This window comes from Ascaphus truei, chromosome 3, assembly GCF_040206685.1.
Source record: "Ascaphus truei isolate aAscTru1 chromosome 3, aAscTru1.hap1, whole genome shotgun sequence".
Classification (NCBI taxonomy): Eukaryota; Metazoa; Chordata; class Amphibia; order Anura; family Ascaphidae; genus Ascaphus; species Ascaphus truei.
In genome coordinates this window covers 312159265-312231353 of record NC_134485.1, presented here as the reverse complement: position 1 = coordinate 312231353, position 72089 = coordinate 312159265, and the positions used below count along the sequence as shown (strand labels likewise).

Sequence of the window (72089 nt, the reverse complement as noted above, 5' to 3'; positions counted from 1 at the left end):
GGGCACTGGGTGTGGGCTGTGGCAGTTGAGAAACACTTGATAAACATTGCAAGAGTGGTGGTGGAGCACTTTCTTGTTTTTGTGTTTTAATCTTCTTCCAAAAGCTGGTTATTAGTAATTGTTGCCCTAACTTTCTTTTGCGTGTCTCATTTGTAGGTGTCGGTTCCATGTTTTGAACAGATGTCAGCGGTTGGATGTTGACAGGGACCTGCACAGAGCTTGCACCTACTGTACCGGTGTAATCCAGAACTGGGGAATGAAGAACTGATGACTCTGGAGAAAAAGTAGCAGCATGTAAAGATCCATCCTCTGATGGGGTAAAGTGGAATTGTTGTTCTCTTGCTGTACTCCGAAACTGATTTGCTTGACTTACATTGAGAACTAGTGCTTGTAATGTCCTGTTAACATTTTGGATTTCTTTAGGAACTTGGATGATGACATTTTTAATTTGTGACATTTCTGATATTGACCTTTCATGCATCCTTTCATGCAGTAACATCATCCTTTCAAGCATTGACATCATTTCTGAATGGCGACGATTTTCTTCACCCAAGATTCGTTCTTCAGAAGCTGCAATAGCTGAGTAGGTGTCACGAGCAAGAGGACTTGAATGCTGGGTTAATCCAGGAGTGTCAACATCTTCATGGTCACTTGAGAGTATTTATCCTTGAGCTGCAACATCTGGTTCTACAAATAAATAAAGACATTATGAACTGACATGGAACTTTCATTTTTTTTATACTATAATGATAGTTCTCATAGTGGAACACATAACATGTATCCATAATTAATTATTTGTGTACAATTAAAAGATGATGCTTGAAGCAACAATGAAGTTTCGACTCAGTGTGAAAGAAGAATGAATTAAAGTTTGTTGTAACATCAACATCAAAACTCCTAGCTGATACTTGAAAACAGACACAATACATGTTGTGTCATGAAAAACACATGTTGTGTCAATAACTGATGAGAAGTTCATTACATGTGAAAGGCATTTATTTTGCATGGCAAATGAAATGCTTCCAATGTAAACATTATATGGCCTGCACCTCATAGACTCATCTTCCATTCTTGATGATGACCTTGATGAGACAGGTGACGAGACGTGTTCAGAGTCACGTGCCACAGGTGACACAGGAGCTGGCGGACCAACTATATAGAAGAATAACATCAGAATTTCATTGTCATGTGTAAATAATTAACATTAAGTATCTGTAGTGGGAGTACTTATGGCTAAATATCAGCATCCCGTAAGGAAATCACAATTCTATGGTTAGGGCAATCTGTATATTATCCATCTTAACATAAATGTACATGTTAAACTAATCGTCACATTTGTTTTGAACACCATACAACATACATACAATGTTCATGCAGCAATGTGTTATAAAATTAACTGGTCTGTTGTACATACACTGCATATGTTGGGTATTAATATAGCTACAATAATGTACATCACTATCATGCAAGCAAAGTTGACTGCTTATAATTCAGTACCTAATTGTGGATATGTGTATGAATGTTTTTAGTAATCTGTCTGAACATTTAAGAGAAGCAGGTGTAGCGCTCAATGTGGCTGACACTCAGCAACACATGCAGTGTGTCGCTCACAGATGGTACTGGTGTGAGAAGGTGGCGTATCTAAAACGTTACAATAATATAAAAGTGAACGAATTACTAACGTACGTTGTAATATATCGTGGACTGCTGCTTGAAAGTAGTAAGATAATTACCATTTGTAATGACTGTGATGAACTGGTGTTCACCTTGTCAGCTTCTAACAACTGTAGTCCGTCCCCCAGCACTTGACACCACCATGACCTCTTAGCTGCTTCTCCCACCTGTAAGCCCTCCCACATGACTTGACCCTACCATGACCCTGTGATCTGGCTCTCTGCCCGACACCACCCCCTCTGTTCACCTCTATGCTGTGATTACATATTAATTGAAGCTGGTTTTACACACCGGTACATGAGCGAAATACAAATCTGAAGTGAGCTACATATGAACACAATTAAATACCATATGGTACATGTTCCTATTTATGCTCACATTATACTACATGAAGAGAAAAAAGAGCTTTCATAATACATAATGGAATTTGTTGGTGACAATTATTCATGTTCGCCTTTCAATTGACAATATTCCATGCAAGACTTTATTACGCAATAACGGCCTGTTTATAGGTGTAACATAGATTATCACAAATATATATATATATATATATATATATATATATATATATATATATATATATATATATATATATTATATGTATATATGGATCGACACATACATGAAAAAGTGAATGATGCATTTGTGTGCACAGACACAGTATAACGAACAACACAGTGATGTTAAACATTACTGTGACAAAAAATGACTGCGGGTGTGCTTTGTGGTTATGCATGTTAACCCATTGTTTGTAACAATATTCGAACATACATTCAGCTTTCAACTATAGGGGAAAGATGTTGAATGTTTTGTAAACTAGAAGGTTGCAGTGTGTGTTATTTGGAAGATCATTACACACAATCCCTTCATGCAGGTCAAGTGGTGTATGTTGACTCATAATGATGTGTATATATATATATGAGAGAGAGAGAGAGAGAGAGAGAGAGAGAGAGAGAGAGAGAGAGAGAGAGAGAGAGACATATACACAGATACTGTATATATGTAGGTATGCTTATATTTGGAAGAAATTATAAGTTGCTGCGGAAATATAGATAAGAACTGTAACATAGGACACGCGTAGTACAGTAACATTTGTCACCTGGTGGAAATTGAGCTGATTAAATCCCGATATCTCTGTCCCCTGGCAAACCATCCACAACGACAGGAAAACATTTTTCACGCAGCTGCTCCTCCAATGGAGTTAAGATTAGAGCTTGTGCTGGCGGCCCGCCTCCAGTGGCAGAAGCATGCATCCGTTGTGCTTGGATTTTTTTCATTAAATTGGCCTTGATATTATCAAATTTCTTCCGACAATTCGTGCGGTCCCTGACATGATTCCCACACGCAGCCACAGCCAATGTTATTTGTTGCCACATTTCTGCTTTTGAGGCTGAACTTGTCCGCCCTTGAAATACATAAAAAATATATGACCTTACAAATTAATAGAAACACGAACATTGTACAAAATGATACCTGTTCCAAGACATACCAAACATGCTGGTTTAGGTTGAATATGTGTAGCACATGAGCATTTACGTGGAAACATACAAATCTAAGGAAGCTTGCATGATTATTGTATGAACTTTAGCAAACTTTTTTGACTGATTGTTATGGTCGTTATAAAGCATGAAGGATTATGTGTGTAACACTTAACTTTAATTGATAGATATTAGAGATTAATAGTTTGATATTAACACATGTCACATGAGATAGGATAAAATGTCTTTGAACAATCAATGCAAAGATTGACTTACCTAATAAATGCCTATACAGAGAGTCATAGTGCTCCAAAATCCCTGTGACAAGATCTCTGTTTTCCTCATCATTGAAACGAGGATTACGTGGCCGCTCCACACATTTCTTCCGACCACGTGCAGCCACAGAGCTTGGCTGCTGCTGACTGGACTCTCCTTCTTCCAATGGAAGAGACTCCAAAAGCAGCCCACCACCAACCACCCCACCACCAGACACCCCAGCAGCACCAGCAACAGACACCCCAGCAGCAACAGACACCCCACCAGCACCAGCAACAGACACCCCAGCAGCACCAACAACAGACACCCCAGCAGCACCAGCAACAGACACCCCAGCAGCACCAGCAACAGAGCCACCAGCAGCACTCGCACTCACAGCAACACCACTCGCACTCCCAGCAACACCAGTCGCACTCGCAGCAACAGCACTCCCCTGAATCCTATGTTCACTCAGACACATACTCACATGACTACCAGTACCACTCACACCAGCATCACTCTTCCCATGCCTTTCGGCCATACCTATAGCACTCACAAAGAACAGAATTTTTTTTTAAACACAATCGCACTGAACACTTACAAACTGAAAACAAGACAAAGATGTTAACAAACACAGGACAAACCTCTCACAATACACAACAACTCTCTCTGTCAATATGAAATATGTAAATCGCCCAGCTCTGTGTGTCTCTCTCTCTCTCTCTCTCCCAACAACACAGAGAATGAATAAAAATACACGCTGCCTTTAAATGGGCCGCTCAATCAAAAACATGGTTGCTTCGGCAGATTCAGCAAGAAGTTTCATTGGCGAACCTAACACCACCTCGCCATGCACGCCGATACACCTGTGTGTGATCGGCAAATCATCGCCAGAGTGAGAACAAATGTTTTCGGCTTGATTCGGAAGGAATTAGGCACTTATTGCATACGGCGAGGGAAAATCGGCACAATCATGCCGATAAGGAACACTTGGCGAGAGGACTTTTTCGGCGCTTACTGCATAGAGCCCAAAGTGTCTGCCTGGCCACAGACAGCTTTCTTTTAGCCCAGGACTAGAGTTTCCACATCCCCCACCCCCAGTGTCGACGACGTTGCTAGAAACCCCCTTCTTTCTCCCTGCCTCACTCCCCTCTCTTACTTCCCACCTCTCTACCTCAATTCTCCATCACGCCCCCACCTCTTTCTCTCCTTCATGTCCCTGACCTTTGGCCATGCCCACCTTCCAGTGCCAGCCAGCCGGGCCCCCCCCGCCGCTGCCGAGCCCGGAATAGTTGTCCAATTTCACCCCCTGTCGACGACCCTTAGTGTCAGACATATAATAGACATGGCACTACCCTTAGTTCACCTAGGGTACCCCATTCAAGGCAAAATCCATTCCATTGTCTACATGGTCACGGTTGTTATGACCCAGCTAAGTGCTACATATCTAGCACCCACCATCATAATCCTAATAATGACTCTATACTTTTACATTTTTCCCATTTGATTTTGATAAATGATTCCCTTTATATTAGAAATAAGGCTGATCTTTAGATTAAATAAGTCACCGGTACACACAGAAGAATTCCACCAGAATAAATAGGGAACTTTGTTAGATTAGTCATTGCTCTGGCAGAAAAATATTGATGAATTCTGGCCAGAATCAACTCTCTTTATCTCTCTTCTAAACTAAATAGACATAAAATAAATGAATAAGATTGATACAAGAGCATTTGTTTAGTCACTGACTTTGCAAAGGATTTCAACAAATTTCAAAGGCAAAGTCCAAAATTGCAAGCTGCTTCATATATTAAGTTGAAAGAGGGAAAACGCATTAACACACAATGAGGGCTATTCATCAACATCTCCCAAAGACAAAACTGGGGCACAAAATAGCACAGGAATCACCAAAAGGAAATATTCAATTGCTTTTAATAATAATTATACTTCCCTGATTTTCTTTACAAAAGGTACCAATATGCAATATTTTAACTATTACATAGTTACATACTGTAGTAGATGAGGTTGAAAAAAGACATGCATTCATCAAATTCAACCTATGATAAATTTAGACGACAGATACTTTGGGCCTCATGCAGAGAGCAGCGCTATTTAAAATTGGAGAGGGGAATAAAAAGTAACTGTAATGGAGAGTTTTTTTCTCCATATGCAGAAAACTGCATTTAGAATCCTTTCTGCATATGGAGAGTTTCAACCAGCGATATGAGCGCTGTTGAAACTAGTGGGGAAAAAATCGGGTTTTTTTTTTTTTCTCCCCCACCGGCCGCCGAGCACCAGCTTCTTGCTGGCGAAGGAAAATGTTGAAAATCGCGTGGCTGTTCGCGGCTCTCTGAATACGGCCGTTTTCAACACTGGAGAGATTTATGTTCTCTCCAGCCGCGCGGCGAGTTTCAGAGAAAAAAAAAATGGCGCTTTTTTAAAAACTCGCCATTTTCTGCCTTTCTAAAGGCAGATTTCGCCAATACATGCCGCTTTCCCTGTTAGCGCTGCTCTCTGCATGAGGCCCTTTATCCTATATCTATATCTATACTTACAGTATATTGATCCGGAGGAAGGCAAACAAAAAACCCCAGAGTCATATCATCTAATGATATCTCATAAGGGGAAAAATAAATTCCTTCCTGACACCAAGAATTGGCAATCAGATTACTCCCTGGATCAACATCCTTCCCATGTTTACTTATTTGGTTTATCCCTGTATACCTTTCCTTTCTATAATGAATAGACATTTCATAGGAAATTAATTGCACATTTTAACTGCCCTTGCTGTAAAAAACCCCTTACCTTTTGTTGCTGGTGAAATCTCCTTTCCTACAACCTTAAGGGATGACCCCGAGTCTGTTGTACTGCCCTTGGGATGAATAGTTCTTTTGAAAGCTTGTTGTACTGTTCCTGAATATATTTGTATATAGTTATCATATCCCCTCTTTTTTAATGTAAATAAATCTAATTTAGCTAGACTTTTCTCATGAATTACATTATCCATCCCCTTTATTAATTTGGTGTCTCTTCTCTGCACTCTCTCTAGTTCCATAATGTCTTTTCTAAGGAGTAGTGCCCCAAATTCTACTCCATATTCAAGGTATGATCTTACTAATACTTTACAAAAGGCCATAATTATGTTTACTTCCCTTCCATTCATTGCCTGGTTAATACAAGTTAAGATCTCGTTTGCCTTTGCAGCTACTGTACAGCATGACTTTGGGCACTATTGCTAAGCCTGCTGTCCTCCTAAATACTTCTCCATCAAGGATTCTCCTAATTTATCCGCATTTAATTTGTAAGTCGCCTGTTTATTCTTGTTCCCAAATGCATAACCTTACATTTATCTGTATTAAACCTCATCAGTCATTTAGCTGCCCAAGTTTCCAGTCTCTCCAAATCCTTCTGGAGAAAAATTACACCCTGCTCTGATTCTATTACCTTACATAATTAGGCCGTGCCTATAGTGCCCTAGTTGGCGACGACGACACGGCGGGTGACATCACCCGTCTCCGTCGCCACTGGCGAAAGTTATGTTTCCCTGGGCGGCGAGGTTGCGGGATTCTGGCAATTTGATTTGTTCAAGGGTCATCACGTGACGCGACGGTCCTTGAAAAATCTAATTTTGCCGGGTTCAGGTTTTCGCGACAGCGACGCATATATCCATGCTGTCTGTTACTAATAATTTTGTTTTCCATTAGGTATTCCTGAATATTACTCAATATTAAACCTTCAAGTAGCTTCCCCACTATTGAAGTCAGGCTTACAAGTCTGTAATTCCCTGGTCGTGATCTAGCTCCCTTTTTAAATAAAGGCACCACATCTGCTTTACGCCTATTTTGTGTTACTGAGCCTGTGGAAATGAGTCCTTGAATATTAAATGTTATGGTTTGGCTATTACTGAAGTTAACTCCTTAAAAACTCTTGGATGTTCATCAAGGCCATGATATTATAAATATTATAAATATCAGTGTCATATATTCAATATGATACTTTAGTTGGCTGCACTTTTAAAAATGCATTTCCTCCTAGGACCAAAAGGATCCAATGGCAGTGTTATCTTTAAAAAGTATCAAATCTGTGTGGTTGCTTTCTTTTTTTTATTGACTTAGTTACAAGCAAGGATCCAATAATGTGATCTTTTTTATTTATTTTATTCATAGAGCTAAAGGTGTAAAAAAGAGACCGTACAATACCAAAGCATACCAGAGAATAAAATACATATCCAATGGCATGGATTTCTCCCTTACAAAATATAAATAGAACAATCAGCTTATCTGGCAGTATAAGATCCCAACTGTTTACATGAATAATATAAGTGAAAAATGAATATGAATGAATACAACTCCAGTGGTATGCTACTCCAGTATAAGACTTTCCAAAAGAGCCTTATAGGGCTACATGAACAAGAAACAGGGTGTAAATCCACCCAGAGAAATGTATGGAGATAAATACAGAGAAAATACAAATAGTGCAATAGTGTAATACAATAATGCCTTCTAGGATAACATATAGTTAGTACACTCACAAGGGTCTCAGGATTTTCAGTGTTTATGAGAGTGACCCTTTTCCGTAGGTCTAGATAGATGCAAAGACTTCCATATTCACCCGAAGAATAAGAGTAAAATACATAGTGTAAATTGATTTTATTAACAAAAGATTAAATATTACAGTTAAAAACGCACACAAAAATGTGGGTATCGGACATGTAGGACACTCAGGAGAGGTCCAAAAGAGATCAGCAAGGTGCTGGAACAGTAGTGCGAGTGTGCTGTGATGTGGAGCCTCTCCACCTGCAGCAACAACCCCTGAGGAAGCTACCAGGAGTAGTGAAACACGTAGGGCGGCAGTAGAGGTGACCTATTGAAGGGACATGCCCAGTTGACACTCTGCATTCCCATTTTTGTGTTTGCGCAGACCACATGCCCTTCTGGAGAGTTGCTGCAGCTAGAGAGGATCCAGATCATAGCAGACCAGCAGTATTGTTCCAGCAACTAGCTGATCTCTTTTTGACCCCTTGCTACAATGTCCTGATAAATAAACCTTTTGTATTTTCCTAATTTTGATCAGAGTGCTTGTTTTGGAATATCTTCCTCTATGTGTTAGTTTATATATTTTTTCGCTTAGCACCGCCACATTACTATATTAGTTATACTCTGTGGTTTTATGATCTTTATCTATTGTAAGTGATTTTTTGAAGTGGTTATTTGTGTGTATATATATATATTTTTTGATTATATATATATATATATATATATATATATATATATATATTTATATATATATATATATATATATATATATATATATATATATAAATAATCAAAAAATAAATAGATGATACCGTTCTGTGGCTAACGAAATGCTTTTATTTGTGCGAGCTTTACAGATACACTGATCTCTTCTTCCGGCGATGTTACAATGAATGAAGCAAGGATTACTTAAAAACAGTGTCTCTTGGAATGTTATCTGTGCTGGTCCTTCCCCCGTGTGGATGAGATTTATGGCTGGAGGTGTCAAAGGGTAACTGAAAGCAAGTGAAGAAAGAGTGTGTATGTGTATCAGTGTGAATAAAAATGAATGGAGAGCCCATTCACAGTATAAACTGTGCTCTACACAAGGTGTGTGTGGAGTGAGAGGGGATATAAATGGTGTGGGTGGGTGTGGAAATGTGAGAGTTTGTAGCACAACTAAAAGTGTGTGTGGATACTATGTGGTCCCTATTGGTGTATAGGGATGGAAAAATAAGGAGTATTAGTATGTGTGAGAGACAGCTGTGTGTGCATACATATAGCACAGTATGTACATACATGGCCTTTAGCGCTCATGGGGAGAGAGTTCGCTAGTGTCAGTAATGACTCATAAAATTTCGATCTCTGTTTAGGCCACTGCTAAGTGTCCCGAACAGTTGCATAAATTTGTATTCATGCAACCGTCTCTCTTTCGGGGTTTTAAGATTACCTTTGATTATGGCAACCCTCAGATCGTTCATCTTATGGCCAGAGTCAGAGAAATGTTCGCCAACAGGACTGTCTCTTGTTCCGCGTGTGATGCTGTGGCGATGCAGGTTCATTCTCTTGTTTAGCCCCTGTCCTGTCTCACCTATGTAGTAGCAGCCCCCTGGGCATTTCATGCACATGATGAGGTACATGACATTGCTGGAGGAACAGGTGAACCCTCCTCTGATTTTGTATTCCCGATTCTTGTGTGGTATTTGTATTGTGTCCGCTGTGTAGAGCATTGCGCAGGTTTTGCATCTTGGGTCCTGGCATGGTTTTGTCCAGCATTCAGTTGTACTGCTGAATACTTTACTCCTCACCATAATATTCTTGAGATTATGGGGTTGTCTGTATGATAATAAGGGTGCTTCAGGGAAGACCTGTTGCAGTCTTGAATCTTCCTGGAGGATGGGTTGTAGTTTCCTGGCGATCTTGCATAGGGCTCCTAGGTGTGGGTTATATGTGACCACCAAAGGTACCCTGTCGCTTGTCTCCTTCTGTTTGTATTCAAGGAGATCACTTCTTGGTATTCTGGTGGCTTTGTGAATTTGCTGGTCTACAATTCTGTGGTTATATCCACGGTTTATAAAGTCTGATCTCAAGGCTTTAATCCGCTGGTCTATGTCTGCTGTGTCGGAGCATATCCGGTTGTATCGTATGGCTTGACTGTAGATGGTTGCATGTTTGATGTGTGTCGGGTGGAAGCTGTTGTCCCTCAAATAGCTAGCTCTGTCTGTAGGTTTGCGGTATACAGAAGTCTGTAGTTGGTTGTTCTTTATAGTAATGGTGGTGTCTAGAAATGTACTTCATCCGGGGAATGGGTGAGTTTGAGGTTGATGGTCGGGTGGAAAGTATTGAAGTTGTCATAGAACTGTAGGAGGTCCTGTTCGCCAGAGGTCCAAATCAGGAGGATGTCATCGATGTAGCGAAGGTAAGTAAGGGGTTTCAAGTGACAGGTGGACAGAAAGTCACTTTCCAGTTTTGTGCAGAACAGATTGGCATACTGTGGCGCCATCCGAGTACCCATAGCGGTCCCGGTTGTCATGGGACAAAACCATGCCAGGACCCAAGATGCAAAACCTGCGCAATGCTCTACACAGCGGACACAATACAAATACCACACAAGAATCGGGAATACAAAATCAGAGGAGGGTTCACCTGTTCCTCCAGCAATGTCGTGTACCTCATCATGTGCATGAAATGCCCAGGGGGCTGCTACTACATAGGTGAGACAGGACAGGGGCTAAACAAGAGAATGAACCTGCATCGCCACAGCATCACACGCGGAACAAGAGACAGTCCTGTTGGCGAACATTTCTCTGACTCTGGCCATAAGATGAACGATCTGAGGGTTGCCATACTCAAAGGTAATCTTAAAACCCCGAAAGAGAGACGGTTGCATGAATACAAATTTATGCAACTGTTCGGGACACTTAGCAGTGGCCTAAACAGAGATCGAAATTTTATGAGTCATTACTGACACTAGCGAACTCTCTCCCCATGAGCGCTAAAGGCCATGTATGTACATACTGTGCTATATGTATGCACACACAGCTGTCTCTCACACATACTAATACTCCTTATTTTTCCATCCCTATACACCAATAGGGACCACATAGTATCCACACACACTTTTAGTTGTGCTACAAACTCTCACATTTCCACACCCACCCACACCATTTATATCCCCTCTCACCCCACACACACCTTGTGTAGAGCACAGTTTATACTGTGGGCTCTCCATTCATTTTTATTCACACTGATACACATACACACTCTTTCTTCACTTGCTTTCAGTTACCCTTTGACACCTCCAGCCATAAATCTCATCCACACGGGGGAAGGACCAGCACAGATAACATTCCAAGAGACACTGTTTTTAAGTTTACCTTTTGCTTCATTCATTGTAACATCGCCGGAAGAAGAGATCAGTGTATCTGTAAAGCTCGCACAAATAAAAGCATTTCGTTAGCCACAGAACGGTATCATCTATTTATTTTTTGATTTTTGAAGCTCGGCTAACACGGTACTGATACCTCTACATGAAAAAAAAAATATATATATATATATAATGATGCACTAAATGGCACACATATAGCATTTTACATATTTTAGTGTTATTAATAACACCAGTGTTTTTATTGATTTGTAAGCGTTAGCGCAGATTTTTTGTCTCTGTTTTCTTGTTAGCAAGTTAGTTTGAAAAAACTGAAAGCTACAGGGTAGTGATTTGACTTCCTCTAGCACCTCCTTTCTGTGTGTGCTATAATTATTGTTTCACAGACAAAACTCCCTTCTCTTCTTCAGTTCTATGACATAGGTCCCTATTCAATGTGTGAAGCCATCTCCGCCCTACTGGAGAACAGCGTCTATTTAAATGAATGAGACTACAATATTCTCTAGTACAGTAAAGACAGCTTCACAATATATTGAATAGGGGCCACAAAACGAGGTGAGCAAAGGTGGAGGAAATGTTTCAATGATATGCATTCTTTTTTTAGGATTCACACTAAAAATAAAAAGCCTATTTTAAACAAAATGGGAAATCTGAACCTTTTTTTTAAATCTCCTTGGAAAAGGGCAAACTATTTAAATTGTACCTAAAATAAACACATTCTTTTGCAGCACTATAGAGGATTGGGTTAAATGTATTGAACTAGTTGCAGCATAACCACCTATTATCTTCTGGGCAGGGACACCTTTCCCTATTGTTTGAAGCTCTTATTCCCATTATGTGTTATAATATTATGCCACGTATTGTGAAGAGCTATGTAGCTGGATGGCGCTATATAAATAAAGATATACGTACATACATAACCAAAATAGCACTTGTATTTTGGAAATTGATGAAAAATTAGATGATTGCTATATATACATTGCTCAAGCTAGTGGAGTATTTCGAATATCCTAAAGACTGTTGCACCTTAGATATCATAAAGCTTTAGCAATGTTCTTTCTGGTGAATAAACTGAAAGGATAACATGAAACTAATGTTACCCTAAACATTATTTTTCAACTTCTGCTTGTAAAGTATGAATTGCTCAATGACAAAAGAGTGGTGTGAAATGTTGTGCACTGGGGAAATAAAATAATTACTTCACTTCTTTCAGGTAAAGTATGCTGTGGACACAGAATATAGATTGGGAAATTCCCCAGCAATTACATAAAAGGTCTGCAGAATACTTGTACAGTAACTGTACCATTGATCAGCCCAAGAGGGAAGATGAAGAGCATGGGGCGATGTCTTCTAGCAGTTTTTCTGCAATGCACTGTTTCAGTGTATGGGTCTACTTTGGTTCTAGATGTAAGTTTATTTTATTTATATGGATTGAAAAATTAGAGGAAAAATAAATTGACACATTTCTTTTCCCTCAAAATATGTGTTCTATTTTCATGATAATGCATTCACTATTAGCCTTTTTTCTGTCAGAACAGTCTGTAATGCATTAGAATGAAGCATAGTTGCGGTCCTTCTGCCTGTGAAGAGGTAGGTTTGAGAACAAAGGCCAGGCTGACTCTTATAAGGCAGAGAATAGACTTTTGAAATGGGGAGGGAATGAGAAGAGTGGAGGGTATTTTAAGTGAGCAGATGTCACCTCTGTGACTCTTAAGGATATACAGCTGGCCAAAGGTTGCTTAATCCTTCAGTGCTGGAATTTCCAGAAATGCATTGCAGAGACATTTTATCAGTAAAGATAAAGGCGGTATTTAAATCTTCTTTGTCCTGCTTGCTATCCAACCAAGTGAGTCATTTAATTCTATTCTCTGATCGAACATACTGTGCTAGAAATAGCTTAATGTGAGTCATACGCACACTGCTACCTGTATGTTAAATAGGAAAGGGAATATGAATTTATAGGGCTCCGTAAATCAAGGCTGATTACATGATGCTACCTAAAACAGGAACTGACATTATGTTCACTGATTTAACATGAAATCTAATTATATGAAAATTCAACATCCAAAATACATCTAATTTCTGTAGGCTTAATATGATTGTTATTGTAGGATAACATAGCAGATAAATAGAAGAGGCATTTAATGGAGGGAAGAACTCTGTTTTTTATCCCATGCCTAAATGTGGTGTAACATCCATCCAGACACTGCTAAAGCCATTTCTCCATGAACCTCTAATTAATAAATCTTATTGCCTACTTATCAGACTGTTGCTAAGAAAACTAATCAATGTCAGTATAGTGTTCAAAGCTCATGACACACACACACACACACACACACACACACACACACACACACACACACACACACACACACACACACACACACACACACACACACACACACACACACACACACACACACACTTAATAAGTCCCCACACTGCTCCTTGGTGGGTGCAGACACCATAGGTGGTATGACTGTCAATTACTGTGGGAGCTTCCAAGGTCTCGCCCCACAATGCCTTGCCATTGTGGAGGCAAAGTATTGTGGAAGCTCTTGCTTTCATTGAAATCTATATCACCCATGCTAACTTGCAGTTTGGGACCTTAAGTGTGCAGTCATCACATAGGCTCTGGAACCCATTATACTGACCGAAATCTGCCATAACATATTTTTTTGTCAAACCCCTTGGAGACGGTAGGGGCTCATAAATCCCATTTTGGGAATCACTGACTTAAATAACATAACACTAAGTCCATGCGTTAACCTTAACAAACTTTATTGGATAAGGATATATTGACCCAATTTGCATATAATTTGCAACTAGCGTTCATTATATTTTACAATATGCACTTTACCAGAGAAGAGATGACAACTTTGTCATTGTCCTTTGAGGATACAGTGTTACTGTTATCGTGATTTAAGCGTCACAATAAGTGGTTTAACCAAGCTTAGAGCATCTGACCCAAAGAATCTTGTACTTACTGTACAAGTACATCAAAATGGTATATTATTACACTTATTCTTTATTTAAGTTAAGCACTGAGCAAAACAAAGTCATAAACCGGCTGATATTTTTGTATAATATTTGCAGCTGAGAGATTTTCGAAACCTTAGACACCTTAGATTTATGTCTGTGAGAGCTATGTTTAAGGCAAAAGAGAAGTGTGCTTTGCTGCACAATAGTTTGCTAGTTGTTGGAAACCTGTTTTGTTAAGAAGAGTGTTCATCCTAACGGAAAAACGCTTTGTCAAAAGAAAAAAAATATGTTAATAAAGATTGAGACAATACATTTACAGTACCATCTATACACAACCATAATTCCTGAAAAAGCAAAATACAGTATTGAATAACAAGAAGCGGAGCAGTACTCCTGGAGGTACCCAATTATTCCCAACTTTTTCATCTATATGGAATACATTCTCGTTGACTTTGTAAGCTTTCAGGAGTACTGCTCTATATTTTTGCAATTTGCTACAGTTAAGAGGTTATTTTTTCAAATAACTTGTGAGGATTTCTCCATTCCTGCTAAGTGTTTATACATCTCTTTAGGCGTTGGAATGCACTTATTGAACAAAATAAGCCAAGAAGGTTTCTGTCTTAGTTAAGCATTTTGTTTTGTAATTTCAGAGATTGGCCTCACCAGAACTGCCCATTGTTGATAACTCGGGATCAAGTGAAAATCTACCTGTTTCAATGGTATGTTTACATTTACCCTTTCATTTCAGTACACAAAATGCATTGTAATGTAAACAGCATGATAGTCAATTAAGATAACTCAACTGTGGATTTTTTTTGTTCATTATATTGCCTCAAATGTGACTGCCAAAACAAAAGTACTAGCAAACAATTTCCTATCTAAAATATAGTTATTTCATGGCAATGTCTGTCACATAGATATGCTTGATGTTTATGGTTTGAATGTTTTGGAAACTAAAGTGTAGTTGACTGGCATGTATACAGAGAACCAAAACTACAATCACTTTTAGAAACCTTTTTCCTCAACCTGAGATTTGTGTGGTCAAACGTTTAAAACTCTGACTAAAAACAGCTAAAAAGGAAAGCAGTTTAAAACATTTTTAGCACTTTGTTTTTATCTTTAAGATATCTCCTTAGTTATTTTGTACAATAACTAAATGTAAATCAATAGACACATTGCAATAGTTTCAACTATTTTTCTCACTACTGAACAAACAGATACAACTACAAGCAAGCATTTCTGAAGTGCTACAATGCCAATGAAGGAAGGGATCTAAGGTGAAAACATAAGAAGACTTGCTAATGTAGCACCACAAATGTTGCTTGTTGTAGACTGTCATAGATGGAACCTGTATTGCTATTAACACTGAATACTTTGCTCCAAATCACAAGAAGATGTCAAGCTTTAGTATGGCTTTACTCCCATTTATGTGATTAGGAGTAACATTGTGCTAAAGCTTAGCACAACGTTGAGTATCAGGGCCTTTTGTTGGTTACTATTAGATACTCTTGGTTGTAGGCCTATTCAAACACTACAACAAATGGGTATCTGTAGCGCACACTTGGTAAAGGTAAATATTATATGACAATTATTTCCTGACAGTAATTATGTGAGTATAAATGCAGACCAGATACATCACTAATACTCTGCTGCAGTTTTTCTCCATGATGTCACAGAATGCAATCACATAGTCTGGTGTGTGGTTAGCCTCAGGCAAAGAGAAACACATGTAGAAACATAGATGGTGTAATAAGGTTTACTACAGGTTACACACAACAAACACAGAGTGGAAAGGTAACACTCACACTTTCCCCACTGTTTGTAAACAGTGAGTGACTTAAGGCACACTCCAATCTTGCTCGCAGCTCTGGTCCTCCGTGTACACAGCCGTATGCACGGCTTCCAGGTCCGCATTTCCGTCTCCAAATTATGGGGCTGGATGACGTCAGCTGTTGGAGCTCCAGGTCCAGTGCCTCACGGAACCAAAAGACCTACTGCACCATCCCGACTCTTGCGTTCTTCTCAAGGATGTCTTCTTTCTACCCCCTTTGTATCTAAAGCTCTCTCCCGCCTTAAACCTTTCTCTCTTTCTGCCCCATACCTCTGGAATGCCCTTCCCCTCAATACCCGACTAGCACTATCTCTATCCACCTTTAAGACCCACCTTAAGACACATTTGCTTAAAGAAGCATATGAATAGCACTGTGGATAATCCTGATACATAATGCTTGGCCCACTGCAGACCACTTACCAGAATTCCCTCCTACTGTCTCTATACATTAACCTACCTACCAATTAGACTGTAAGCTCCTCGGAGCAGGGACTCCTCTTCCTTAATGTTACTTTTATGTCTAAAGCACTTATTCCCATGACCTGTTATTTATATTATTTGTTATATATGTGTATTACTACTGTGAAGCGCTATGTACATTTATGGCGCTATATAAATAAAGACATACAATACCTACGCGTTTTGCCAAATTCCTTGGCTTCCTTAGGAATCCTGCTGCGAGCAGGATTGGAGTGCACCTCAAGTCACTCACTGTTTTCAAACAGTGGGGAAATTGTGTGTTCCTTTTCCCCGCTGTGTTTGTTGTGTGTAACCTGTAGTAAACCTTATTACACCATCTATGTTTCTCTTTGCATGAGGCTAACCACACACCAGACTATGTGATTGCATTCTGTGACGACATGGAGAAAAACCGCAGCAGAGGATTAGTGATGTATCTGGTCTGCATTTATACTCACATAATTACTGTCATGAAATAATTGTCACATATTATTTACCTTTACCAAGTGTGCGCTACAGATACCCAATTGTTGCATCCTGTTTGATTGTGGTATGAAAACCGCAGGTATCTGGCAGTACCTTGTGCATGAACACAATCCCCATTGTATTGTATGGTTTATGGAACAATTGGCCTTTATTATTGCATTTCCACCAGTACTTGATTTGCACATTTGTATATGGGAGTGCTCTATACTTTTTGTTTTGTCTATTCCAGCACTGGCAGAGTTAATTTATATACTGTACATCATTGTCACGCTTTTGATCTGCTCTAAATAAAAAGCTGATCTGATGTTCTGCTATGAGGTTTTGTTTAAGGTGGACATTTATGTACACTCATATCCATAAATGTCTGTCAATTGAATGTATAACCTCTGTTAATTTAATGTACCCATATTATCAAAACTCTGTACCCAGGCCATACTTGAAAACGTGAGGTAACTCACATTGTATTATTTCCTGGTAAAACATTTTTTAAATAAATATAATTTTAAAAAAGCACAGTGGAATTTTAAAACATCACAGTAGTTCTTTTAAGTGGTCTTCCAAAGATGTCATTTTTACATTAAAACAAATGTCATTTCCCAGAATCCCTGGCTGCAGCGGAAGCACTGTATGCTAAGAGATAATGGTGAAAAGCCGGATTGCAGATATGTGAATGTGCTCACAAGTGATATTTGTATTTGCTATATTAAAAATGAATGTTATACCCTAATTTTAATAATTTATAATTATACCACTGCGCATTGTTACAAACACATGAATGTGGATTTCACACAACAGCAGCCAGAAGTTTCTTTGCTTCATGAACTTAAATTGTTACAATTGTGATTTCAGCTAATTAATAATGTCACTGGAAAAGTGGATGAGCACGGGACCTGCCAGTGCTCTGTGTACATGCCGGACAACACGTTCCCAGTACTGAGAATGGAAAAACTAGAAATTACTGCTCACACTCTCTCAGGAAAAGTGGAGCGTGCACTTGCAAAGGTAAGTGATTTTACATTGATATATTATAGCTGCCTAAAGCAAGTCCCTAGGAAAACCAGTAAGAAACAAATCAATTTGTATTTTCCTGGAGCCTTTCAGTACCAGAGGGTCCTGTCCGCTCCATGACCACTTACCCTGCGGCACTGATGGATCACATTATTGCTCTGAAGAGGGTTCCTGCTGCTGGACCAGAAGGGGAGGGTCCGGAGTAGTCTCTATGGAAGCGCTGAACGCTGACAGCCCTTATAAAACAAGCAAATGGTCATAACGTGCAGAGTACATCATTAGGGCCTCTGGGGTGGCACTTTTCATGACATATGCTGTATGTCATTCAGGCACTGAAGGGATTAAAATCTGAACATTGGCAGTTCATTACATTATGGATTTTTCCTCTTATAACTAAAAAATACCAATATTTTTGGGGCAGAAAAAATACAAGAAAAAGCAGAAATCTCTTTTTCTGAAACACGATCATTACAAAATAAAGTGTGTTTTTTTTTTTTTTTAAATGTGAAACATGTCTTGCTTTCACATGGTTAAGCTTTATAGGGGCCTGTATCACACTACGTTGATATGCAGAGTATTTTCATCCAACACTAAATGCTTTAATAATCTCATTTCACAAATTGGAAAAATATAAAACAATTGAGATGAAATGCAATTCACCGATTTATGTGCAGTACAGCTCAATCAGCCATTATCTAAGCTGTATTACTGCTATCAGCTCAAATACATTTTATCAGGATATGCAAACTATGTGTCCTTAGGAGGCGTTATGTTGATGGCCCTATACAGTCCACCGGGTTTATAACTTACAAACATGGATAATGTTTTGTATTCATTTAACCTCAGAGAATTCTGATCATAAAAGTAATTATGGTATCATAAAGCTGTTTATTTAAGCACATCCTTTATGTTCTATTATGGTAGGTCATTAAGTTCCCTTTGCCTCAGCTTCACCAACTGGCAATCTTCATGAGGTAATGATTCTCTGCTTCAGTTAGACCAGGTTGCAAACAGGCTAGTGTGGGGTGATTGCCTCTGTGAAATGCAGGTCTGTCATGTGTCAGCGGAATGAGTCTGCCTCAGAAGGCAGTCTCACTCATTCCAAGCATCAATTGCCTCATGCATTTCAAAGGAGTCGTCTGCCTCACTATATTGGAATTGTTTCATTAATCCATTTAGTACCAGAGGGGCATACTGTATACTGCAGGCCACTCTGGCATTGAAGGAGTTAAAACGAACCATGTTTTTTTTTCTTTTTCTTCGAACTCTAATATTAATTTATTTGTATTTATTCTTCGGCCTTCATAGCTAAGCAAATATATTAGAGATTTCTTTGTGCTTTTGTAGTGTCCATAGAGCAGAAGTGTAACAAAAATGAATAAGCACACCAAAACACTTCCAATACACCACTGTGTAAATGATAGCATATACACGGTATATTAAAGCAGCAGTTCCACCTATTTAACCACATTTAGATAGATGGTCAGGTACCTGGCTATGTTGGATCTGTAACATTCTGATCTCCAGCACACTGATGGAGTAACAGCACAGTAACACTTCAACGTCCTTTATCTCTGAGGTTAAGAAAAGATGCCAGCAATTATACGTCACTTAGATTTCCCAGGTATTTTAGGAGTCTATGGTAATCTATTTGGATGTATATATGTCGAATCTCTCCTTCTCTATCCCTCCCCCTCCCACCCCCCCACCACCTCTCTCCCACTCTCTCTCCCCTCTCTCACTCTCCATGCTTTTTACAGTTGTAAATCCTGGTGAACATCATGTCATTTGCTTTAGTGAAACTACTTTATGGTTAGGCTAAAGTCACATTAAATAGGCTAATGGATCTTAGTTAATCTAGCCTTAAGTGCGCTATGGATAGGTAGAAAGACCCTGGCAATCCCTTTTGCACAGGAGATGCACACACATTCCAACACTGGTTTAAAATAGCAGCACCGTTTTTAGAAATTGGTTACTAAGAAGCATTAATGATTATTTAAACAGAAGAAGACAGCAGAAGATAATTGAAACTAACGGCAGTAGACAGAGAGAGAAGAAACCGAATAATAAGAAAGAAGAACAAAAAAGTCATTTTTTCTAAATAGTGTCCATTGAACTTTGAAAGGCAACTGTCCAAGGAAGATATTACTCCTGTCAGGCTGCCAAAGTCTGTGTCAGGTTGGTTCATCTGCGATTTGCAGTAAGCACTGCTCATTTAGGCATAGGCAGCCTGAGGCAAATTTACTTGCCTATTCTGACTTTTTGGAAAATGTCCACAGTGTTTCATGCATGAATCAATGTCCTTTTCTGATTCATTCAGTTTACCCTCTATTTCTTTATTTCCCTGACCCACTTAACTTGCACCCTAATCAAGATGCATCCTTTGTTTGTTGAGTTGTGATACCACATACAATAAATAGCTAAAATGCCACTTGCATTTAGAACCGAAAACAGATGATTCTTTCAACTTATTTGTAATGTCTAGTCAGTGTGAAGCCTGTAAACTGTATTTATTACAGTCATTGTTCCACTATTTTAAGATTGTAAGTTCCATTGGAAAGGGATTTCCTCCTTACCTACTAGATCAGTGTATGTTTATTATTATTATTTTTATTATTATTACTACAGTATTAGCGTTTATTTATATTCCACAGTACAGTGCAAAATAGGGGAAGGGACAAGAACAAAACTCAAAATACATACACTTTAAAATGCAATGAAACAATATATAAAGAGGACCCATTTCCAAAAAGCTTACATTGTTACAATTGTATTGTTATTATTGCGTTACATCCTTACCACCCATGTTTTGAGTCAGTTTGGAAAATAAAAGGTTACTGATTACCAACACTAAGAACGATGAATAAGAATATACACATTTTATAAACCAGCACTACACAGCAGGAGTGAGAAAGAGAGTGCGTTGCTGCCAAGGATCATAGGGTTTGATTTTCTGTTGTTTGTTGTTCACTGGATTGGAACTCTTGCTGGTTCTGGACTCTAGCTAATTTGAGCTGTTTCTCTGTTTTGCTGTATATCATATTATCTTTGACTGTGGGATTCGGCTGGCAGATTATTGGTTGGGGAAAGAGGGATAAGGGAAGTACCTTATGGTCCTTTTGGACCAGAGGGAGCGGGCCTGAAGAAGGGGTATTCACCTCAAAACGTTGCCCCCCTAATTAACCATCCCCCAGTGTGTTTGTTTCCCCCACACCTGTGGTTTTTTTTTATTTCTCACTCCCTTACCCTGTGTTCTTTCCCTATACCACGTATACCCTAGAGTGTCATAATCCCACTGTGAGACATCTCTCCAAGTTATTGTTATCTTGTGTAAATATTAAATTATTTTCATTTTTGGCTTATTTCCTGGTTTACAATTTTTCGGTAAAGTCAGTGAGTGCTGGATGTTTTGAGTCAGTTTGGAGAATAAAGGGTTACTGATTACCAACTCTAAGTACGATGAATAAGAATATACACATTTTAAATAATGTTATGGTGCTTTTGAACATAAAAATACATATATACCATTTAACAATTTAAACCAAATGTGACATGCATGTCAAGTTCTTATAATATAGGATTTTTGATCATTTATAATGGACCAATATGGCAGTCTCCTGGGTGACTTCACTCAGAATAGAAAGAACTAATTGTGGATTTAAGGTGTTAACCAAATCTAAGATTTATTAAAGAAAAATTATGATAAATGAGACCTCTATAAATTCTGCATGTGTGTAATACACTTTGCGTTCGGATTCTGTGGAGGTTTTCATCCCCTATTGCAGGGTGTCTCAACTCCAGTCCTCAAGCCTCCCCAACAGGTCAGGTTTTCTGGGTATCCCTGCTTCAGCACAAGGTGGCTCAATCAGTCCCAGCTACAACACAGATGGCTCAATCAGAGGCTTCATTTTTGACTGAGTCTTTGACTGAGCCACCTGTGCTGAAGCAAAGATTTCCTGAAAACCTTACCTGTTGGGGGTGGTGGGGGGGGGGAGTCGGGAGGGTCTGAGGACTGGACTTGAGCACCCCTGCCTTATTGTAATGGAGTTTCCAAAAGCTCTTTTCAGATAACCACATGTTTGTTTATCAAACATTTTATTTAATGAATGTAGTGGTATCACAGCCTACTGTATAATTAGTGTAGTTTTCCCCAGTGATAGAATAGTCCTAGCTTGTTTCCCTGATTTGTTTTGGAAACTGTTTTGGGTAAGAGCAGAGTGCTAGGGCATTGCTTGGAGAAATCTGCCATTTACATTACATCAGCTATATTCATTTAACGTCTTTCTTTTTCAGATTGTCGATTACACAGCGTCTATCGAGTTATATGAAAAAAGAATTCTACACCTAAATATTAAGGTTGAAGCAATGGAGAGGTCTAGTATTTCCTATGTTGAATTGGACTTTGAATTACTAAAATTGGAAATCAGAGAGATGGAAAAGCTGGTCTCTCAACTGAAAATCTCTGTAGATGGCGGCAATACCATTGTCGATCAGTTATACGTGGAGGTAAGTTTGTTTAAGAAGAAAAATGCTGTAAAAAAGGCATAGGGAAGGGCAAGGCCAATAAAGTGAAACTATAATTAAAGAAGGGACATAATGTTATCTTCCTACATTTTATATTGAACTGTCTGGGGATGAAGGCAACAAATAAAGAAATCATTGTTCTGACACATGCAGGCTGCATTTGGGGTCAAACTGTGGTGGCCTGCTCCAAGCCTCCATCCTCTTGGTCAAGTTGTCTATAAGACTTTATTTTGTTATAGGGGGTTTAGATATGTATTTGGGGGGGTGGGGTTTGTTTTATATGTATTTGGGGGGTGGGGAGGCTGTTTTATATGTATTTAAGGGGTGGGGGTTGTTTTATATGTATTTGTGGTGTGGTTTTTTTTATATTTATTTGAGGGTTGTTTTTTATATGTATTTGGAGGTAATGTTTTTATTTTTATATGTTTTTGTGGGTGTTTTTTTAAAATATGTATTTGGAGTGGGTTTTTATTACATGTATTTGGGGGTGGCGTTTTCAAAAGGGTTAATATTGCACTCAAAGCTGTTACTTATTCTAAAGCAGATTTATATTTCTCTATTTTACTGAAATCATGTATTCATATGGATTCATTTGGAAAGTAATTTTCTCCCACATGACATTCTTATTTTTTCCTTTGCAGATTAGGAATATGACTCTGATGCTACATCAGCTAGAAAGTCTAGATAAGAACAATGTCCTTGCAATCCGCCGAGAGATTGTTGCTCTGAAGAATCGTTTGAAGGAATGTCAAGAGCAGAGCAGTAAAGAAAATGCATACATTCCAGCTGGTAAGCATTACTTTCGTCAGCTTTAGTAGATTGTGAAAAGGCAAAGGAGGAAGAAGTAGAATACAAAGTCAAATGAAAAAAAAAAAAAAATGAAAGAAACCAATGTAGCTGCACTTTGTACTAGTCATTCCCAATGTATCTCTTTGTACATAACCCCCCCTTATCACAGTTCACGTTAGCAGCATTATTGGGGGCACATAAAGTTAAAAGGGCTACCAATAAATCATTCTGAATAACTTGTTTTCATCAAAAACAATTACTATTTTAATGAATGCACTCTAATGTTAAAAAGGTTTAAAGTGAAGAGAAAAGGCAAAAATGTGCTTTTTCTTCAGCCCTAAGGTTGTTGGTCAAAAATGTGTTGAATTTCTAAGCATAAAACCACAACTGCCACTCCTCATACTTTTTTTTATACCAATCCTATTTTTTCCCGTATAATTCATGTTGTTCCTTGAGTACTAAATGTACTTAAAGCTCTGTAGGTGAGATATTGTAAATGCATTGATGTTCCCTAAAGATTTGGGGAAAAGGGCTTATTAGGATGAAGTATACTTGTAATACACCAGTGCTAGGAAACAATTAAACAAATATTCCATGGGGGCTATAGTCAACATTTTCTAAGCAGTGCTATACTATAAAACACTGTGGGCCTTATTCAGAGAGGGTTGATAAAAAAAATCGCCAGGGAATGTAAAATGCCGTTTTTTTGGGTGTTGCTATCACGGTATTCAGAAAGGCTCGATTACCAGTGATAGCAAAATGCCCAAAACGGGCGAGTTGCTGCCAGCGACAGCATTGAGCCTCTGAAAAGGTCTGAACCGGCGATTCATTTCTGCTGCAGAGAGAGCTGCTCTGAGAGAGCCGCCTCACACAGCAGAAATGTCGCCTGAAAATTATTTATTTAAATATACATTTCTTTCATAGTGTAGAGGTGCAGGGGGTCTCCGGAGCTGAACCACTTTGGTTTCAGGTCCAGGGACCCCCTGCTTCCTGAGATACAGGCCCCTTTATGGGGTGCCGGTATCTCCTATGCAAGGAAATGTCCCGGTCACGTGACGCGGGACATTTCAATGCAGAGGGATACCGGCACCCCATAAAGGTGCCTGTATCTCGGGAAGCAGGGGGTCCCTGGACATAAAACCAATGTGGTTCAGCTCCGGAGACCCCCTGCAAATCTGCACTATTAAAGAAATATATATCAATAAATATTTTAATAAACATCAATACACGCCCCCCCTCCGCCCAAACCCATACAGTACAGTAATGGGCAAAATAACTATTATCCAGATATGGATAATAGGTTATTTGCCCATTATTAATCACTGCATTAGCATACAAAAATAAAGTAAATAAATACAGTTATACTTACCACAACAGCAGGTCCCTCTGTCCTCCGTAGCAAGAAAGCATATATACATAATAAAGACATTCTAATGGCCCCTAACCCCTTAATCACCTTAGCGGTTACTAACCGCTATAGTCATTAAGGGGTTAACCCACCCTGACCCGATACCAACCCGGGAAGCCTAAACACCCACCCCTGAATGACTATACCCACCCTATAGTCAGTATAGTGTAGAGTAGTATAGTGGTACATCATACCCATATAATAAAAATATGGGCATGATAAGCCTCTATAGCACTCAATGGGCACCCTAATGACAATACATTAATACACAAGACACACAATAATAAAACATAAGTAAACTCCAAAAAAACACACTTCACTAAATAAAAACAGTAGCCAGCTAATCCAATCAATAGAAGCAATAACATCAACAATGAATTAATTAAACCATTACCCAATCAAACCAATTAATTACAAAACCATAACCAATCCAAACAATGAATTACTCCAACATTAATGAATGTAACCATTAAAAGACAAAGAAATAAATTAAAACAATCTCTGAAGTAACCATAAAACACATTAGCTAACATAATATGACATTAAGTACAAGTGAACACCAATCACAAACCTTTTATTACATTAAGCATGAACCAACAAACAATCACATCCACATAATAAACTGCAATGAAAAAAAGCAACAGCAATAACAAGCGAGAAATGCCCCCCAAATATTGTCATAATAATGTATTAATCTGTACCCTAAAGAGGTACAGATTAATATATTATCAGTCAATGTGCCTCCCCCAAAAAAATCAAAAAACACATCCAAAGATTAAACCTGTAAAAAGAGACATTTACAAACATTGAATATATTACTTACCATTAGAAGCGGTGGCCCTCCGACTCCCGGGGAAACAGGAAACTCACGTACCTTGAAGGCCTCCAACAGCATCCGATACCATCCGCCATGAAGATCCGGATCAGGTACCCCAATCTTCTTTTTTCTTTCTCTAATCACCTTCTTCTATCTTCATCTGTCACCATTTCTTGTTCTTCTTTATCTTCTTTATTCATCTGGCAATCCAAAATACCCCATGTTAAATCCCAGCCGATGCTGTCTGATCGGCTTCTTGGGCTCAAATGAGGCGTCACGGCCTTAAATAGGGCTTGTGACGTCACATTTAGCCTCAAAATGGTTAACAGCCACCTGATTGGCTGTTAAAACCATATTCAGACTTTAATTATTTTTTTTTGACATGACGTCACTTAAAGGGAATGATGCCAGCCAATCAGAATGGCTGTGCTTCATTTGCCTTTAAGATGATGTCACGAAGCCGGCGTCACATGGTATTTCAGCCAATTCCACACTCTGATTGGCTGAAATTCCTTGTGACACAGCGGCCATCTTGGATTTAGTGACGTCATCTAAAAGGCAAATTAAACACAGCCATTCTGATTGGCTGGCATCATTCCCTTTAACATGACGTCACTAAATCCAAGATGGCCGCTGTGTCACAAGGTATTTCAGCCAATCAGAGTGTGGAATTGGTTCACACGATCTGATTGGCTGAAATACCATGTGACGCCGGCTTCGTGACGTCATCTTAAAGGCAAATGAAGCACAGCCATTCTGATTGGCTGGCATCATTCCCTTTAAGTGACGTCATGTCAAAAAAAAAATTAAAGTCTGAATATGGTTTTAACAGCCAATCAGGTGGCTGTTAACCATTTTGAGGCTAAATGTGACGTCACAAGCCCTATTTAAGGCCGTGACGCCTCATTTGAGCCCAAGAAGCCGATCAGACAGCATCGGCTGAGATTTAACATGGGGTATTTTGGATTGCCAGATGAAGAAAGAAGATAAAGAAGAACAAGAAATGGTGACAGATGAAGATAGAAGAAGGTGATTAGAGAAAGAAAAAAGAAGATTGGGGTACCTGATCCGGATCTTCATGGCGGATGGCATCGGATGCTGTTGGAGGCCTTCAAGGTACGTGAGTTTCCTGTTTCCCCGGGAGTCGGAGGGCCACCGCTACTAATGGTAAGTAATATATTCAATGTTTGTAAATGTCTCTTTTTACAGGTTTAATCTTTGGATGTGTTTTTTGATTTTTTGGGGGAGGCACATTGACTGATAATATATGAATCTGTACTACTTTAGGGTACAGATTAATACATTATTATGACAATATTTGGGGGGCATTTCTCGCTTGTTATTGCTGTTGCTTTTTTTCATTGCAGTTTATTATGTGGATGTGATTGTTTGTTTGTTCATGCTTAATGTAATAAAAGGTTTGCGATTGGTGTTTGCTTGTACTTAATGTTATATTATGTTAGCTAATATGTTTTATGGTTACTTCAGAGATTGTTTTAATTTATTTCTTTGTCTTTTAATGGTTACATTCATTAATGTTGGAGTAATTCATTGTTTGGATTGGTTAGTGTTACTATTCATTTTGAGTTGGTTTAGGAATTAATTGGTTTGATTGGGTAATGGTTTAATTAATTCATTGTTGATGTTGTTATTGCTTCTATTGATTGGATTAGCTGGCTACTGTTTTTATTTAGTGAAGTGTGTTTTTTTGGAGTTTACTTATGTTTTAATATTGTGTGTCTTGTGTATTAATGTATTGTCATTAGGGTGCCCATTGAGTGCTATAGAGGCTTATGATGCCCATATTTTTATTATATGGGTATGCTGTACCACTATACTACTCAATGGATATAGGGTGGGTATAGTCAGTCAGGGGTGGGTGCTTAGGCCTCACGGATGGGTGAAGGGGGTATTAGCCCTAAGTATGGGTGTTTAGACCTTGCGGGGGGTAGCGGTTGGGTTAACCCCTTTATTACCTTAGCGGTATTAACCGCTAAGGTAATGAAGGGGTTAAGTCCCCCCGCAACCCCCCCCACACGGCCTAAACATCCACTAAGGGCCAAATTCCCCCTTCACCCACCCTCGCTAGCCACAGTATTGTATTGTATGTCTTTACTGTAAGCGTGGCAAGGGTGTTTAACCCCTTCATTGCCTTAGCGGTTTGCCGCTAAGGTAATGAAGTTGCTGTACATGCATGTTTCCTGCCTCGGATGCATGCCGGGGGGGGCCGGAGCTGCTATTAATGGCTATCAGCTCCGGAGACCGCAAGCATCAATCCGAGGCAGGAAAGGGGCCTGATTTTTTCTAAGTCCCGACACATCTCAGCTCATCGAGGCCATCTCCCCACCAATTTACCAAAAGTTTTGTGGTGTATTGGATTTGGGGAGAAGAATGCCTTTTAGGGCTGCGATAGGCCGCGACAGCCGACTCGCGGGTCTCTGAATCGCGCGAGTTTATCAACCCTCCGAAAATGGTCGATAAGCGGCTGATCGCCGCTCAGTTGGCGATTTTCTGTGGGTGATAAAAAATTTGCGTCGATACAGGCCGTTATCAAGCACTTATCGAGGCTTTCTGAATACGAGTAGCTATTTTGGTCGATAAGTGCTCGATAAGGGCCTTATCGAGGCTTTCTGAATAAGGCCCTGTATGTTGCTGGAATGCACTTCACAGTCCCTTCACTTGTCTATTGATCAATGTATCTTCGGGTATGGTAAAGTGCCTTATGGTATAGCACCGTGCAATGAAAATGGGCCTTTGCATGAGGGAATGTAGTATATCCATAATTTTCTATAGTAACATATAGTAGTGTAACTGGAAGTGTTCCCTGCCATAAATTGCATAAATACATCTTGTAGAAAGATCCATCGTTATTTTTGTATAAGGGGACATAGATCATTCTCTATTGTGAGATTTCAATCACATATGTCTACTGCTACACTGGAAGCAGCGGCAGAAATCAACATACATTTTCTTAGTTTACTTTAAACATAGAAGAGCACACACAAAGCACATTTCCAGTGCAGTGCCCTTCATTAGTAACAAAGATAAATAAAGTTTAGTAAGTACTAACGATGAAGAAAGAACTCCTAAAAAAATATATTATATATACACATTATGGTAGAAAAAATGATAACAAAAATAGGGCAAAATATTTACAAAAGTTATTTTTCCTGGTGCATACCTTTTAAAACAGTGTGGTCATGCTATATATGAATGCACAAAATAAGAAAATAAAGCATAGCACTCAATACACAGTTTGTTGATCCTCAAAATGAGAAAGCAAAATGTCTCGTTATCTTAATTAAATCATAGCATTTCATTTGTTGGAAAATGCCAACATCTACAATGTTTCTGGCCACGAACGGCCTTTCATCAGGTAAGTGATTATGGGCCAGATTTTCAAAGCTCTGTCAAATGAGGGATCATAACGTGACATTATATAAAACAGGAAATTAAGTTATGTTCCCTGAGTTAAAATGATATCTACAAAGCTAAGACTATGCAAATTCAATGTCCGAATCAGAACTCATTAGCATAAGCTTTTAATTAAATTATTGTAGCACAACGTTGCGTTATCATCCAATAACATGATGCCACTTTAATAAACATGCATAATACACGGATCTCTTAGGTAGACTAGCTTTTTCCCAGCTCAGACCTGGTGTTGGTGAAAATATAGGTGCAAAATAGCACTCATGCAAACAATGATATTTTAAAAACCTGTGATACAAAGTCCAATAGCTAGTCTTGGAGCTGCCCAAAGAGGTTATTCTGGTATCTCCCAACCAGTCTTGGAATTGTGGAAGAAAAAACCTCCTGTGGCGCTGAGGCAAGGATAAGGATAGGATTGTAGACAGAGTTCTTCTCTTGGATGATTACCTCAAGAAAAAATGACAAAACATGCAGACAACACTGCAATGGTGCATTACCCAGGGACAACAATGGATTATAAATAAAGAGAGCAGTTTAATATAAGACAATTGAACCATACATTATAAAAAACACAATAACTACAATAAAAACTTGCATGTGCCTCTGCACTTGAATCTTGAAACTTGCTCCGCCTTAATAAAAATTAGAATCCTACTCACCAAAAGTGACTAGGGCATGCGCATTTGTTTAAGGGTCTTTTCGGGACACCGTAGCAGTGAAATCTGAGTGGTGACGTCAGCAGAGGAGTTGATCGACCAGACTCTGGCAGCAAGCAGACTCCGAGTATAGAAGGTGATCCTCCTTCAGTGACTGGCGTAATTCACCCCACGGCGAGCAGTTTACCTGGCGAATAGACCCTTAAACAAATGCGCATGTCCTAGTCACTTTTGGTGAGTAGGATTCCAATTTTTATTAAGGCGGAGCAAGTTTCAAGATGGAAGTTTTTATTGTAGTTATTGTGTTTTTTATAATGTATGGTTCAATTGTCTTATATTAAACTGCTCTCTTTATTTATAATCCATTGTTGTCCCTGGGTAATGCACCATTGCAGTGTTGTCTGCATGTTTTGTCATTTTTTCTTGAGGTAATCATCCAAGAGAAGAACTCTGTCTACAATCCTATCCTTATCCTTGCCTCAGCGCCACAGGAGGTTTTTTCTTCCACATCAGACCTGGTGTTGAATGATAAATTCAAGGTACAAAAAATAAGGAAAGACATTAAAATATACGTGTCTATAATGTGGTTGGGGTAGTCTACACTAGCTAGCATAAGATTTATGATTTATTCAATTTCTTCATAGCTCTGAGAGATATGTCCACCAAAAATAGCATGGCATACTGTACAAGAACAAAAATAATGCTTCAATTATTTTTTCATGCATATATATCGGAAAGGGTGGATGAGGGATGGACAAGCATGGATCAGTCAACTTTATAGTATAATTAGCCTCTTAGGAGCTAAATAACATAGCTCATAGTATGAATAGGAAACTCAATGTTAGATTTACTTGATGGATACATCTTCTGTATTGTACTGCCATAAGAAGATAACATTAAGTGTTGTGCAAAAGCTCTACTGTACGTATGATTACTTTGCACAATATAGAGTGTGAAAATGGACTGAAACGTTGATTTGTTTTAAATACAGTAAATATTGACACAGTTTTGCAGAAGACCATTGGAGTGCTGTTCATCTCTTCTTGAGTACTTTGAACAATAGCCATTATGGAAACCATTTTGTATAAACCGTTTCTCTGTGGGCTGTACATCTGACTAAAGATGCATACCTGCCCTTTTACAGAAAGCAGAAAATAAAACATTAAATTGTTTTCTATTACTTATTAGAGATGGGCAAAAACCAGGTGTGTAAAATCAGAAACTACCAGAACCTTATTCTACAAAACCAAATACAAAAACCTTAAGATGTTTAAAAACCCACACATTTTGAACAAAATCAGAACACCAGGCTATGTGCTCATCTCCAGGTGTTTCCAGACATATCATGTTTCATTACTTTTCTGTTTTAAAATATATCTTTTTAGTTTCTTAGTAGTTTCCATGATTAGGCTGTTATAGCATAGTCTTTCTTATTTTACTTTTTTTTTTTTTCAAAATGTGGTAAAAGTCCAAAAACAAACAATTTGAGTTTCGGCAAAACTAGAGCAAAACATTTTTCTAGAATCAAAACCACGTCCATAACAAAAACAAATTTTCACTCTCGAGTGAATGTGCCCACCCTTATTCATTAATGTATATTTTAGTTGGATGGACTGAATACTAGTGTTATTGTTTTCTTGACTACCTATTTTTCCATGTTTTTACAGGTACATGTGGTCATGGTGGCCTGTTGAATATCAGCAAGCCCTTTGTGACACAGCTCAATTGGAAAGGGTTTTCCTTCAAGCATGGTGCTTGGGGTAGAGATTACTCTCGTCTTAGCACTGAAAAAAATGCCTATTGGGTTGCTCCACTGAATGCTGATGCAAGATACCTGGAGTACTATCGATTATACAACATTTATGATGATTTACTCTTGTACCGAAATTCCAGAGAGAACAGAGTAGAGTATGGGCAAGGAAGTGGCCATGTAGTGTATGATAGCTTCCTCTTTTATAACTGCCATGGTTCAGGGGATATGTGCAAACATGATATAAATGGAAACAAACTGGTTCTTAGGAGAAATCTCCCAAGTGCTGTGTTTAACAATCGTTTCTCTTATGCTGGTGTACCCTGGCAGGATATTGATTTTGTTGTGGATGAAAGTGGTTTGTGGGTCATTTATTCCACTGAGGCAAATACAGGTAACATTGTTATCAGCAAACTCAATGACACAACACTTATAGTGGAAAACACTTGGCAAACAAGACAGTATAAGCCTGCAGTATCCAATGCATTCATCATATGTGGCATTCTGTATGCTGTCAGGCCTGTGAACACAAGGAAAGAAGAAATATTTTACGCATTTGATACAAAAACTGGACAGGAAAGCAGACTCAGCATACTCATTGATAAAGTTTTAGAAACAATGCAAAGCATCAATTATAGTCCAGCAGACAGTAAATTACATGTTTACAATGATGGCTACCTTTTGTCATATGATCTGACTTTTCAGCCCCTCTTGAGCTGAGATTTGCTTGTTTAATACGACGAAATGTACCTAAAAATGGTACAACCTGCACAGTAAATTTGAACCAATAGTCACATCTAATTATGAGTAAATGGGTTTTCTTTCTTCAATAAATCGAATTATGTTATTGTACCAGAACTGCAGCTACTGGGCTACTTTTAAACATATCCAATTGTTTTCCTTGTTTTAGTGTAGTATCCCATTACATGTTTATTTGCTTGGTATTGCTCTGCAGTGTTTTGCAGTTCACTTGGGTTTGTATTGCTTAAGCTTTTTCCAATGCTATTTGTTTTATATTTTGCATTTTATTTGGCTTGCACTTTTAGCTCCAGACAGATGGACAGTTTTATGAATGAGCCATTTTAATGCTGATGCCAAATGTTAGAGAAATCTCCATACTTCTGTTATTTTTGTTTCTTTCCCAAAAATAATGCTGGGGAAAGTATTTTGCTGATTCATTTTTTAAATTCCTCACTATGGATTGTATGTGTCAACCAAATCTAATAAAAGACAAAGAGTCAGAAACCAAAAATGTCTTTTGAAGTAATTGTATTTATTTGTGCATATTGCTAAACATAGAAACATAGAATTTGATGGCAGATGAGAACCACTTGGCGTACTGTTTCTGCTCATTTACATATCTGGTGTAAAATCTCAGATCCAAGGAGCTATTTCAGGGGCCTTCCGCTTAAGCACTCAGCGTAGATCAGGGTTGGCCAACGATGGCATTTGAGGTGGTCCATGCGATCCTCTGGGGAAAAGCCTCTTCTCGCGCTACAAATCGAGCCCAACCTCCAGGAAGATGGAGCTCCCCACTGCAACAGGATTGTAGGGGAGCTGGCACCTCGTGCCAGATGCAAATTTTGGTCCAGACTTCCAGCGTTGGAAGGCATGTGGGCCAGCATGAGAAGCGTCTGATCCCCAGAGGATACTGTGCCAGCGCACCCCCAAGATAAAATTGGGAGAGGGTCAAATTGTGAATGAGGGGGAGGGGGTAAAATTGTGGGTGGGGGGGGGAATACAATTGTGAGTGAGGGGGGTAAAATTATGATTCAGGTGGTAAAATTGTGAGTGATGGGAAGAGGGATCAAATTGTAACTGAGGAGGGTTTGGGGTAAAATTGTGAGTAAGGGGAGAGGGGGTAAAAATGTTGGTGATGGGGTAAAAATGAAAGTGAGGAGAGGAGGAGGAATTGTGAGGGGGATTGCAAAGGGGGAAAGAATTGTGAGTGAGGTGAGGGTAATTGTGAAGGGGGTATTGAGAAAAGGGAGAGAGAGAGGGAGAGATGGGAGAGAGAGATGGGAGAGAGAGATGTGAGAGAGAGATGGGAGAGAGATATGGGAGAGAGAGATGAGAGAGATAGAGAGAGAGCGGGAGATGGGAGAGAAATACATAGGCAGAGGGGGAGAGAGAAATAAATGTGGGGGTGAGAGCAAAGAAGGGAAAGAAAGAGAGGGGTGGGGGATGTAATAGAAAGAGAGGGTGGGTTGACAGGGCCGCCAACACATGATGGGCCCAGGTAGAAACTCTAATCCATGACCCCAGGAAAGCTTGTGGGGATAGATAGAATACAGAGAAAACAGCTTTCTTGCTCCCATTTGTGTTTTCCACCTGTTGTTGGTTTTCCTTGTTGTTCCCCTATATGTTTTATTTTGGTAGGATATATATATACACATATATATATATATATATATATATATATATATATATATATATATATATATATTATAAGGTACATTTACAAAAAGAATGATAGTGATTGTAGTCAGTCTCCACGGCACAGCATCCACGGAACCAGAGCAGTCAGGGCCAGCAAAGTAGATGGAGGAATGCTGATCAGGACCCGCTCATTCCAGCTGCAGCCCACAGACACTGCGTGTCTCTGCCTCCGGCCATCACAGTACAGGGAAAGAGCTCCGGACGCCGGTAGGCAGCATCACACGATGACGTAATCCACATCACAGCCAATCTCAGGTCCTTTGAAGTCTGCATCTTTATGGTGAAGATTGACTTCCTGATCGCTCTGTGGCATATACAGCACCCAAAGATACCTTTACGTGCTCCACACTTTCTCACGTTTGTGAGTATTTTTTAGATAGACCTGACAATACACCTCTGTCACTGTTTTATACAGTATTGCACTATCATTCTATTGTTCTGTTTCCACATATTTTTGCGCTTCCTGATGACCTACACCTTCTCCACTTATCACGAGGATTGAGAGAGCAATCCTGCACCGGGTTATAGCAGCATTTCCACATATGTGTTTGTATGAGTATCATTTATTCACTATTATCACTGTATAATTATCTGTACACTTTGGTATATTTTAGAGCGCCACTATTTGATAAGTTTCCTTTTCACATTTACAAAAAGGCCACATCAACCATTAGTTTTCATGAAGATACAAGCAGGATAAGGATCAGCAAAAGGGTGTGACCAGGAGACACTGTCACCAAAGCTTTTCACAACAACAAATTGGAGAACTCACAGAAGAAAGTAAAAATGTAGGCCGCCATATGAATCTCAGAAATACCAAAGTGATGTTCAACAAATGTGTCAACGCCACAAAGATCTAAATAAATGGAAAAGAACTAGAATAAGTCAAAGACTATGTGTACTTTGGCCAGCAAGTATCAATAGATGGGAACCTTTCGTATGAAATCAATAGGATAATGAAGATAGGAACAAGCGAATTTAGAAGAAATTCCTACTTATTAATGGGTATCGTCAAAGATAATGGTATGCAAATGTAAGGTTCATCAGCAAAACGACCAACATAACGTTATCTGGATGGACGGGTATTACCATAGCCTAAAATTATACACTACACATGCGCATTGGGAAAGAGCTTTCTTAGGGCACATTCATTGGTTACATAGTTACATATCTGCATAGTAGATTAGGTTGAAAGAAGACATACGTCCATCAAGTTCAAGCTATGCTAAATTTAGACAACAGATCATTTACAGTATATTGATCCAGAGGAAGGCAAGCAAAAAAACTTAGTGAAATGTCAACTAATGTTATCTCATAAGGGGCAAAATAAATTCCTCCCTGAATCCAAATATTTGCAATCAGATTACTCCCTGGATCAATATCCTTCCCATGTTTACTTATTTGGTATATCCCTGTATACCTTTCCTTTCTAAAAAGATGTCCAACCTTTTTTTTGAAGATATCTATTGTATCTGCCATCACAGTCTCCATGGGTAATGAATTCTACATTTTAGCTGCCCTTACTGTAAAGAACCCTTTCCTTTGTTGCTGGTGAAATCTCCTTTCCTCCAACCTTGAGGGATGACCCCAAGTCCTTTGTGCTGCCCTTGGGATCAATAGTTATTTTGAAAGCTCCTTGTATTAGCCCTGAATATATTTGAATATAGTTATCATATCCCCTCTTAGACACTTATTTTCTAATGTAAATAGATCTAATTTAGGTAGCCTCTTCTCATAAATCAGATTATCCAACCCCTTTAATAATTTGGTGGCTACTCTGGACTTTTTATAGTTTCATAATGAATTTTCTATAGAATGGTGCCCAAAATTGTACTCCATATTGAAATTGTGGTCTTACTAATGCTTTATAGAGGGGCATAATTATGTTTATTTCCCTTCCACCCATTCCCCGTTTAATGCACAATATATCTTGTTTGCTTTTGCAGCTACTGCATGACTTTGGGCACTATTCCTAAACCTGCTGTCTACAAGCACTCCTAAATCCGTCTCCATCAAAGATTCTCCTAATGTATCCCCATTTAATTTGTAAGTTGCCTGTTCATTCTTGTTTCCCAAATTCATAACCTTAGATTTATCTGTATTAAACCTCATCTGCCATTTACCTGCCCAAGTTTCTAGTTTATCTAAGTCCTTCTGGAGAGAAATTACATCCTGCTCTGATTCATTTTACATTTCAAATTACATCCTGCTCTACCTTAGACAATTTAGTATCATCAGCAAAGATGGAGACTTTGCTCTCGATGCCAACCTCAAGGTCATTAATAAACAAGTTAAAAAGCAGGGGTCCCAGTACCGATCCCTGAGGTACTCCACTCACAACTTTAGCCCAACCTAAAAACTTCCATTTACAACAACTCTCTGTTGTCTATTCTTCAATCAGTTTTAAACCCAGGTGCAAATATATTTACCTAGTCCAATTTGCTTAATTTTGTACACTAAACTCTCCTGTTGCATATTAGCATGACCTTAATACACGCATATGAGCATGTTACATTTTTAAATATAAACACTTGCCTAGCAGCAAATTCAGCCATTTCCGTCTACAAAAATGTAGGGATGGCTGCCCAGGTTTCTAGCTCCACTGCTGGGGAAGGTATAGTAGAATCTGCAGCCAAATAGTTTACGAGGCAGAGCTAGAGATCCTCATTGATGGAGTTGTGGCTAACCACTTCAAATTATTGGGGGCTAAGTGCCAGAAGACCACGACTGCAGAAAATAAGCGTATTTGGGGGCACATTCTGCAGCACATTAACACTCTAATACTGTCCATACAATTGAGATTCTGAAAAAGCGATGGGCAGACATTTATACCAAAGTTAAAAAGAAATTGACTGATCATGCGCTGCAGGCAAGCGGACAGGAGGAGGCCCCCTGCACCTGCCCCGGATGGAGGAGAAGGTCATTTAGGTAATCTCCCACTCACTGGTAGTGGGACTACCTGGCCTTGTGGACTCAGGGGATCATGAGAGCCCTCGTAAGTGACAACACAGTACATTTATAATACTCTATACATCAATTTTATGTATACATGTCACATAAGACACATCTTTGAACATCCAAACAAACATTACTGTCTTATTTGCAGTGCACTCACACATACAGCTGAGGAGTACTTATCTAAATAACATATGCAACATGCTTACATGTGAGCCCTCATAAGACCTGTGTCCCTCAAATCATGGTCCAAGATACGTGCATTCCAGACTTATGATGTTAGCCATAGCAATCATGTTAAAAATAATCACTTTTAAAGTACTTTACATTACTTATTGGTTAAGGATGTCCTTGAAAATGAGAGGTCACTCTAAATGATATAGCAAAACTAAAAGGCTTATAAACTATAGCATGCCTCAGCTGTCATTCATATGCATGAGAATAAAAGCCTTCTAAAGTTTAGCAACAGTTTGTGGATCAGGCCCTCTATATATTCTACTGTTTAAATGTTCTATAATTGAAGAGACCTGTTTAAAAATGGCTATTTGGTCTTTGAAAATCAAATCTAATGAGCTTACATGTAATCAAATTTAGTACGAATGTCTTTGGCGATATGATGTATTTCTTTTTCAGGACCACCTTTCAGACAAAGGAGGTGATTGGCCTCAATAGCTCAAGGGCCACAGGTTGAGGAGGAGGAAGTGGCTGGAGAGGCCCAGGTTGAGGAGGAGAATGATCCCACACTCAATATCATCCTTGCAAAGGTCAGTGAATAGCCTGATGAGCCAGGTGAACCCTCTGATTAACAACAAAACTGCTCCACAGCCATAACCTTTGACTGCTCTCCAGCCAACATCTTGTCCTGCTTCGCAGCCAACATCTCAGACTGCTCCACAGCAAACACCGGTGGCTGTTCTCCATCCAACACCCAGTGCTGCTCCCCAGCCAACCCCACCTTCCACTGCAGCTAGATCAATAATAATGATGAATATGCAGTGGGAATGAATGGACATCCAGAGGGCAGTATTCCAGGACATTGAGGGGCTCCTTACCCTCCTGGAGTGCAGGGCATCCATTAATGCCCGAATGATGGAGCAATCTGCCGAACACCGGGAACAAGCTGCTTCTAGGCAAGGTTGTCTAATTCTCAGAGTTTTAAGGCAGCACACAACAACAGTTACTACAAGCATTGCCCTGTTGATGGCATCAGTCAGTGTCTTGACCTGGGCAATGCAGGAGAACATGGACATTAATTTCCCAATAATACCAGTAGAATGTTGAGTTACTGACTACATCTGGGATATCCCCAATAGTTGAAACCCCCCCTCCTGATTCCTCTTCTGAGGAGATGGCTACACCCATGTTGCCAATAGCTGTCGGCTGTGGGAGACCCATTCACGTTGGTCAAGTGCTGGAGGCAGTGCCCCATAAAAAAAGAAAGATAATTTGTAAATATTGTATATATGTTTCTGTGTTCTGTTATGTATATAGTTATGTTTGTTGAATATTATATATGTTAAATTATTTTCTTTTTTACGCATAGTGCCGGAACTCTGTGTAATTAAATGTTATTTTGGCAATTTCCATGAAAACAATTTTCTCATATGTAGATCTGGTAAACTCATACTTATATCATAAATTATACATGCAATAGTAGTTCACATAAACATATCTAGCTTCATTTTCAGCAATAAACAACATATTATACTTAATCTATCCTGTCTCTAAAGCACCCCGTTCTCATTTCTATTATCAGTATGTATTGGCTACTCTCTCCTGGGCTATAAAAACTTGTTGATAACCAAGCAGTGAAAAATGACTGTGACTTGTCCTGCTGTTGCACTTATGTCCTATTTACCACTGACTATTTCTATTTCCCTGCTATAGTTACCCTATTTTTTCTGCAGTTAAGATACAATTCCTGACTGAGTCTGGTTTTGAGTCAGCTCCTGTCTAACGAAAATCCTCACATAAACAGTCCTGTTACATATTGTCTAACAGTCATCCATCCTAAATTCAAAACTGTAGCAGTACTCCCCAAACTCTGTGCACTGGGCTAAATTGTCATCCTTTTCCATGCCGTTTATGCAGGGTCGTTTAAAGACCTTCGTAGGCCCTAGGCACTTTTATTTCTAGAGGCCTGTGTGTCCGATATTTTTACTCATTTTTATGCTAATTTCATCGTTTGCTTGTTTTTTTTTTTGTTTTTTTTGTTTTTTTTGTTTCAAACATTTTTATTATTTTCTGACAGGGGTACATTCACATCACATGGTTGTTTATAGACAGTAAACTTAATTAACATATACATTTAAAAGTGAACAACCCGAAGCATCTCAAGGTTGATTGATCGAGAAGAGGCGATCTGCCCCTAGTATTTTGTAACCTCCTATGCATTTAGATTCTACTATGTAGATCCCGTCCGGGAGAATTAACAGTTTTAGGAGGATCTTAGATCAAACCCCTTATATTAGTACTGTAAAGGATAGGCAGAGAGAGAGAGGGGGAGAAGAGAGAAGAACAGAAGAAGGGGGGAGAGAGGGGATAGGAACGGGGAGAGCTAAGGGAAGGGGTGTAGTTGTCCTCCCCTCCACCTTGTCAAAAGACCCTGAGTAGACATGAACTCCCCCTTAGAGGGGTTAGTGGTCTAATGCAGAGTCCAACTGAAGCATCCATATCTCATTTTTAATCTCTTTAATTATAAGGCCACTGTGCCCAAACTTTCTCATATTGTACTATATTCTGTTTCAGGAGCGCCGATAGGTATTCCATAAGCTTGACCTCGCTTACCTTGCGAATGCTTGTTTCTTTTGATACTAGCGATATTTGACATCGATACTTTTGTTTCGATATTTAAAGGTATCGATACTTCGAAGGCATTTTAAATTAAAATTTGCTGTTTTCTCTTATTTTGTGATTTTTTTTGTTTAGGTATTTTTTCAAGTGAGATATTGTAGGCCCTAAAAGGTTCGTAGGCCCTAGGCACTGTGCCTAGTCGGCCTAATGTATAAAGCGGCCCTGCGTTTCTGTCTTGTCTGTCTGCAGTGTTCTTGCCCTATATGTCTCTGTCCCAGTTCAGCCTGTTTAATCATTTCCCTCTTCCCTGTTCTAGTTCAGGCTTCAGTGCCAATGCTTTTTTAACAAGTCAGGCATGTTTAATTGCCTCAAGGAAAGAGAGGGGATTCCCTGCTCAGCTGATAGATTAATTTACTAGAGAGGTGCTATCAATGTTTAATTGCCTCCCCTGCATTAGTCACTGAGGTCCTCCACTACTCATACAGTCAGATGATGCATACATTCTAGTAATATTAGACTTCCAACTTTCACATACAAGTCTCCAAATATTGGCTATATTTCTATCGTTTCCTTATTCTCTTTATGGGTCCAAGACAGAGTTTAAAATTTCCTAAAGAGACAGTGAATGGTTAAGGTTAATTTAGATGTAAACTGCATCAATAGATTACATTCACGATAAGCCATACTAAACTTTTTTTAAAATAGATTCTTATATTTTTAACTATTTTAGTAAATATTTATTGGCCATTTGTTACATTTATAAGACCTACCATTTACTTATTCACATCTCTAATTATTGTTTATTGTGTTAGTAAATATTAATATTTTTATTTAGTTATCTCTTATTGTGGGTTGGGACACGCTCGGCCAATAATATTTTTCTCATATTCACCTGCTATCAATTAAACTACAATCACCTCTAAGCTGAATAATTAAAATATGCTGATTCTCTGGTCATCTTCTCCAGTGCCTAGTACCTCACATACAGTATGCCCAGATACACAAAGGGGTGCTAAGCTTTACCACATCTTTACTCCCATTCGTATAGGCATAAAGGCATGCTAAAGTTTAGCACTTTTTGTGGATCAGGGCCAGAGTGAAAGAGATTGAGGGGCCTATTCATTAAATGGTGATAAGTGCATTTCTGAAAATATTAATTAAAACCCTTTCACATATGTAAATCCTCCAAAATTTGCTATTGCTAAGTGATTTTGTTTCGGATGTGCAATTATGTGTGATATGAAAATGTTGTATCCACGGGGCAGGGACCTGTGCCTGCAAAATGTCTCTGTAAAGCGCTGCATAGAACTAGCAGCGCTATACCAAAACATGCTACTATTATTATTATCATCTTCTGGAAAGTCACGGTAGGCAAAATACAGTAGGGCTTTTTGAGTAGAGAGGAAGAAAAAGACCAATTTAGAGACATTTTTGTAGAGGGCACTACTTGTACATTACCTCCAAGCAGATTGTGAAGGATGTCTTCTGCTACTCCCACCGGCTGAAGAATGACATCGTCTGCTGCCATCGCCACAAGGATGTCTTCCGCTGCTCCCACCGCCACCAGGAAGTCGCCGTGGTCCTCCTCACCCTCCACCGCAGTCCTCCTCAACCTCCGCTGTTGGCTGCAGGTAAGTCTTCTGCTGCTCTTCTCCTGCAGTTCTCCAAGAGGAGGACTGAGGGAGCAGAGCAGCATAGAAATGACCTGGCACCAGGTTCCAGGCCCCTGATGCCGGGTCCAGGTAATTTATGGGTACTGAAAATAGTGCCGGGTATGCCGGGTACCGGGTAATTTCCGGGTTCCCGGTACATCACTATTAAGCAGCATTGTACATATAATTTTTACAGCACAAAAGTGCAGGAAAGGGTACAACGGTGGCAAACATGTGTCAGCTTTTTAATACATTAGACGTCATCACTGACGCTACGTAGGCTTGAGGTCAGAGAGTACTGTAGGAGTAATTTTGGGTGCTGATCTTCTCTTGAGCTCCTAGGTGTCCTTACCTTGCATCCCCTATCCCTGATACCATTTACCTTTCTAATAACTGAAATTATTTCTGATATTGGTAGAATCAAGATGTTCTATAGGGTACTAATTGTATATGTTAGATGAGTTAATTATCTCAATAACAAGAGACATTGTATCGATTATTTACTAAGTATTAAGGTTTGTATATATTACCAAGGCAACTGATTTAGCTTACAAATTGTGTCATATCAGCAACCAAAAGATCAAGCCTTAGCTATACTATTTAAGATTCCAAATGGTATGACTAATTCCGTGAAAGTATCAGCCAAATCTCTCAGCCCTTGTAGCATTTAAGACACATTTAGTCACACTGCAGTATTATTTTACTTTTTGTTCACGTTATGTATATTTTTAGTGTGAATATCACACACCAAAGCCCATTACACCAATTAGCAACATTAAATCATTACAAATATTTGTTACTAATGTGGTAGGAGTTTCATTGTGATCCCAACACCAATATCACCACAGGTGTAGTAAGCTATTTAGCACAATCAAAGAAGATCAGGGCTCATGGTAACTACAGGCGTACCCCGGTTTAAGGACACTCACTTGAAGTACACTCGCGAGTAAGGACATATCGCCCAATAGGCAAACGGCAGCTCACGCATGCGCCTGTCAGCACATCCTGAACAGCAATACCGGCTCCCTACCTGTACTGAAGTTGTGCGCAAGCGGGGAGACTATAGAGCCTGTTACACATGGGTTATTGACATCAGTTATGCACGTATATGACGATTGCCGTACAGTTCATGCATCGATAAGTGGGGAAAAGGGAATGCTTCACTTTAAGTACATTTTCGCTTTACATACATGCTCCGGTCCCATTGCGTACGTTAATGCGGGGTATGCCTGTATATATTTTAGATTGTCTGCTATCCTCTTTACAAAGCTGAATGTATTTTTAAATGAAATCAATTAAAAGGTACGTTCTAAACTGATTAAAAGTCCCAAATGGCCACTTTGTATAATATAGAATTACCCCCTATTAGTCTTATTTTGAAAAGAATGAGTTAACGAGATTACATAAATCACATATATTTATTAAGGAAAGGATACTGAAACACGTTGAAGTGATCAAGAATGAGTTATAGATAAAATGATTATATAATCTATCCTAAACGCTGCTGCCAGAATCACTCTCTTCTTTCCTAAATCTGTCTCCGCGTCTCCCCTGCTTAAATCACTCTCCTGGCTTCCTGTCAAATCCCGCATCTCACACTCAATGCTCCTCCTCACTTTTAAAGCTTTACACTCTTCTGCCCTCCTTACATCTCAGCCCTAATTTCTCGCAATGTACCATCCCGACTCTTGCGTTCTGCTCAAGGAGTCTTCTCTCTACCCCCTTTGTATCAAAAGCCCCCTCCCACCTTAAACCTTTCTCATTGACTGCCCGACTCCTCTGGAATGCCCTTCCCCTCAATTCCCGACCAGCACTCTCTCTAGCCAGCTTTAAGACCCACCTTAAGACACACTTGCTTAAAGAAGCATATGAGAAGCGCCGTGGATGATACTATACACATAATATGTAAAGCTTGACACCATGCAGCCGCACTTACCAGAATGTCCTCCTACTGTCTCTGTACGTTCTTCCTAACTATCAATTAGATTGTAAGCTCTTCTGAAATGTCACTTTTATCTGAAGCACTTCTTTCCATTATGTGTTATTTGTATTATTTGTTATTTATATGATTGTCACGTGTATTACTACTGTGAAGCACTATGTACATTAATGGCGCTATATAAATAAAGGCTAAACACACAAGTCAAGATAAATGCAACTCTATGGGAACAAGAGCAACAAACAGGAATAGTAGTGGGTGCTGCAAGCAGAAAAAACCTAGTCAGGGTAACTGCATGTAGAACAAAAGGGAAGCTGAGCACACCAAAAGAAATGCAATAATTTATAAAAAGTTAATTTTATTAAATGATTACAATCACAAACCATCCTTGCCCTGAAGAAGGTGTTTGTACACCAAAACGTTGGATGGTTTGTGACTGTAATCAGTTAATAAAAGGAACTTTTTATAAATTATTGCATTTTTTGGTGTGCTCAGCTTCCCTTCTGTGCTACTGATAATAAATAAAGACATATATACATAAATACATACATACAATGATTGCAAAGGGGAAATAAAGCCAGATTGCATAAAAACATGAACGGGGCATGCTTCTGTGTGTCTACCAACTTTTTGATGCATCAAAAAGGGTATTATGAAGAGCAGCAAAAAATAAATGTGCTTTGGATAAGAAAAGCAATTTTCCAAGAAAAACTTATCCTATTTCTGCAATACTCTAAATAAAGCCCTTAAGACATCCAACATACCCAGACTACACATCTACTAACTATATCAAAGGCAGCTCTGAAAACAAACTAAAAAGGCCTTTGGGCACATGCTTGTAAAAATAATACTGTCAATCCATGAACAAAACATTGTAATCACATTAAAAGGAAAATTCTGTATTATTTCATGCCCTGGAGTTTTTCTTTCAATGCTTCTCACAATACAGCAGATAAATGGTATATTGAACAATTAATCTCTGCATAAAGTGTGAACATTTGAAATATAGAAAGGCACTTTCCCTTATATTGATCTTGAATGAAAATGATTATATATACAGTACCTTGCTGTACTGTACCTTTCCTGAACATTCGTTTTTAAAAAGATTGAGAGGAAGGATTGTTTGAAAGAAGAACTACGAAACACGACTAGCGTTTCTATACCTTTTTTTTTTTTTAATTTTTATTTTTTTATTCAAGGTTTTACATTTCTTGTATTGTTAGGTTAATTCCGGAGGTTTTTACAGGGGTGGTTCCAAATAGGACAACACTGAGTTAATGGCAGTTACTGTATATGTTTAATAGATATAGAGATAAAGGCAGTAAACCCTACGGTAAAATGTGGATTACTGTACTTGATTGCAAACGGTTCCAGGATAAATATTCTCCAAAAATGACAAAATGGTAATACTTTTAATTTAATGTATTTCAGAAGCTCATTTTAACCTATTAAACATATTGAAATCACTGGTTCAGTTTGATATTATGACAAAAGTGGTGGCAAAATGAGCCCATTTTGGTTGAAAATTCTTGGACGTGGAAAGAGACCATTGTTTCTAGAATTTTGCATCTGGGAAAAGGAAACACAGGTCAAATTCACAGAACAAGATAGGTTTGTAGTATAAAAACCACATTATTACTGCCATTGAACTAACAATTTCAGCAAAAATTCAAAGAGGCTACTAATTGGCCAGTGCTATTATCAATTAGTTGAAAAACATATTTTTCTTAAGTGATAATTCCGCTTAACTTGATTTTTTTTTTTACAGAGGCAATCCAAGCCGTTAATTTTTTCCCCGTTTTTTTTTTTTTTTTTTTAATATACAGGATTGAAACAGGGGGGTCCCTGAGCTGAAATTAATGGGGTTCAGCTCCAGGGGCCCTCTGCTTCAATCCTGTATTTAAAAAACAAACAAAAACAAAAAAAATGCTTGGATTGCTCTTTTAAAGGGGAGTGTTATAGCAATGCTTTTTGTTTTATGGAGTACGACTACCACATGATAATTTTTTTAATGGGTATATTGTTCTGAGCCTTACCAGTGGAAGATGTAAAATACAATATTCAAATGAAAAAAAGAGCAATGATAAGATTGTGAAGCTGTATTTAGACATGATGACACAAGGCTACATAGTACAGCTAAACCCCGTTATAACACCCCGATCCACCCCGAGACCACCGCGTTACTAACGGGGTCGCGAGAAAAAAATGGCCGCCGCGCTTTAGCGCATATTCATCCCGCGGGACAGGAGATGGGAGCGGGCATGTCCCTCCGCTCCCCGCTTCCCCCTGTCACCGCGGGACAGGCCGCGGGGCAGGAGATGGGAGCGGGGATGTCCCTCCTGTCCCTGCTTCCCCCTGTCACCGCGGGACAGGCCGCGGGGCAGGAGATGGGAGCGGGGATGTCCCTCCTGTCCCCGCTTCCCCCTGTCACCGCGGGACAGGCCGCGGGGCAGGAGATGGGAGCGGGGATGTCCCTCAGGTCGCCGCTTACCTCAGATCCCGCTGCCTGCATGGAGGTGGTAGCGGGGGGTTTCTTCTCCCCACCGCTGTCCCTGGCACTCCCGCTGCCTGCGCGGGAGGAGGGGGGGGGAGCGGGTGGTGGTGCTGGTCGCGGCCTTTTCTCTGCTCCGACCCCACCCCCCGTCTGTGTAGAGTGAGAGAGTGTGTGTGTGTATGTATATATGGGAGTGAAAGTGTGTGTGTGTATATGGGTGTGTGTATGTGGGTGTGAGTGTGTGTAAGTGTCTGTGAGTGTGTGTAAGTGTGTGTAAGTGTGTGTAAGTGTGTGTGAGTGTGTGTGAGTGTCTGTGAGTGTCTAAGTGTGTCTAAGTGTGTGTAAGTGTGTGTGAGTGTCTGTGAGTGTGCGTGAGTGTGCGTAAGTGTGCATAAGTGTGCGTGGGTGTGTGTGAGTGTGTGTGAGTGTGCGTGAGTGTGCGTAAGTGTGTGTGAGTGTCTGTGAGTGTCTGTTAGTGTGTGCAGTGTGTGTGCAGTGTGTGCAGTGTGAGCAATGAGGAGTGTGTGTGCAGTGTACAGTGTGTGTGCAGTGTGTCGGTGTGTGCAGTGTGAGCAATGAGCAGTGTGTGTGCAGTGTGCAGTGTGTGTGCAGTGTGTGTGCAGTGTGTCAGTGTGTGCAGTGTGAGCAATGAGGAGTGTGTGTGCAGTGTACAGTGTGTGTGCAGTGTGTCAGTGTGTGCAGTGTGAGCAATGAGCAGTGTGTGTGCAGTGTGTCAGTGTGTGCAGTGTGAGCAATGAGCAGTGTGTGTGCAGTGTGCAGTGTGTGTGCAGTGTGTCCAATGAGCAGTGTGTGTGCAGTGTGCAGTGTGTGTGCAGTGTGTGTGCAGTGTCAGTGTGTGCAGTGTGAGCAATGAGCAGTGTGTGTGCAGTGTGCAGTGTGTGTGCAGTGTGAGCAATGAGCAGTGTGTGTGCAGTGTGCAGTGTGTGTGCAGTGTGTCCAATGAGCAGTGTGTGTGCAGTGTGCAGTGTGAGCAATGAGCAGTGTGTGTGCAGTGTGCAGTGTGTGTGCAGTGTGTCAGTGTGTGCAGTGTGAACAATGAGCAGTGTGTGTGCAGTGTGTCAGTGTGTGCAGTGTGAGCAATGAGCAGTGTGTGTGCAATGTCAGTGTGTGCAGTGTGCAGTGTGTGTGCAGTGTGTGTGCAGTGTGTCAGTGTGTGCAGTGTGAGCAATGAGCAGTGTGTGTGCAGTGTGCAGTGTGCAGTGTGTCAGTGTGAGCAATGAGCAGTGTGTGTGCAGTGTGCAGTGTGTGTGCAGTGTGGCAGTGTGAGCAATGAGCAGTGTGTGTGCAGTCAGTGTGTGCAGTGTGTGCAGTGTGCAAAAAAAAAATGAAAAAAAAAATTTAATTTTTTTTTTTTTTTTTTTTTAAAAACGGGAGCCACGGGAAAACCGCGTTATAACCGAATCGCGGTATAACGAGGCGCGTTATAACGGGGTTTAGCTGTATATATATATATATATATATATATATATATATAATACTGAGTTAAGTTATGGTGAGTAAAAAAAGTGACAAAGACCCTCCACAGGAAAGCAAATATGCAAATACAACTGTATGCTCATCTGCATGTCTTAGGCAGGTCTGCAACCCCGCCTTTCCCCATTATCACCCAGCATACAGCACTTCCACTGCAGCAAGGGATTCTGAGAAATGACATGCAAATGAGCACACAGTGTCACTTTTTGCCTCCAAAAACATTTTTACCATGGTTCCCTATAGGCTTAAGCTTGCTGCATGGTCACAGCTTTAGGCTATAGGGAACCATGTTAAAAATGGTTTTTGAGGCAAAAAGTGACACTGTGTGCTCATTTGCATGTCATTTCCCAGAATCACTTGCTGCAGTGGAAGTGCTGTATGCTGGGTGATAATGGGGAAAGGCGGGGTTGCAGACCTGCCTAAGACATGCAGATGAGCATACAGTTGTATTTCCATATTTGCTTTCCTGTGGAGGGTTTTTGTCACTTTTTTTACTCACCATAACTTAACTCAGTATTATGGTATAGCCTATCCCATAGCCTCTTATGCATATCCAGTTAAAATCAACCCCACACTGATGAGACCCATCAAGGTCGAAACAGCTGGCTGTGGGTGCTTTGGCCCTTTGGCTTAGATCAAGGTGATATGAATGCTCCTCTCGGCCTGCACAGCTATGACCAAATGCAGTACCATCCTATCTGGGGCTTCAGTAGGAAAGGTCTGTGGCAAGCATTTGGCCCTCTAGCTCGTTGAGAGGTGGTGTCCAGGCCCCGAACCACAGAACCCCTGAGCCTTCGGGCTAAGGGGGGATGGCATTCGAACAACCAGCCCTTCGGGGCTGGGGTGCACCCGCACAACCCTCGAAAGAGGGGAGATGATGCGAACTCCCTTGCGGGCCTCGGGCCAGAGGGAGGAAGAGACGGATGTCCTGAATCCTAACGGAGGAAGGCATCAATGTCCCTGGAGACTTAGGCTTTCGGGCTGAAACCTTCAGGGAAACTGTGTTCTGAGGGCGGGTCTGACTTCGGTTGGACAGTCCAAAGGCATGCTCCCGAACCACAGAAGTGGTTTGGGACCCGATGAGCGAGAGCGTGCAACCCTCTCGGGAGAAAAAAAAAAAGCTGTCTGTGGGTGGTTTTCTGGGTATGCACCTTAACCCTGGCTGTGCTCAAAGCTGTGACCATGCAGCAAGCTTAAGCCTATAGGGAACCATGTTAAAAATGGTTTTTGAGGCAAAAAGTGACACTGTGTGCTCATTTGCATGTCATTTCCCAGAATCCCTTGCTGCAGTGGAAGTGCTGTATGCTGGGTGATAATGGGGAAAGGCGGGGTTGCAGACCTGCCTAAGACATGCAGATGAGCATACAGTTGTATTTGCATATATATATATATATATATATATATATATATATATATAATTTTTTAATTATTCTTTATTATTATTATTACGCAGAATGATTACTGGAGATTTTAAAGCTGATAATATATTAACTGCAAAGAAATTAGTCCTGATTGTGATATGATACATTAATTTGTGCATCATAATAGCTAGAAGTGGGATTCATGTGATATGTTATACATTTTGTATTCTTACTTGATCAAAGTATACATATATACAGTGTGATCTGACATCCAAATAAATCTGCAGTTTGAGACATTTTCTGTGCTTCATCTTCCAGCTTCATCTCAGTCAAAGGAACACAGGTTCATATGTACAATTACTTCAACAGTTTTTGTGAATGTCTTAGACTAAACTAAAATTGTATTTGCCCATGAACATCAATGCAAACCCTAGTATGTGTGTATTTATATTTTATTTATATAGCATCAACAGTGTATGCAGCCCTTTATAAAATTACAATACTGGGAAATAAAGTACAAACAATGGGGCTTAGAGCAGCGTGTAAATTATGACATAAGGCAAAGAAAGAGCTTACAATCTAAGTGGTATATTGGAAGATTTATAGAAACAGTCTGAGTAGCAGTGCATTTATTAAAAGTGCAGGTCAGGGAGTTCAACTGTATCTGAAGTCATTAGAGTAGCCGCAAATAAAATGCATATTTTCTTTTATAAATACGGGCAATGATTTCTCAATTCTCTAAGCACCATACATTTTTCAAATACCATTAATACTGTATGTTCAATCTTATAACTTATGCTGTACAAATGACTGTACAAATGACTGAATGTCCTAACTTTCCCTTGAGTTCCGGGATGGAGTTCCTGGCGTGAAAGGGTTGATGGGAAGTAAGTGAAGAGGTCTCATGTCTGGACAGAAGCTACTGGAAGTTCCACAACAACGGGGAATTTCGGCCTGAACAGCCACTTCGGGAGAAATAGAATAAGCCCCATTGTGCAATAAGGCAATTTGAATATATCCAAATACACGCTTAAAAATAAAGAGGGCTTTGAATCAAGGGACGGATAAGTATTTTCAACAGATACAGTTGAACTATTCTGTTAATATTACTGATTTTAATCCTTAAAGCAGCAGTCCAAGCTGCCGGTTTAAAAAAACAAAAAAAAAAACAACAATAATAATTCCCTTTTAATATGTGCATAAATACAATGTCCTCTGTTGTATACATATGCCACGCTCAATAGTACTCCATTTTGACACTTAAATATATATATATATATATATATATATATATATATTGTGGGGACTCAGGGGTTCCCAAAAAGAGCTTGCTGGGGTTCTGTGTTTTGCATCAATACAATCCACACAATCATAAGTAATTAGCTAAGTTGTCGAGGGCTCAAAAAGGGGTGTGCCAGAGCATGTTTCAGAAGAGGAAGGGGATGTGACTTTGTAAACGGCTGCTATAGAGCCAAAAAATGCTTGTTACATTATAATACACTACAAATGTAATTTAGAGTTGTTTAAAAAGAATGCTACATGTATTATCTCATAGTACAGAACACAGTACACCCTCTTCTCCTTCATATTCTCCATACTCTTGGTATTCGGAACAAAGCTCTATCCTGGATCTCATCCTACCACCCCCATCGTACTTTCAGTGTCTCTTCTGCTAACACCTCCTCCTCCTCTATTGATCTCTCTGTGGGGGTACCCCAGGGCTCTGTCCTGGGACCTCTTCTCTTTTCTCTGTACACACTCTCTCTAGGTGACCTAATAACATCTTTTGGGTTTAATTATCACCTCTATGCTGACGACACACAAATATACTTTTCAACACCCGACCTTACACCTGCTGTACAAACCAAAGTTTCTGAATGTCTCTCTGCTATATCATCCTGGATGGCCCTCTGCCGCCTTAAACTCAACATGTCTAAAACAGAGCTCCTCATACTTCCTCCCAAACATGGGCCCTACTACCTCCTTCCACATTACTGTTGGAACTACGTTCATTCACCCAGTAGCCCAAGCACGCTGCCTGGGGGTCACACTCGACTCCTCTCTCACATTCGCCCCTCACATTCAAAACATTTCTAAAACTTGTCGCTTTTTCCTCCGCAAATAACAAAGATACGCCATTTCCTCTGTTGCTCGACTGCTAAAACTCTGACTCAGGCCCTCATTCTCTCCCGTCTTGATTACTGTAACCTCCTGCTGTCCGGCCTGCCTGCCTCTCACCTGTCTCCCCTACAATCTATCCTAAACGCTGCTGCCAGAATCACTCCACTCTTTTCTAGATCTGTCTCAGCATCTCCCCTCATGAAATCCCTCTCCTGGCTTCCGATCAAATCCCGCATCTCACACTCAATTCTTCTCCTCACTTTTAAAGCTTTACACTCTTCTGCCCCTCCTTACATCTCAGCCCTAATTTCTCGCTATGCACCATCCCGACTCTTGCGTTTTGCTCAGGGATGTCTTCTTTCTACCCCTTCGGTATCTAAAGCCCTCTCTCGCCTTAAACCTTTTTCACTGACTGCCCCACACCTCTGGAATGCCCTTCCCCTCAGTACCCGACTAGCACCCTCTCTATCCACCTTTAAGACCCACCTTAAGACACACTAGCTTAAAGAAGCATATGAATAGCACTGTGGATAATCCTGGACACATGATACATAAAGCTTTGCCCCCTGCAGACGCACTTACCTGAACACCCTCCTACTCTCACTGTACGTTCTCCATACCTACCAATTAGACTGTAAGCTCCTCGGGGCAGGGACTCCTCTTCCTTAATGTTACTTTTATGTCTAAAGCGCTTATTCCCATGATCTGTTATTTATATTATCTGTTATTTATTTGATTATCACATGTATTACTACTGTGAAGCGCTATGTACATTAATGGCGCTATATAAATAAAGACATACAATACAATACAATTTAAAAAAAAAAAAAACACACAGGTAGGATATTGTTTGGTCTGCAGTTTCACGTGATTTCAGTCCAATTTGGACGTAAATGTTTCTAGTGCAGTACTTAATGGCCTTTCAGCCCTTTTGTGTGTTAGTTTGCACATAAACTTTGGAACTTTAATAATTGATAGCCGCTATTGTTTTTTTAATATGGGATATATCTGTTTGGCAGATTGGAGGCTTAAGTAAAGAGATCCCTATAGGTAGGCAAGTTATGAAGCATTACTGATAAACTTCTTCAGAGTGGAGACACATGAAAGCAGTGATGAGAGACTTTGGGATGTCTACAGTACATATGGCTGGCCTTTCCACATTTTGCTATCGTGATTGATCTGATTAATGCAGGCAATTTTCTCCTGTCCATTTAGACTACATCAGAAGAATACCAATATAAACCACTCAAACTGAACTAAAAGGCACTCTGTACACTTATCTGGGACTCATTTATATAACAGACAACCATTAAGCTTGATAAAATAAGTCATCATGTTCGTTCGTGTACATGGTTTTAATGTTTTTCTATTGTTGTAATGTGTAATGCAGTAACATCATTTATTTACAGTACATATAGACATAGCTATTAAAGTTACATATATGTAAACATTGTAAAAGAAAAAAGAAAAATCTGCACTACCTAAAGAAACTGAACAAGTAAATAATCTAGAGCATGTGCTCAATATTCTGTAATAATGTGTGAAATAATATTGTGGTGATAACCTTAAGTGCAAATAAAGTGTGAATATAGATGAAATAAAAATAACAATTGTGAGTGAATGACAAAGAGCAAACAGTAAACAATTTCAAAACTTAATTGAACCAATCAGTCCAGCTGGAAGAAATCTCTCCAAGCGCTCATCATAAGAAATGGTCACATTTGTGAATAGATGATGTGTGTATATAAATACACAAAAAAATTCTTTCCATCCAATAGTAATAAATGTTAGTTGACCTGTGGTAGATAGTTGGTATCCTGATGGATAGAGTATTCGCTTTGTCAAACAAGATCACTGGACCATTAGCCACGTTCAAGACTGATATCTAAAAGCTAAAAGAAGAAGTGCATGCTCCCATAGTATAATCAAATGTTATTTAAATAGATCTAGTAGATATATAGTCATTATATAATATTTAAAAAAATTAATTAAATATAAAATATATAATATATGTAAAAAAATTACTTATCATTGTTTTCTTTTATATATTATGCATATGTTTTTGTTACATGCATGTTCAATCATCAATCGATCAATGCATTTATATCTTAATGCCAATACCCTGAATCAGAAAGTGAATAGACATGTTCCCCTTGGTACTAGGATAGTCTATGAAAAGAGCCAATCAATTGAGACATTACACCTCTCTACAGTTTTTCCATGGGAACCTGTGACTACATAAATATCCTTCCCCCGATGAAGTTGCAAGGCAACAAAATGCAATAGGACAATTACTACTTTGTGCAGCTGACATTGACATGCCCCCGGGTAAGGTGAGGTGAGGCGCCATGCCAATAGTTTTTGGAGCTACAAGACGCTGTTGGGGCTGAGCACAAAGAAAATGCTAGCGAAAGCTATTCATCTAGCGACACATAGTAAGCTCAAGTCATTGGATGTGTGTATATTTTAAGTTTTACTGTCCAAACGTGTTTCTATGCACATGCTCGACAAGATCTCTTTAAATAAAACTTGATCATAGTTTGATAGCCAGAGCTTCTTCTTTTTGCTTCTATGTAAACATTGTAAACTACACTCTACTATACTTTATTCATTATATGTAGCCCCTATTCCCAAAGTCTAAGGGAACTATGTGTGCTGCCGTTACCTGTGACTCACAGAAGGCCTGAGCCTCCACAGCTGGGAGCCTGGGATCAGCTCTCGTTCTCCTCGGGACAGGGCCCCCACCTGAGAGGGATCCCAGTGCAACGAGATAACCCCTTTCGGGGCAACTTACAATGAAATTATACACACCAGTATATAACAATTGGTTTATTAACATTAGCATAACGATATAACAGTACTATACAATATAACACACACAATACAATAATAACAACACAGATGAGTGTCCACCACCAGAGGGTACAGAGGGTGCGTGGCCCCAATATCCCTGGTGTCCTCCCCAATGAGTGTCAGTCCCACCCACGTGTAGGGAGTTAGCGCTACACCTGTAGACCATTGGTGCACTTTACCTCCCTGGGCACTCCTGTACCCAGGTACCGCTGGATGAGCAAAAAGGAACCGTCTGAGCCCATGACACCTGCTGAATCATCTCTCTCTGGTCCGAAGACGTCCGCCTCTTGAGGGATCTCCAGCTGGAGGGTGTCCCTTAATGTCTAGAGTTGCCTATGGTCTGATCCCAGACCGCAGGCCGCAGCTCACCACGTGGCGTCTCTTCGCTGGTGCTACACCTGATACTATAAGGCTAAAGGGTAGCGTCCCTGTCTGGGGTCTGACCTATAGCAGCCACAATCTAAAAGGGGACATAGGACCTAGATTGGACCTAATGGACAAATCTAATCCCAGTCCAGGTGAGCACTGCTCCCTGGATACAACCTCAACGGTTCTCCCCTTCTTCCAACTGCCAACAACTCCAGCAAATGCCTGTAACTGCCTGTAACTGCTAAACTGTGTCAACATTCCACCTGCATGTCCCTCAGGCTCCTGGTAAGTAGTGAAAAAGTGATATAAAGGCGCGAACAACTTAAATGAAAGTGTAAAATAATAGTAAATTAAGTAGTATACAGTGAAGTAATTTAAATCTTAAAACCCAGCTCGAACCCTCTAGTGGGACCTGTTTCACGGGTTCCAAGGTGTATGACAATTTCTCAAACAATCCAGGGGGAGCATGTAAGGAAAAAGAAACACAAAACACACAAATAAGTGCAGATGTAAGGGAAATTGATTAATAAAGCATATGATGGTTTCTTGGCTCGTATGTCTTGTCTACTCACAGGATATCAGTGAATAAAAAGCAGTTTGCAAATAGGGCTGCTACCCATATGGAATGGTATGGTCAGGGTCCCCCCTTACAGGCTCAGTTAGTGATGAAGTATAATATATGAACTACTCTCTCTCATCCTACATATATTATACTTCATCGCTGACTGAGCCTGTGAGGGGGGACCCTGACCATACCATTCCATATGGGTATCAGCCCTATTTGCAAACTGCTTTTTATTCACTGATATCCTGTGAGTAGCAAGACATACGAGCCAAGAAACAATCAAATGCTTTATTAATCAATTTCCCATACATCTGCACTTATTTGTGTGTTTTGTGTTTCTTTTTCCCCACATGCTCCCCATGGATTGTTTGAGAAATCCTCAGGCTCCTGGGACATGTAGACCCTTGCACAACTCTGGGGACTACGCATGCGCAAAGACTCCACTGCGCATGCTCAAACCTAAAAAGTCCGCCGCAACTTCTCGCCTCTCTGCGCATGTGCACGGCTGCAATTGCGCATGTGCAAACTACAAGATGACGGCCCCCGCTTGCCGGGTACATCGCAGAGCTTTGCCGCTCACATACACCGCAACCGTCCCCCTCCCCAGCACCGGAGGTAAGAGGGCACACGGCTACATATATGTTGAATATAAGCACAAGATACATAGCGCAATTACTCCCCAGTTTATTAGAGTTGTCACTTATGTCGGTAATCGCCATTTTAGTGATTTGCACTTCAAGCTTTCACCACAGTTTAATGTATTTGTTGCCCTTATATTCAAAAGAATAAATTAAGGTAATTATATTAAATAAACTCATATTAATAATAAACACTATTTTTCCAATAAAACATATTACAAACAACATAAGAGTACAGTCAATACAACTACTAGATTTCTCCTGCTTGATAACACAATGGGGATAGCTGAATAACATTTTTACTCACATTTTTACTCACATTACAGAGCACTGTATGCATATTTGTATTTATGTAGTGCCAACAATGTACGCAGCTCAAAACAAAACTGAAATTAGAATACAGGGATTTGTAGTAAAATAAGTGAATAAAACATAGATGCAGATTATAGTAAAAGGAATTCCTACTATGCAAAGCTTAAAATATCTAGATATAAAAATACGATCTGCATCATCTTCCAATGTTAAATCAAAGTTTTTGTATTTAGCAAGCAGAACAAGTACAGTAAGTGGACATTCAGTGTGATCCATCTATGAAGTGTTCTTTACTATTTTTCATACACTGAAAGAAAAAGCGATAGCAACAGGGGAAAATGACAGGACTAAAAGAGAAGACACTGTTTTCTTTATAGCCACAAACTCCATTAGTTGATAAGATAGAAGTAGTGAAAATTCCAGATGGGGATATCAAAGACCGTAGGTATCACGCTTTATCAAACAAGATAAAGCATCCGATTTTGCTGTTCTTGCTCTTGCAAAATGTCATCACAATGCATGGTCCCACCTCTTTATGGTATACACTCATGATGAAAGAATCTATTTTCTGCATTATCTTAGTACTACATCAAACGCAGGGCTGTGTGCAATTTTAAGTTAACCTTCATGTTGATTGTTTCTGCCATTTGCATTCCAATCTCTCCATGTGTTCCAACCTCACTTGTGTTCTTTTTCTAAAAACGACAAAAAAAGGTGGTAAACAAAACTGCATTGTAAAGAAAAATAATGTGCGCCAATATGTACAATCTGACCCTGTGAAAGAATACTTCACCCCCTGAAAGGTTCTTGTATGGTAGAAGAAGGCTACATAATTACGATGCTTTGTGCTACAAAGCTCTGCAACAGAAAAATACTTATCGACCTCAACATTTACACTCTTGAAAAAAAGTAAAGAGGCAAAAATAGCGGTACATTGGTAATGAAGCAAGCCTTTGACGTAGACGCAGACCATTCTAACCTCAATATCATTTCCTTGAGACATTTTCCCTGCTCAGAGACCAGAAATTACATTGAAAGCTTTATGGCTACAAAGCTTTACTTGTATCAAACAATGTTTATGTAGTGCTATATAAGAAAAAAATGATAATAAAAAAAATATATATATATATATGTATATATATATATATATATATATATATATATATATATATATATATATAGAACGAAAAGAAGACAGCGCGGCTCCCATAGCATAATACTGTATTTTAATATTAAAAGTAAACACGCATGTGAATTACGAACACTTACAATAAGCAAGATGAAATAAGGCAATGAGTAAAGTCTTGTATTCACCCGATGGAGCCTCCGTGAATAATAGCTGTGTGCGGAGTCCAACACTGCCATGTCAGCTCCTTGTACTCCGGTGGACACATACTCTCGCGGGATTCAACACCAGGGGGTGGATGCGCGCGCACCCCCCTGACGCCCACAACAGGAGTGTGTTGGACTCTGCACACAGCTATTATTCACGGAGGCTCCATCGGGTGAATACAAGACTTTACTCATTGCCTTATTTCATCTTGCTTATTGTAAGTGTTCGTAATTCACATGCGTGTTTACTTTCAATATTAAAATACAGTATTATGCTATGGGAGCCGCGCTGTCTTCTTTTCGTTCTACAGATTGAGAGGAAGGTGGTTTTTTCCTGAAGACTGGCAGCGGCACCCAGCAGTTGTTGAAAGACACCTCCATATATATATATATATTTTTTTTTATTTTATTTTTTTTTCAATTTTTAGTATTTTCATTATCTCTTGGGGCTTTTTAACCCCTTCCCTTTCCTTCCCTATTACCCTTCCCGTTCAGTGTTTGTGTTGTTTGTATTTGTATGTATCATCCCTAGCAGTTTTTTATACTAGTATCAGTGGTTTATATATGTGGACATTTACTCTGTGTGTTTTTACCACCCTGTGGCAGGACGGCCTGTAGCCGAGGTCAGGGAACAGTCCACGCGTATAGTTGCAGGATAAATAAAAACGTTCAGTGGCTTTATTTCTCCACAGTAACATAACATGCGGGTACACTGTCCCTTTAACAAAATAAATCCTGGTCCACTTTGGGAGAAAAACTGACTAATAACACAGCAGACCTATCTAGCAGGCTGGCTGGCTAAACCAGAACCAAACCATAAGGGTACTTTAAGCAGTCAGTAAACAAATGAATAATCCTTACTTTAGTTGAAGTAGTCTTTGGTGAAATCCCTCTGGCTAAGGGCTCACGCAGCAGTGTGCTTCTCTCTCTCTCTCTGGCAGCTACTGCCAGTCACATGATCCTTTATCTACCTTGCTGGCTCTCAGGTGTCCGCTAAAGAGTTCTGATTTCCTAACTTCCACCTGAGTTAACCCTTACGAGTGCTGGATGAAGCACTCAGACATATGTCTCCCAGGCGTAACTGATAGGAGTTGACTTCACTCTGTCACATACCTCCCCTGTTTGTGTGTGGCTAGTGTCCCACACGGCTGAAGCCCGACCCTCCACTCCTTCCCTTGACAAAAAATCAGCATTTCATGGTCCTTTCCAGGTCTATGCTGAATATCAAAAGAGAAGGGTTGAAGGGCAATATACCACCTGGTCAACCTTGGATTTGTGTCCTTCATGGTGTTTAACCACTTCAAGGGCGCATGGTCAGTGACCAGGGTGAAGTGTACTCCGGCGACATAATGTCTCAAGGCCTCAATTGCCCATTTTACAGCGAGGCACTCCTTCTCAATAACGGAATACCTCACTTCCCTTGGGAACAGCTTCTGGCTGATGAACAGTATGGGGTGTTCAACACCATCAAATTGCTGAGACAGCACTGCTCACAGTCGTACCTCTGAGGCATCCGTCTGGATGATGAAGGGCTCTTTAAAATCTGGGCTCCGAAGAGCGGGGCCCTCTGACAGGCACTTTTTTAGCATGTCAAAGGCGTCTTGGCACTCCCAAGACATTTAACTTGGGTTGGGGCACTCTTTTTTGTCAGATCTGTTAGGGGTGCAGATATTTCTGAAAAATTGGGGATAAACCGCCGGTAATACCCTGCTAACCCCAAAAGGGAGCGGACCTGTGTCTTTGTCTGTGGGGTGGGGACTTCCTTTATGGCGGCCACCTTGCTAGCTAGTGGCCTTACTATCCCTCCCCCAACGGCATAGCCCAAGTACTTTGTAGTGGATTTACCCAGGGCACATTTTTTTTGATTTGCAGTGAGCCCTGCTTCTCTTAAGGACGTTAGGACTGCCCTTAACCTTTTTATATGAGACTGCCAGTGTCTGCTATAGATGACAATGTCATCCAAGTAGGCCACGGCATATGCCCTACGGGGTCGTAGTACCTTGTCCATTAACCTTTGGAACGTGGCTGGAGCCCCATGTAACCCAAATGGCATAGTGACGAATTGGTATAAACCGAGAGGGGTGGCGAAGGCAGTTTTGCATTTGGATTCTTCCGCTAGAGGTATCTGCCAATATCCTTTCGTGAGATCTAGGGTGGAGATATACTCTGCTTTACCAAGCGAATCAAGCAATTCATCCACCCTAGGCATTGGATATGCATCAAATCTGGATACAGCATTTACCTTTCGCAGATCCACGCAAAACCTCACCTTCCCATCTGGTATAGGGACCAACACGATAGGGCTACACCATTCGCTGTGGGATTCCTCGATCACGCCCAATTCCAACATGTCTATTATCTCCCTCTCTACCAGGTCTTTTCGGTCCTCTGTCAATCTATAGGGACGGGACCGTACTTTTACACCAGGTTCTGTCTCAATCCTATGGGACACTAAATCAGTCTGCCCTGGCAGCTCAGAAAAACATCTGGGAACTGGTCACATACATCAAGTAGGTCTGACCTTTGTTCCGTTGTTAACTGCTCTCCCATGGGAACCTGATGGTCAGTGTACGTACTACCCTTTGGAAGCTTTGGACCCAAATCCGTCTCTCCTTCCCGAGGGTGAATGAACAGCGATCTCATCGTTTTCCAGGGTTTCAGGAGGTTCACGTGGTAGATTTGTTTACCCTTCCTGGACCCTGGTTGAGAGATCTCATAGTTCACCTCCCCGGTGCGGCGGAGAACTTGGAAAGGACCCTGCCACTTCGCAAGGAGTTTACTCTCTGATGTCAGTAGTAGTAGCATCACTTGGTCCCCAGGTTGGAAGACCCTCAAGCGAGCATTTTGGTTGTACTGCCTCTCTTGACGTTCTTGAGCAGATTTGAGGTTTTCCTTCCAAACCGACCTATCATGTCTAGGCGGTTTCTAAGGTCTATGACATACTGAAGGGTATTCTTGGAGGGGGAAGGCTCCTCCTCCCAGGATTCCTTCAGTAGGTCGAGAATACCCCGAGGTTGGCGTCCATATAGGAGCTCAAACGGGGTGAAGCCTGTGGATGATTGGGGAACTTCTCGTACCGCAAACAACAGGAAAGGGAGAAGTTCATCCCAAGCTCGCTTTTCAGTGTCCACAAACTTCCTAAGCATAGTTTTTAAAGTACGGTTAAACCTCTCTACCAATCCATCAGTCTGAGGATGGTAGACCGAGGTCCGGACGGATTTTACCTCCAATAACTTCAGGACATCCTGCATTAACTTTGCCATGAAATTTGTTCCCTGGTCAGTTAACATTACTTGGGGAAGTCCTACCCTAGAAAACAGTTCTAACAGCCTGTGAACAACCTGTTTAGCAGTGGCTGATCTCAGAGGGAAGGCCTCAGGATACCTGGTGGCATAATCAACAACAACGAGTATAAATTTATGTCCCTTCGCAGAGGGTTCTAAAGGTCCGACCAGATCTACCCCAATTCTCTCGAATGGGACGGCTACCAAGGGCAGAGGAACCAAAGGAGCCGGCTTCTGTCCTTTTTGGCTAGTTAACTGGCATTCAGGACATGTCTCACATAGTTTCATGATGTCACCATGTATGCCTGGCCAGTAAAACCGGGATGAGATGCGGTCCGTGGTCTTATCTCTGCCCAAATGACCACCCCATGGGAGAGTATGGGCTAGGGTAAACACTGTTTTAATCAACCCTTTAGGGACTAGCATCTGTCGAATGACCTCCCCTGTTTGTGTAACCTTATTCACACGATATAGTATGTCATTCAACAGTTCAAAATGTGGAAACACTTTTACACCTTGTTCATCTATTGTCTTGTTGTTGACCTGTACCACCTTCTCATATTGTCTAGCCACAGCTGGGTCCTCCCTCTGCCTCTAACGGAAGTCAGGAAGATCCAGGTCTGGCAACACTCCCGTATCTATCTGTTCCCCACCCTGGTCATCCCCGGCCATGACCTGCAGTCCTTTGGGCTGACTAATGTTACCAAAAGTCCCAGCCTTTCTTAACCAGTCCTCTTTTTCCGCACATCTCTGTTTACGTGTCTTTGGGACATGGTGTCTACGGGGGAAAATCTCTGGGGAAAAAGGGAACAAGTCTCCGGGCTTCTCCGGTACCAGAGAAGTAGGCTCCGTAGGAGTAGGGGCCAACAATGTTTCGAGGTAGGGCCAGTCTCGGCCAAGTAGAACAGGAGCAGGTAGCCAGGGAGCAACTCCCACTAGTAGGCTAGCCTCTTGATCCTGGATACGCAGTGTAACGTTCGCCGTCGGGTATCTCTTTGTATCCCCATGGATACACTCGATATTCCAAGGAGAGTCATAAGATAGTCTATTGCTTGGAATTAGGCCCTCTAGGATCAGGGTTTTTCCAGAGCCCGAGTCCAGCATGGCGTTTACTTTTATCCCCTCCAGAGATGCTGGGACTAACCACGGATTGTGGTCCCCTCGGAGACAAGCGGTGGCAGTGGTTCTGCCATATGAACAGTCCATCTCCTCATCTCCTGAGTCCGCAAACTCGGTCGTCCGCAGAAGCTCTCGACGGGGCTCGGTGTTTGGACCTCTCCGCTGTTGGATGGGGTCCTCCCTTCTGGTTGGTGGGGTTATCCTCTCCATCGGGTGGGTGACAGGAGTCCAGGTTCTCGGGGAATACTGTGGGTGGTGGCCTCCCTTGAGTGATCCAGTGGCCTCGGACCCAGGATGGGCGTCTCTGCGGGAGTTTGTACCAGGAACCCTCCGAGATGGGAAAGGGTCTTCCGATCGGGTTGACTGGATCTCCCGAGCTGGCGGGTTGTAGACCCCTCGATTTTCTGCTCTCCTGCCTCTAGTATCACCGGAAGCAACTGGTGTTTGCACCAGCCGTTCCCAGCTATCCTGTTGGGTGTCGTCGCCCAGGAAGTGTTCCACCAAGTTTTCCACCAAGCGGACCGCTGAATCCAGGGAAAATGCAGCGTGTCTTTTTACCCAGGAGCGGGAAGAAGGGGGCAGTATCTGTATGAACTGCTCGAGCACAAACTGTTCAAGGATCTCTGCCTTGTCATGTTTTTCCGGTTGTATCCACCTGGTACATAAGTCTACTTAGCGGTGGGCTACGACCCGGGGTCTGTCTCTGTTTGTATATTTGACTGTCCGGAACCGCCGTCGTTAGGTCTCTGGAGTGAGGCCTAGGCGATCCAGAATAGCAGCCTTTAGTTGCTGATAGTCCATGGCCTTGTCTGCTGGAAGAGCCTGGTAGGCTGCCTGAGCTTCCCCTATGAGGAGTGGAGCCAGAGTCGTTACCCAGCGATCAACTGTCCAGCCGTGGGCCGTGGCTACCCTTTCAAAAGTGAAGAGAAATGCCTCTGGGTCTTCGTTTGGCTTCATTTTAGGCAGCATCACCGGTGGGTTATTTGGAATCCCTGGTCTGCCTGGGGTTGGGCCTTCGACCAGCAGTTGGAGTAGCTTTTCCTCTCGCCGGGCCTGTTGCTCATCTTGCTGGGCTTGTCGCTCAGCTTGCTGGGCTTGTCGCTCATCTTGCTGGGCTTGTCGCTCTGCTTGCTTGCTTCTCTGCTAGCTGGAGCTGTTGCTCAAGGAACTGAGAAAAACATTTCTCCATTTTTTCCATTTTTTTTTTTTTGTGTGGCCCTTCAGATACAGGGGCCGTCCGACATCCCACTTCTGACACCACCTGTGGCAGGACGGCCTGTAGCCGAGGTCAGGGAACAGTCCACACGTATAGTTTCAGGATAAATAAAAACGTTCAGTGGCTTTATTTCTCCACAGTAACATAACATGCGGGTACACTGTCCCTTTAACAAAATAAATCCTGGTCCACTTTGGGAGAAAAACTGACTAATAACACAGCAGACCTATCTAGCAGGCTGGCTGGCTAAACCAGAACCAAACCATAAGGGTACTTTAAGCAGTCAGTAAACAAATGAATAATCCTTACTTTAGTTGAAGTAGTCTTTGGTGAAATCCCTCTGGCTAAGGGCTCACGCAGCAGTGTGCTTCTCTCTCTCTCTCTGGCAGCTACTGCCAGTCACATGATCCTTTATCTACCTTGCTGGCTCTCAGGTGTCCGCTAAAGAGTTCTGATTTCCTAACTTCCACCTGAGTTAACCCTTATGAGTGCTGGATGAAGCACTCAGACATATGTCTCCCAGGCGTAACTAATAGGAGTTGACTTCACTCTGTCACACACTCTTGTGGTCTGTTATTCCGCTTAGCGCAGCAGTGTTTTTTTCTTTGATATATATATATATATATATTACTAAATACTGCATTGGGGAAACTGCGTAAGTCGTGAATGGATATTTTTCTACACATTCATTTTGTTGTGGCTGTTCTTTACCACAAAATAGCTCATGTGTTTCCTATATATTTCACTGGGATATATGTTTTCTCAAATGCGCCCTAATGTCATGCATAGGCTATAATATACTGAAGATGTTGATGATTTGTTGATTAATGATTTAAAAATCTCACTGGGACTTTTTAGACCGGGCCATAGCCTTGTATTATGTTTGCTTCTGATTCATACTAGATACACTATCGTATTCGTTACATGTAGCTTTGACACAGATGCTACATTTATAAGTTCTGTTTTTGTTCATTCACATTGCTGGTTGATTGTTTTGTTACATATTATGTAGACTTGAATACACCTATTGTCTGCACATTAACATCTTGTTGTGTGACACAAGGGGGTATCCCCTATTCTTTTACAGGGCTTCATATATGTGATATAACTCGGCATACAAGATATCATTCTGAGTCATTGGGACCATTATTGATTTATGTGCCATGTATTATATAGCAAATGGAAATATAACTGTTTGTTCATTTGCATGTCTTAGGCAGGTCTGCAACCCCACCTTTCACCATTATCACCAAGCACTTCCACTGCAGCAACGGATTCTGGGAAATGACATGCAAATGAGCACACAGTACCACTTTTTGCTTCAAAACCATTTTAAACATGGTTCCCTATAGGCTTAAGCTTGCTGCATGGTCACAACTTTAAGCACAGCCAGGGTTAAGATGCAAAGCCAGTAAACCCACCCACAGACAGCTTTTTTTTTTTTTTTTTTTTGAAAATTCTTTTATTATGCAGCGAATCTTTACAACAAGATTATAACAGTACATAAATCATTTTCCAAACGAAAAAAAAAACCGCGACGTTAACAACGGCGCAGTGCATATCCCACACAACTCACATACATTTTTATTAATGGTTTCCCCAAAAGTAAAAAAACTGTGACGAACACGGTGGTGCAGTGCATTTATACGTATGCACCGCACCACAGACATGACATATCATACACACATTATCTCTAACTTTATTGCACAGAAAAACGTTTGGGGCGGGGGAGTAAGGGGGGGGGGGGGTGGGGAGGGGGGTGTTTAGTCCTCCTCCTCAGGGCCGTCAAAGATGGAATAGTCCTTGAGCAGGCTGTGGAGCAGCCTGCGACAGTCCTGTACCGACATCCTCTTCTTCCCCTTGATCAAACGTTCCCTGGCGAATAGTAAAACGTCCTTGAAACAGCACATTAGACGCCAACCGGCTTCGATTGCGTCCTCTGTGTGTGTTCCTGTGAAAAGTCCGTGGAACACCGAGTAGTACGTGACGCACTTCCTCGGTATATAATCCTTTAAGTCAGTGTCCAGCGCGCGCAGCAAGGCCTGCGCAAAGGGGCAGTTCCAGAAGAGGTGTATGATGCTTTCCTCCACTGGGTTGCACCTGGGGCAGTGCCTCACGAGGCTGAGTTTACTCTGGTACTTGTCCGCATTCACAGGGAGTCCCCGTGTATGGCCTGCCAAGCAATGTCTTTGTGTTTGTTCATTAGTCTTTTCGATGCCACATTCCTCCATACCGTTCCAAAGGTGTAGGGGTGGAGACCTGGGACCGATTCCATGATGTCTTTAGCCCTGATTATTTTGTAGATGACCTTGGGCTTCCACAGGTCTGGTTTTACTCCCTCCAGATTGTTCTGCCTCACAAACTTCTTCACGTCCTTGTAGAACCAGGGCGTGCGCCAGCTGTAAGGGATGGAGCTGTCCCACTGTTCCCACCCCAGTGCTCTCCAGAGCGGCAGGAGTAGGAGGTGGGACATGGAATAGCCAGAGGAGTCTTTGTCGCAGTCTCTCAGGGTGATCCGCACGCAGTTGCTTACAAAGAAGGCGCGCAGCATAGTGGGGATGTCGGGGATTCCTCTACCCCCCTTGTGCGGCTCTTTGTACATCACCTCGCGCTTTCCCCTCTCAAACTTGGCCCACCAGACAAAGCGGAACACTGCCATGGAGATCTCCTGGCAGGTTCTGGTCGAAGGCGGGTATGCCTGGGCCACGTACTGCAGGACAGGGAGGATCTCGTTCAGCAGTACCAGCTTTTTCCCCTCAATGGTGAGGGGTCTGAGGCGCCACAATCCGATCTTCTGCTTCACCTTGTTCAGCCTCTCGTTCCAGCTCTTCAGGGCAGCGGCCTCGCTCCCCACACCAAACCAGACTCCAAGGATTTGAATGAGGCCTGCTCTGATGGGGAAGGGGAGGGGGTCGGCAGTCAGGTTCCAAAGCCCAAATAGCTTGGTCTCTGACTTCCCGCAGTTGACTTTTGCTCCTGAAGCTTTCCCGAAATCCTCGCACGTCTGGACCAGCGTCTTCACCGACCGGCTATCTGCGCAGAAGATGGTGACGTCATCCATGTAGAGCGAGCACTTCACTTCGCGTCTCTGGGGTCCTGGCATGACGATCCCTCTGATCTCTGCGACTCGTCTGATGCACTGGGCGAAGAGCTCTATACAACAGACAAAAAGGAGAGGTGAAAGAGGGCAGCCCTGCCTAACCCCTGAGAGGACAGGGAAGGGGTTAGTCTTCCATCCGTTCACGATCGCCACACTGCAAATGTCAAGGTACATCAGGTTAACATAAGAACAGGACATCTCCCCCATCCCATACTCACGCAGCACCCTGCCCATGAAATCATGGGAGACACGCTCAAAGGCCTTCTCCTGATCAAGGGTGACCAGGGCCGCGTGTACACGGCGGTCTTTGATGTAGTGGACTGCGTCTCTGATTAGGGCGAGGCTGTCTGCGATCCTGCGTCCGGGGATGCCGCACGTCTGGTCTGGGTGGATGATCTGGCTGATGACCTTCTTCATTCTGTTCGCTAGGACTTTTGCTAGGATCTTGTAGTCCGCGTTCAGGAGGGAGATGGGACGCCAGTTCTTGAGGTCGCACCTCTCCCCCTTCCGTTTGTACAAGAGCGTCAGCATTCCTTCCCTCAGTGTTGGGGGCATCCTACCTTCTGCTTCCATTTCCCTGTAAAGCTCGAGCAGGTCTGGGCTGATCAGGTCCCACAGCTTCGTGTATAACTCAGCTGGGATACCATCTCCACCCAGCGTCCTACCCGTCTTAAAGGATTTGGTTGCAGCGTGGAGTTCCTCCAGCGTCAGGGGGGTTCATGGCTGCTTTTCCTGCCGGGTCGATAGTGTTTGTAATCCTTGACAGGAATTTGTCAGCCTGGTCTCGGTCTGATGCTTTTGGGGAGTAGAGGTCTTCATAGAAATCTTTCACGACTCCCATGACTTCCTCCTTCCCCTGCTGCACATTGCCATCTTTGTCTCGCAGCTCACTCAGGGGCATGTGGGCAGAGTGGAGTTTCTTGAAGACGAAGGCATTGCATTTCTCCCCCCTCTCAAGGTTCTCCACCTTGGAACGGAAGATGATTCGTTTGGATTCCTCCTCAAAGATCTTTTGCAGGCTCTCCTTGGTTTCCTCCAGGTCGTTATCCACGTTCCATCCGCAGCGTTTGAGGTCATGCAGGGACTGCAGCTTGCGCTGCAGGCCCTCGAACTCCCCCTTCCTCTCACACGCCAGGCGTCTGCCCTTTGCCTGCAGGAAGCAGCAGAACCTTATCTTCATGAATTCCCACCACTCTGCAGTGCTGGGGAAACAGGCCTTTTCTTCTTTCCATGCTGTGTATGCTGTTCTCAGCTCCTCCATGATCTCCTCCCTTTCCAGCAGTGCGCAGTTCAGCTTCCAGGATCCTGGCCCTGGGGGGAAACCTCCTCCCAGGCGCCCCTGGAGAAGAATGGCTCTGTGGTCAGAGAAATGTACTGCGACCATGGAGTGCTGTCTGTGCTGTACCTGCTTGGTGGTCAACAGGAAGTCAATCCGAGAACGCACGGAAACATTTGGGTGGCACCAAGAGTAGTTTGCGGCGCCTGCTCCCATAGATCCCACCACGTCCTTCAGGGATGCCTCCCCAATCATCGCCGTGAGTAGCCTGGACGTCACATCTATCTTTGATGATTTGCTGGGGGGCACACGCCCCCCCACCTCAATCGTGCAGTTCAAATCCCCACCCATCACCACTGCCCTAGAGGTTGCGAGCCAAGGGCGAAGGTGCTGGAAAAGTTCCAAGCGCTCATTTCTCCGGGGTGCGGCGTACACATTGATGAGCCTAATCGGCTCCCCTGCCCACGAACCGTCTACGACCAGTAGTCTGCCGCAGACGAGTTCATGGACAGAATCAACAGTGAAACATCCCCCCCGGATCAAAATGGCTACACCCGCGTTCCTGCACCCGTTCCCCCCAGACCAGTAGGAGGGGTCGTGAGACAACTGCCCGCTCAGGTGCCTGTAGGACCAAGAGTAAAAGGTAAGGCACATTCCTGTAGCATATACATCACATTTCTGTAAAGAAAGGAATGTTAGTACTCTGGCACGTCTCGTCCGCTCTCCTATGCTCCTTACGTTAATGGAGAAAATGTTAAAAGACGCCATTAGTTTGGGAATAAAGGGTTAGATGGACATGCAGTGATACTAGTTACCATCCTCGCTGGCATGGGTGGTCCTGCTGATCTCCTCACACAGCTGGGCCAGCAGATCCATGGTTTGCCCAAGGTTGTCATCGAGAAGGAGGGTCTCTGCTGCCTCTCGCCCCTCTCTTATAAGCTCTTCCACGGTCACCTGTGTCTCGCTAGATGGCTGTTCTAAAATGGCCGCCTGCTCCTCTGCAATGGTTGCCTCCTGCATCTCCGCTTCCCCCTCCTCCTCCTCCAGGTCGCTTTCAAGGTCGCTGTCAGCGTCGCTGGAAGTGGGTGAGTCGCCAATTTGCATTTGGGCCTCTTCTGCTCCAGGCCCTGGTGCGGTCTTTCCATCTCAGGGGCTCTCCTCTTTATTCCCTGCTTCTCCATTCCGGTCCGGGCTCTGGGGGCGGCATCTGCAGCAAGGGGGGAAGGGGGAGGGGGTGCAACAGCCTCGGAGCTGGGGAGAGGTGTTACAGGGGGAGGCGCTGCAGTCCCATGGAGGGTGGGGGGAGCTGCAGTGGGGGGTTGGGAGGAGGGGGCAAGGGGTGGTGGGTGGAGGGGGGAGTTTGGGTGGGAAAAAGGGTGTGGGTTGCAGCAGCAGTGGGTGTGGGAGGGAGTGTTGCTGCAGGGGTGGGGGTGGAAAGGGGTGGGGTGGGGGCTGCTACTGAAGGGGCAGCGGGCTCAGGAGCCGCAGCAGGCGCTGCTTGGGTGGCCTCCTTTTGCCCTTGCTCCTGATACTTACCACCTTTTGCCTTTACGGGTTGGTTTGAAGGGGGCTTCTTGGGTGCCTTCTGGGTTGCTGTCAGGGGAGCGCCCGGTGTCGCGCCTTTCGCCGCGGCCTCTGCGTAGCTCCTGACCCTCAGCTGGCAGTCCCGGAACATGTGGGTTGTCTCTCCGCACAGGTCGCAGGTTTTCTGGCGGGGACAATCCTTTGTTTCGTGGCCAGTGTTTTTGCAGTTTCTGCAGGCTTTCAGGGTGCACTGTTTCCACTGATGCCCCAGATTCCCACAATTACCGCAGGTCTGGGGTTGGTCAGGGTAAAAGATCCTCCCTGGGCTGCCCGCGAGTGAAAAACTGGGAGGGAGGTGGTGCAGCCGGTCCGTCGCTTCTGAATCTGGCCACAAGCGAACGACCATGCTCCACTTTCCCACCCAGTACCCCAACTTGTCCTTGATCCTGCTTGGCTCCCTCACCACGGTGCAAGAGTGCCGCAGAAAGGTAGCGATATCCTTTCCAGGGATATGGGGGTTCCTCACCATCACCATCACAGTGATCCTCTTCTCGTCCCTCTGGATAGGGCAGTTCACGTCGAACTGGGAGAAGGGGACCTCCTGTTTCAGGGTCTGGAAAGCCTCCCAGTACCTCCTGCAGGCTCCCACCGCTGGGGCCGCCGCTGCTGGTGCTGGCATTGGGTGTGAGGCCCTGGGGGTGGCAACGTTGCCTGAGCCGCTGTAGCTTGTTGCCGCTGGGCCTCCTCCGTCCGTCTCCTGGCTGCTGGGGACTGTCTCCGGGGGTGCCGTGTGCTTCTCCTTCTTCGTCTTCTTCTTCTTCTCCTTGTGCAGGGTGGTCCCGGTGGGCTCCATGGCGACCTCCATCCTCTTGATCTTAGCCAAAAGGCCACCCACAGACAGCTGTTTCAACCTTAATGGATCTCATCAGTGTGGGGTTGGTTACACTGGCTATGAAAAACTGAAGCAATGAGGATGGGTTTTACCATACTTAGTTAAGTTATGGTGAGTAAAAAAAGTGACAAAAACCCTCCACAGCAAAGCATATAGTAAATGGAAATATAACTGTATGCTCATGTGCATGTCTTTTTGCTTCAAAACCATTTTAAACATGGTTCCCTATAGGCTTAAGCTTGCTGCATGGTCACAGCCAGGGTTAAGATGCAGGGTTGACTGTGTGCTCATTTGCATGTCATTTCCCAGAATCCCTTGCTGCAGTGGAAGTGCTGTGTGCTGGGTGATAATGGTGAAAGGTGGGGTTGCAGACCTGCCTAAGACATGCAAATGAGCATACAGTTATATTTCCATTTGCAATATGCATTGCTGTGGAGGGTTTTTGTCACTTTTTTACTCACCATAACTTAACTAAGTCATGTATTATACATAGACATCCCTATGACCTCAATTGACCACACCACCAAGAGGATTTGATAAAACTTTACTTTCTATGTATATGCTTATTTTTGTTGATAATATTGATATGTATTAAAGCTTTATTATTTTTGGATTTTTAACTGCTGGTTACATGAGTCAATAGACTGCACTATTCCATATTGTTTGGAAGGACTATTACAATCCAGTTCATTAACTATTACACATGACTCTCTGAGTGACAGAAGTGATGGTGACTCAGGGTGTGTGTACAGCCAATTATGGTACAGACTGTAGACGGACGGTCGCAGAGGTACACAATTGGAGACTTTATAAGGTGAAATTATAATAGGCTTCATTGTACCTTTTCCTTTTCATCAGGAAATCATCCAAACACAGGGGGGGGGGGGGGGGGGAACAAAGCTTCTATTCACTTGGGAGTATCTCTAGTGAAAATACCATGCAATTAATTCACAACTCCATAAGTCAAGCATGTCTCGCAGCCCCAAAACATATAGCATGAAATAAGCAGATATAAGCAGTCTCTTAATTATGAAAGTCTTATCTGTTTCTTGCTGTAGAGTAAGCTTCTCTGCTCTCCTGGAACCGCACCCGTGCGTGCACAGAAAATATCAGCATCCAGGTTTAGAAGTCTTATTTGGTGTCTTGCAATCAGCTATGCTGGGCAGAGCTCAAGACCGGTCAGCTCCAGAGATGTGTGCTCTCTTGGTCAGACTCTCCTGGGAGTCTCAAGAACACTCCTCTGTCTCTCCAAAGGTCAGCTCTCAGTCAGAGCTAAGGAGTCACTTCCTGTCTCAACAGACAGGCTTTTGTAAGCAATCAGGCAGGTGGTGTTTATTAATTGACTACCAACAGTTAACCACCACACTGCCAGATTAAAGGCACATTACTTGAACAGGGATTACTCCTCTGTTACACAGACCTTGTGGCCTCCCCTTCTGGAGTCTCAGAGTGAAAGTGCCAAATTATGAGGAGTTCAGCTGCCAACCTCCTAGGGTGAGGAAGCAAGAAGCTCAGCTCCTCCCGGCTGAGAGTGAGACATGCCAGTCAGTCCCTCCTGGGCTGGCTGTTAAAAGAGAGATCGGAGGCCTCAAGAATACCAGAGAGCCCAGCACTATCCAGAGGCCTGGGACCCACTGACATCCATCTGCACCTGCTGTATTCCATCTGCAGTGACTGCGCAAATAAAGTCCTTTGTTTTATATACCCCTGCCTGAGTCTACAGTCTATTGGGCAGGGGTGTGAAAGAAGTCTGTTCTGGTGGGGACTGTCTCTGGAAATCCTGGAGCACTACAACTGGAGGCGTTGCCACCCATGAGTGAAGACAAAAGATCACCCAAAGCCTGTCCTGTTCTCCACACCATCGCGAACCACTCAGCTCTTCTGGACCCTCACAGATATGACCGCACCACAAACAGCAGTAACCAGTAGTACATCTTCCAGAGAGGGGGGGAACTGTGTTCCATATGTAAAGTGCCTCATACAATCTTGGCACTTTTAAATAAATATATACAATACATGCTCCACACGCCAGCCTACCTCATACATGTGGATTTGCCTTCCATGCACAAAATTCCCCCCTCTTCCCTCTTCCATGTCCTTGCTAGGTCCACTGCCTGAAATGTGGTTTACATATTTGTGGTGATATTATTATTGCAGACCAGACAAAATATTCCCAAAATTGTCCATCCCTAGCGTTTAACCTAAAATCAGTTTAGCAACAACCCCCCCCCCCCCCCAGAAAATCAGAAAGTTACTGTTAGACTCTGTATTGGTTATTGGAACAAACAAATATGGATTGACTTGCTTATCCATTTAGAAAACTTCCAGGAAACTTGGGAAGTGGGCAGTTATATATCTCATCTCACTCATGTGGAATGAGTCTCATTCATTCATATTGTACATTATTGTAACCACTTTTCAAGATTAATTTCCCTATGAACATCAGTGACACCTTACGTCCTGTGCGTGAAACGCGTCAGAGTACCTGCCAGGACTACCCATGTACTTGTTTTTAAACCAATACATTTTGTTCTTTAAGTCCTGCCTCTACCCGTTCGTTTGGGAAGCTGTGCTCTGGTTTCTTCTCTGTGGGACTCTCTCTATCAGCTATGTGCTTGCCTGAGTGTACGCCACGCTGGAGATCACTCTGAAATTCATTACTACATCCTGCACTGTGCTTTTCAGCAGGGAAAACAAACAAGCCGAGCCGCGCGGTGCCCAGCTTATTCCCCGGTGTTCCAGTCACTACGACGTCACACTCTTAGTTTTCAGCAGACGCTGACGGAACCTATACCGGAGGAGCTGACGGACATCGGTCAGACCCTTGGAGAGTTTTCCAGCTTTATCTGGCCTCTTTTCATCAGCTGTGCTTACAGCTTGGAGCTATACAACTTACATCGCGTGGTTCCCCTC

The 72089-nt window shown here is 41.7% G+C and overlaps 1 protein-coding gene across 1 annotated transcript; it reads left to right on the top strand.

Annotated features, from left to right (window-relative positions):
- The first annotated feature begins 12562 nt into the window (after positions 1–12562).
- Positions 12563–32700, top strand: OLFM4 (olfactomedin 4). The gene is made up of 6 exons (XM_075591050.1): positions 12563–12713; positions 14939–15007; positions 17914–18066; positions 22366–22578; positions 23238–23385; positions 31366–32700. The coding sequence occupies exons 1-6, from the start codon at positions 12633–12635 to the stop codon at positions 32166–32168; spliced, it is 1467 nt and encodes a 488-aa protein (XP_075447165.1). The 5' UTR covers positions 12563–12632; the 3' UTR covers positions 32169–32700.
- Positions 32701–72089: the final 39389 nt, after the last annotated feature.

Bases quoted from the DNA above. Each gene is read 5' to 3' on its own strand.
- OLFM4 (XM_075591050.1), top strand. From the start codon at position 12,633: ATGAAGAGCATGGGGCGATGTCTTCTAGCAGTTTTTCTGCAATGCACT. The intron at 12,714-14,938 runs GTAAGTTTATTT...TTGTAATTTCAG, and splicing joins GGTCTACTTTGGTTCTAGAT to AGATTGGCCTCACCAGAACT. The intron at 15,008-17,913 runs GTATGTTTACAT...TTGTGATTTCAG, and splicing joins AAAATCTACCTGTTTCAATG to CTAATTAATAATGTCACTGG.